The sequence below is a fragment of the Populus euphratica genome, unplaced genomic scaffold (assembly GCF_000495115.2).
Source record: "Populus euphratica unplaced genomic scaffold, PopEup_1.0 scaffold8.1, whole genome shotgun sequence".
In the NCBI taxonomy this organism is placed as follows: domain Eukaryota; kingdom Viridiplantae; phylum Streptophyta; class Magnoliopsida; order Malpighiales; family Salicaceae; genus Populus; species Populus euphratica.
The window spans coordinates 2,591,952-2,653,263 of record NW_011499855.1 but is presented as its reverse complement, the minus strand read 5'-3'; the positions used below and the strand labels follow the sequence as shown (position 1 = coordinate 2,653,263).

At 33.6% G+C, this 61,312-nt stretch overlaps 7 protein-coding genes and 1 long non-coding RNA gene across 13 annotated transcripts in view; 3 read left to right on the top strand and 5 right to left on the bottom strand.

Annotated features, from left to right (window-relative positions):
* The first annotated feature begins 3,555 nt into the window (after window positions 1–3,555).
* On the top strand, window positions 3,556–8,812 carry LOC105123090 (auxin response factor 2-like). Of its 2 annotated transcripts, none has more exons than XM_011022565.1 (16): window positions 3,556–4,057; window positions 4,155–4,267; window positions 4,383–4,481; window positions 4,562–4,618; window positions 4,712–4,867; window positions 4,953–5,037; window positions 5,566–5,656; window positions 5,845–6,009; window positions 6,200–6,319; window positions 6,454–6,529; window positions 6,615–6,783; window positions 6,868–6,981; window positions 7,072–7,676; window positions 7,790–7,980; window positions 8,130–8,334; window positions 8,632–8,812. In XM_011022565.1, the coding sequence occupies exons 1-16, from the start codon at window positions 3,976–3,978 to the stop codon at window positions 8,650–8,652; spliced, it is 2,349 nt and encodes a 782-aa protein (XP_011020867.1). In that variant the 5' UTR covers window positions 3,556–3,975; the 3' UTR covers window positions 8,653–8,812. The 2 variants fall into 2 exon arrangements, with proteins under 2 accessions (XP_011020867.1, XP_011020868.1); XM_011022566.1 differs by having other exon boundaries at window positions 3,557–4,057; window positions 7,078–7,676.
* Window positions 8,813–13,561: 4,749 nt separating this feature from the next.
* LOC105123087 (pentatricopeptide repeat-containing protein At5g13270, chloroplastic) lies at window positions 13,562–15,918 on the top strand. The gene is given in 7 exon segments (XM_011022559.1): window positions 13,562–14,210; window positions 14,213–14,338; window positions 14,341–14,439; window positions 14,442–14,689; window positions 14,691–14,758; window positions 14,760–14,796; window positions 14,798–15,918. Coding segments are annotated over 7 exon segments (1,677 nt in total). The 5' UTR covers window positions 13,562–13,813; the 3' UTR covers window positions 15,500–15,918.
* A 3,890-nt stretch (window positions 15,919–19,808) lies between these two features.
* LOC105123089 (uncharacterized) lies at window positions 19,809–31,865 on the top strand. Of its 4 annotated transcripts, none has more exons than XM_011022562.1 (12): window positions 19,812–20,038; window positions 20,181–20,339; window positions 20,546–20,665; window positions 20,783–20,866; window positions 20,968–21,031; window positions 21,223–21,269; window positions 21,790–21,844; window positions 29,368–29,406; window positions 29,852–30,020; window positions 30,777–30,840; window positions 30,933–30,989; window positions 31,371–31,859. In XM_011022562.1, exons 3-12 carry the CDS (start codon window positions 20,601–20,603, stop codon window positions 31,594–31,596), a joined length of 870 nt encoding a protein of 289 aa, XP_011020864.1. In that variant the 5' UTR covers window positions 19,812–20,038; window positions 20,181–20,339; window positions 20,546–20,600; the 3' UTR covers window positions 31,597–31,859. The 4 variants fall into 4 exon arrangements, with proteins under 4 accessions (XP_011020865.1, XP_011020864.1, XP_011020866.1 ...); XM_011022564.1 differs by lacking the exon at window positions 20,181–20,339 and having other exon boundaries at window positions 19,813–20,038; window positions 31,371–31,571; window positions 31,693–31,865; XM_011022563.1 differs by lacking the exon at window positions 20,181–20,339 and having other exon boundaries at window positions 19,809–20,038; window positions 30,783–30,840.
* Window positions 21,777–23,193, bottom strand: LOC105123088 (uncharacterized). Its single transcript, XR_841798.1, has 2 exons — window positions 22,960–23,193; window positions 21,777–21,844 (listed from the first exon to the last, which is right to left on the bottom strand). It is a non-coding gene; the product is annotated as an uncharacterized LOC105123088 (long non-coding RNA).
* A 2,410-nt stretch (window positions 31,866–34,275) lies between the features above and the next one.
* LOC105123086 (serine carboxypeptidase-like 45) lies at window positions 34,276–37,564 on the bottom strand. Its single transcript, XM_011022558.1, has 10 exons — window positions 37,062–37,564; window positions 36,863–36,964; window positions 36,660–36,755; window positions 36,105–36,197; window positions 35,925–36,004; window positions 35,468–35,749; window positions 35,259–35,386; window positions 35,000–35,092; window positions 34,770–34,887; window positions 34,276–34,680 (listed from the first exon to the last, which is right to left on the bottom strand). The coding sequence occupies exons 1-10, from the start codon at window positions 37,309–37,311 to the stop codon at window positions 34,531–34,533; spliced, it is 1,392 nt and encodes a 463-aa protein (XP_011020860.1). The 5' UTR covers window positions 37,312–37,564; the 3' UTR covers window positions 34,276–34,530.
* Window positions 37,565–46,327: 8,763 nt separating this feature from the next.
* Window positions 46,328–52,574, bottom strand: LOC105123085 (myosin). Its single transcript, XM_011022557.1, has 17 exons — window positions 51,994–52,574; window positions 51,448–51,626; window positions 50,788–50,863; window positions 50,607–50,648; window positions 50,460–50,522; window positions 49,801–49,850; window positions 49,694–49,721; window positions 49,346–49,417; window positions 49,129–49,239; window positions 48,994–49,054; window positions 48,613–48,729; window positions 48,348–48,469; window positions 48,074–48,143; window positions 47,913–47,954; window positions 47,675–47,715; window positions 47,014–47,140; window positions 46,328–46,800 (listed from the first exon to the last, which is right to left on the bottom strand). The coding sequence occupies exons 1-17, from the start codon at window positions 52,381–52,383 to the stop codon at window positions 46,712–46,714; spliced, it is 1,680 nt and encodes a 559-aa protein (XP_011020859.1). The 5' UTR covers window positions 52,384–52,574; the 3' UTR covers window positions 46,328–46,711.
* Window positions 52,575–59,990: 7,416 nt separating this feature from the next.
* The window catches only part of LOC105123081 (uncharacterized), a 1,432-nt gene continuing 110 nt past the window's right edge, over window positions 59,991–61,312 (bottom strand). Inside the window, exons 1-2 of the mRNA XM_011022552.1 lie at window positions 61,185–61,312; window positions 59,991–60,832 (exon numbers count right to left, since the gene is read on the bottom strand). The exon at window positions 61,185–61,312 is cut by the window's right edge and continues 110 nt beyond it. Coding sequence (XP_011020854.1) covers window positions 60,069–60,832; window positions 61,185–61,287 — 867 coding nt within the window. The 5' untranslated portion in view covers window positions 61,288–61,312 and the 3' untranslated portion in view covers window positions 59,991–60,068. The remainder of the gene's footprint in view (window positions 60,833–61,184) is intronic.
* LOC105123083 (uncharacterized) overlaps window positions 60,854–61,312 on the bottom strand; it is a 26,212-nt gene continuing 25,753 nt past the window's right edge. For both annotated transcript variants that reach the window (XM_011022554.1, XM_011022556.1), the window contains exon 17: window positions 60,854–60,866. The gene's annotated coding sequence lies outside the window, so the exon portion shown is untranslated. The remainder of the gene's footprint in view (window positions 60,867–61,312) is intronic.

Sequence of the window (61,312 nt, the reverse complement as noted above, 5' to 3'; positions counted from 1 at the left end):
CTCATTTTTTAGGAAAATGTTTTTCTGGTAAAAATATTTTCCTCAAAACAAATATTGATGTGTTAATTAGACAATGTAAAACAGTAATGTCCTGATTACGATAACAAGCAAGCAAATTATCAATGATTGGAATCAATCTGTATGCTTTTTAGATGGTTTTTCTATTATACATAGCTGTAACACGCACGCGCACAGCCTGAATCACGGGAAGATAAAGATACTCCTTGGAACTCGGTAGAAATCATGATTTTTAAAAATTTTAATTTTTTTTATTTTAAATTATCTTTTTATCAATATATTGTATTAATATTAAAAATAATTTTTTAAAATAAAAAATATTATTTTAACATATTTTCAAATAAAAGTATTTTAAATTATAATTACTACTATCCTCTCACACATTTTTTTTTTTTAACTAGTACCCATAAACCAAACATCTAAATTTTTTTTCGTAAAGCATGCTCACCATACTGTTTTTTCAGCTTAGCTTTTGAAGCTGGAGGAAGTCCGTACCCAGATCATGGTGACTTTATGGAATAGTCAAATAGCACTTAAAAAAAATACGTAACAGTGAACATGAGAAAAGGAAACGAAGACAAAACCAACGAGTCAAGCTGAAAATCCAATTGTTGGGTAAGGTTGAAGCTTATTTCTAAACTACCTGCCAAAAATAAGTTTAAGCTGCTCTCCATAAACACGAAGGACCATGAGCTCGTGTGGGTTATCTCGATCAGCTCTAATGTTGTGGGAAACCCCATCTGAAAGTAGTTCAACCACCGGCAGGGCAGGGACAGAGCCATTTATTTACGTCATATAAATTATTGGACACCATGCATTTCATGGTCTCCTTGTATGGGGTGCCATATCTTTACGATCATAAAACCCTTCGTGCCCATTGCACCGTGCAAACCACCTTCAATTCTGGGTGTCGTATTGATTGGCAGTCATGAGTGAAAAGAGTTAGCTTAGCTTCAGTAAAATGCAGTGTGAGAGGCTTCAAGTTCACCCAATAAAAAAGGTCTTCTTCACAGCAAGATTTACAGTTATTTTCAATTATCATCTGTGTAAAAGACTTGACTAAATTTTGAATGCACTTGCATTGTAAAATGAATTTGATGCTTTTTAGTAAAGAGTAGGAGGACAAAAAGAACGAAAAAAAGAAGAAAGGAAGTGAAGCAAGCGAAAATTATTGTCCAAAGGCAGAAAAGTAGTCGATGCTTTCCTTATCACATCTGAGAAAATGAAATGACTCGGATGGATCATACTTCAACTGCTACGCGGCAACTATATATCTTTAGACAAGAATATACGTACGAAGTAAATAATTTGAGTATCTTGTTCAAAGAGTCATATATTCAAGACTGCAGCAAAATAAAGCAGCAGCAGAAGGCAACAAAATCAAGAAATAAATTTGGCATATCAAAGCAATATATGGCTGACAGTTAGCTTGATCATCGGCGCTCGACTTTGGCTCGACAAACAAACTCAAACGTTATTTCCTCCTCCTCCTCCTCCTCCTCCTCTTCCCTGATTTTTTTCCCTTTTCTTTTCTTATTAAACCAGATTCCTGGTTGGGTTGACATGACTCAACACTGCTACTACAAGACAAATCAAGTGGACATACTAAACTTTTGTGCAGAGCTTTTCCCTGGCCAATGTCATGAACTTTTTCTATGCTCTGGCAAGTCGCAAGAACCGATTATCTGGCAAGGAAAAGAAAAGAAAAGAAATATGAGATGCAGAATTTTTTATAGCCTCAACTTTTAACATTCTATTATATTACGTAACATTACTTTATTTTTATCTGTATCGGCCGGCAATATTGTTCTTGATGGCTATCAAAACTTTCTGATTCTAATTGTTGAGCTACAAAAATGGAAGAGAAGAAATTTTGTATATTGAGGAAGATGGGATTTGAAAAATAATCTCAAAAAAGGTTAATTGAATCCCTCAACCCTATGAATCATCCAAGAGACTGATCCTCATTTTTCATGCCCATCAAAATAGTTCTCTATTAGTTTATGTCATATTCTTCCGAAAAATACAAAATTTAGTGATTTCCACACACCACCCTCAATCCTATCGTTGTTCTACATGCAAAAAGAAGGGAATTTAAAGAAAAAGAAAAAGAAAAAGAAAAAAAAAAAAAGAGAGGCTATATATGAGGTGATCTCTATTTGATTAACGAATTATCTCTATTTGATTAACGAGTTCTTTTCATTCTCTATTGTTTGTGATGAACCGGCTCATACTGCAGCATTGAAATGAAAAGTTGCAAGTGTGAAGCTTTAGAGCACTTTGTTTTTGTACTCAAAACATGTTTAAAGGTGGATTGCGATATATGTGCCATATATCTTGATTAAAGTAATTTTTATTTAAAAATATATTAAAATAATATTTTTTTTATTTTTTTTTGACATTACCATATTAAAAAACATAAAAAATAATTTAAATCTAAAATAATTTTTTTAAAAAATTCACAATCATGGTTAGATTATAATTCCAAAGGGGTAGTCATGGTATTTGATATTATAGAAGTAACTATATTTTAAAGTATTTTTTATTTAGAAATATATTAAAATAATATATTTTTTAAAAAATTTATTTTTAATATAAAAACAATAAAAAATGTTAAAAAATATTAATTTGAAGAAATTTTTTTCAAAATTTGCAAAAATCATGATGCAACCGTAGTGTCAATAAATGTATTTTAAAAGTGTTTTTGATATAAAAACATTTTAGATTAGTGTTTATTTTTTTATAATTTTGATATATTAATATTAAAATAAAAATATAAAAAAATTATTTTAAAACAAAAAAACTCTCCCATTCTCCATCACAATGCACTACATGAATAGTGGACCACAAGTAAAAGCTATAGCCCGTTTCTTTGGTTGCTTGCATTTGACAAAAAAAACAGACGAATGAAAACCTGGAGGATCATGATGATAATAACGTCTGATCTAACCTCGTCGCATGAATTCTGCTCTTACATTTTTCACGTTTGTGCCACCCCACCACTGTAATGTCGTCGTCTTCATCTAATTTCCTGAAACGTGTCCTCAGTTTTGCATGTTTTTGTCAGCAGTGGCAGGTGATTCACTGTACACTGACATCTACATTTTTTCCCTTATTTAAATCCGATTATCTGCATGTTAATAACGAGACAAAATCTCTCCCCAAAATCAGAACAACTTTCCGTTTCCAAGGACAAACGTCGTCCTGTGTCAACCAATCAAACATAGACACACAAAACGCAATCAACAACGCCGCTAACGTAAGCCGTGATCCCCCCGATTGCTAATTACATTGCCTGTTAAGCAGAGGACAGTACTGATTGCAGTGATTCGTTAGCTTTTGTGTTTTTTTGTTATAATATGTTTTTTAAAATATTTTTTATCTGAGGAAATTAAATGTATTCTTAAAAAAACATTTTTAAATGTTTTTATGGGACGCTGTAAAAATAAAAAATATTGTTTTAATATATTTTTAATTAAAAATACGGTACCATTACGGACAATAATTCCACTAGGTTTGAAATAATTGCCGAATCTGACTTCACTGAAGGCACAGACGTAGAGAGAGAAATTTCATTTCATTTTTTTGAAAATAAAAGCGCAGTACTATTTGTGAGGCTTTCTGAGAAAGAGAGACACAGAAACAGTGTACGAGTGGTAATGGCAGCGACTATTGCTGAGACGGTTGCAGAAGAGAGAGAAAGAGAAGCAGTGAAGCAAAGAAAGGACATTATTATTATTATTAGATCAGATTTTTACTACTATTTCTTTTCCTTTTCTTCTTGTGAACCCAAACGGATCGTTAAAGTTCTGGCTCTTGTTGTTGCTTCAAGTGAAGCGGAAGTTCATTTTGATTGCTGCTGCGGTTGTCGTTACACTTTCCGTAGAATCATTCCCTGGAATAATTGTTAGTTTCTTGTTCAAAAACAGACGAATACTATTAGTTTTGGTTAAAATAATGATTAACGGAAGTAATTCTGTGGATATTAACCGCAATGGAATTGCGAGCAGGAGCAGGTGCTTTCCGGTGGCTTGTGAAGGTACCTATGATAATTCACAATGATTTCGTTTCCTTTTCTTTTGATTTTTTAAGGTTTTACTGGATTATTGCTGCTGCTGTTGTTTTGGCACGAGTAGGATCAGAAGATGCACTGTACAAGGAACTATGGCACGCGTGTGCAGGTCCGGTAGTGACAGTGCCTCGCCAAGGCGAGCTTGTTTACTACTTTCCTCAAGGTCATATTGAGCAGGTTCGCTTTCATTTGCTTCCTTCACCTGTCATTTTACACCCATAATTCTCTCTCTCTCTCTCTGTGTTTTTTTTTTGCATATTTTTTATGTTATTTTTTGTGATGTGTATCGTAGGTTGAAGCATCGACGAATCAGGTTGCTGATGATCAGCAAATGCCAGCTTATAATCTCTCTCCGAAAATCCTCTGTCGTGTGGTTAATGTTCAATTGAAGGTAATATAAATGATACTATCTGTAGAATCGAATCAGGGTTCACTGAGTTAGGATTTTACGCGCTCGTTTTTTAATTGCAGGCTGAACTGGATACAGATGAAGTGTTTGCTCAAGTCATTTTGCTTCCTGAAACTCAAGTATGATTTGTTCTTGTATTACTTCGATATTTAAAATCTTCTGATGTTAATTGAAAATAACTAAATGCTGTTAAAATTATGCAAACTTGCCAGCAAGATGTGGAGTTGGTGGAGGAGGAGGACTTACCGCCTCTGCCTGCACGTCCTCGGGTGCATTCCTTCTGTAAGATGCTTACAGCGTCGGATACAAGCACTCATGGTGGATTTTCAGTATTGAAACGGCATGCTGATGAATGCCTACCTCCATTGGTCCGGTTCTTTTTCCTACTCCAATGTCGGATGTTTCGTCTCTTTTGGTTTAATGTTATTAATGGCTTTATTGTTTCTCTGACAGGACATGTCCCTACAACCTCCAGTGCAGGAGTTGGTAGCCAAAGATTTGCATGGACATGAGTGGCGTTTCCGCCATATATTTCGAGGTAATTGTTATCAGGTTGGCATTGATTTCTTTGAATATGATTTGTGCTTTTACGGATCATGTTGTTACCGGTTTCTCTAGTCAAGCAACCATCGTTGTACATGTTGAAGTTTGCTTGCTCTATCTTCATTTGTGTTGAGTACTGTCAATTTAAGGATTGATTATCCCCTTCTGTGCATGTTTTCAAAACCTTGGATCAATGATTAGTTATCCAGGACTCTTGGTTCTAACCTCTAACAGTTTGGCTCTGCTCTGCTCCTCTAAAATTAGTCAATTGTCGACTTTCCTTTTTAATAAATGAGTAGATTTTCTCTTGAGAAGTGATCAAGAAGTCTTTTGCTTTGATCTTCTGTCGAGTTCTAGTTGATTATCTCATTTTTACAGCTTGTTGATCCTGATTTATTAGATAAGATATTACCCATTCCTTGGTAATACACATGCTTATTTACATGCCATAGTTGCCATGTGGAATAGTTCTCATCTGATGTAATTGAGTTGGTAATGCATTATTGTGAATTCCAAATTGCAGGTCAACCACGAAGGCACCTTCTTCAAAGTGGTTGGAGTCTCTTTGTCAGTGCCAAAAAGCTCGTGGCAGGAGATGCTTTTATTTTTCTTAGGTTTACTATAATCCTCATTTCCAATCTCTCTGAAGCTTGCTAGCCCTAGCTTGCCTCAAGTATTTTCACATTGCAACCCAGGAATAGTTCTGGCACCTTTTTGAAACAATTTTAGTAGGTTTACCTGTCAGAGTTGATTCTATGGCAAATCAATAGAGCATCATTGATTTCTGGGTTTTTATTTGCAGAAGTGAAACTGAAGAGCTTCGTGTAGGGGTAAGACGTGCCCTGAGACAGCCAAGCAAAATCCCTTCTTCTGTAATATCTAGTCACAGCATGCATATTGGTATCCTTGCAACTGCATGGCATGCTGTTTCAACAGGATCAATGTTCACTGTCTATTATAAACCAAGGTTTGTGACTTGTTCTTTATTTGCAATTTATTGACATCAGCAAAAGATGTTTCCTTGTATCCCTTTATATAAACTGTTGAGATTGTGACATTTTAAAATTGAGTAGGGTTCTGGATGATATGCATGGTTGTAGTATGCATTTTGCTCGTCCTGTGTCCATGGTTTACTTCATGCATTCGATCTGTTTCAGGACGAGTCCTGCTGAGTTTATTATTCCAGTTGACAAATATATGGAGTCTGTCAAGATCAACTACACTATAGGGATGAGATTCAAAATGAGATTTGAAGCAGATGACGCTCCCGAACAAAGGTATGATTTTGAAACCTTCAATTTTTAAATGACTTGGACTCGAACTTCCACCTGCAAAAGGAAAGAAAGAAAAATGTCAGTTGCAGAAGGGGGATGGGGAGGCATTAATATGTCTTTTCATCATCTGTGGCCAGGTTCTCTGGCACTGTGATCGGGGTCGAAGAGGCAGATCCAAAGAAGTGGCCTCGCTCAAATTGGAGATGCCTCAAGGTGGTGGCATATCTAAAGCTTATTGGCATGTTGATTATTTTTCTTTTGCTTTGTGTTTGCTAAAACCTCCTCACACTTGCTTTAGGTTCATTGGGATGAAACTTCTCCTGTTCACCGTCCAGACAGGGTTTCCCCTTGGAAAGTAGAACCTGCTTTGGCTCCTTCTATGGGTCCCGTTTCTGGGTGCCGATTGAAAAGGCACCGTCCAAACACGGTGACATCATCTGCAGACTCCTCTTCTCTTACCAAGAAAGGTATAACTAGCAATCTACTAGTCTGTACACTTCATTTGTCATTTTCTGGTTATGAATATCTCTAGTTATACTAATGTCAACTAGATAACGGTCCTTCAAGACACATGCAACATCAAGAAATCTTGACCTTGAGAAACACACCTACTGGGAAGAATTACTCGGACAATAATCACAATCCTCCATGGGTTCTATCTCAAGGTAAGGACCAGAGAACTTTTGATAGTAGGAGATTTGAACCAGATGACAGGATTCCTTAATTAATGCATGGTGCAAACCTCATGAACCCAACAACAGGAACTGGAACCCTGCTTAAATCTTATGAATCCAGTCGCCCTTTCTTTGGGCTGTACTCTGATGATGTTGACCAACCCAGTAAGCTTACTTCAGATGAAAAAAGCATGTTCAACTGGCATTCAGCTCCCATGATGTACACAGGCCACCCATTTAACATGTTGGCATCTAGCATGGAAGCTCAGGTGGCAAAAGATAAAGATACACAACAACAGCATGGAAGCCGGTTCTTGCCTTTTCCATATGCCGACAGTTCTCCTCGTCCATCGAGATCTAAACCACAGCATCTTCCTTTTCAACAATGTAATGAGAGAACAGCTAAAGATGATAATTACAAACTTTTTGGTGTCTCCCTTTTTGGGAATTCTAAGGCACTGGAACCAGCCACTATTCACAGGCACTCCGTGGATAAACCACAACATCAAATCAATGTTGCATCAGATCATCTACAATTGTTGGGTTCTGAAAGATATTTGGAGCAATTAAAGCATCCAAAGCATGCTAGATGTGAGGAACAAGAGAACATTTTTCAAGCCTCTTCTTTATATTTAAAAGATGTCCAGGGCAAGCCTGAGCGTGGTTCAGCGAGAAGATGTGTAAAGGTTGTTACCTATTTTAATGCAGTGATTGAGTAAAACTCCTTTTATTGAGAATACTTTCTTCTTTACTTTGGATAAGAAACTGCAATCTGTATGTGTGGCCTTTACTGGTTTAGGTTCACAAGCAGGGGACTGCTGTAGGGAGGTCTCTGGACCTGGCAAAGTTTAACGGCTACAATGAATTGACAGCAGAACTGGATCGGATTTTTGAATTCAATGGTGAATTAGTTGCTCCTAACAAAGATTGGCTGATTGTTTTTACTGATGATGAGGATGATATGATGCTTGTAGGAGATGATCCCTGGCAGTAAGAACTCAAACCTGGGTCCTATTTTTCTGTTTGAACATGAATTGATCAGCAAATCACTTCTTCACGGTGTTAATCTTATGATCATGCTATGTAGCCTGCCTGACTTTAGCAACTTGAACCAAGCCGCCGTTTTTTGTATGATGTAGGGAATTCTGTAGCATGGTCCGCAGGATCTTTATCTATACCAGAGAGGAGATAAACAGGATGGAGCCACGTTCCCTGAATCTTGAAGCCGAGGGAAATTCACGAAGTACAGACCAAATGGTTGATTTGGAAAATCAAATTTCGAAGCATCTTCCAGCTGTGAGTCCCTCGGAGTGTCAAGGCTTGTGCTACATGACTGGCAGCAAGGTTAGAGATGCATCTACTTGGATACCCAAACCATAATTTGAGAAACATCTGAAAATTTGGTGGTGGGAATGGCATGTACATTTTTAATGGCTAATCAACGATCAAGATCTTGTTGAACCACCTCAAACTCAAAAGTATTTCTATTTTCTTTTAGATTTAAACTTCTAATTTCGTTTTGCATTTTGTGGTCAAATGATTTTCCCACACCTTTTCCAACTTCAGCGGCATCCTCATTTTTTCCTTTTTGGAAAGACCAAGCAGGCTAGGAAATCTTTTTATTCCCTAATGTTTTTTCAGGTAATGAGGCCGGAAAGGTGATACAGGCGAAGTTGTTGCATCATGGCCAAGATGTCTTTGAGGCAGTTGCGTTGCCCCTCATCTAGACTTTTCTTCTTATGCAGCATGGTCTGTTTGGTAGATAGACAACGCTGCCTATGTAATGTTCATTTTTTTATTGTCACTTTTGGGGGAGGTGTGGTGGAAAAACAGCACCAGTTGTTTCTATCAGCCTAGAATGCTTGGATATGTATTTATACTAGGGGCAGACCAGGGCACGCTGTCCACCCTTTCTTCTGTTGCTTGGATATGTATGTATACTAGGGGCGGACCAGGGCACGCTGTCCACCCTTTCCTCTGTTATATCTGCCCGGAAAAAGAATTGCTAGATACAAGCTCTCGTCTGTCTGTACCCGTTAGTTTGTGGATTGTAGTGGTGGCAATGCCCTATCACTGTCTGTTTCTTTTTTTTTTTATATATAAATATTTTTCCTATACCAGTTCGTATTATTTCACTAATTATCTTTGCCCTTCTCTTAACTCTTATGGGCCACCTTCCTTGCTTCAAGCAACAACCTACAATGGCTGGGCTTTTTTCTTTCCTTTCTGCTTCTGTTGTATTTGTGTAATTCAGTGGCACAAAAAGATTAGGCAAGCCACAAATCTAAGCTCGGTGTTGTTTAACCAGTGTTCGAATTGATCTCCACGATAAAGAAAAAAAGTGCATGAGTGGAGATCGCTGTTGATGGTTTGATGGCCTTGCTTGCTTCAGTCATTGAGAAAGAGAAGAGACAATTGCTTGTAGATTAGAACGGGCAAAGTTGTAGAGGTGATTATTAGGTCGGCACCCTGCCAGAACTTTCAGGGAATAAATTTGATATAGCCAGAGCATAGTTTTATCTGATAGGCGGCAGCACTTCTCTGTGAAAGAGGAGGTTCGTTTTTATCTTTAAATCGTTTCACAGACAAGGACACGGGGGAAATTGTAATAAAGAAATTAGAGGTGTAAAACAATTAATCAGGGCAAGGGATTTTTCCATTTCAGATAAATTCGGGGAACATGATCGAATAGAAGCATTCCTGAGAGGAGCAGGATTCAATGGCCATGATCAGTTGCATCATCCAAATAAAGGCATTTAAACATAATCAAAACAGCCAAGAAGACATTATAATTCTTATAGCAACTAACTAAATTAAGTGGTCATCGACTATCTACTTGCAACGGTGAAGGAGAGCCATTCCCAAACCTGCAGACTCTGTTAACTTATAATTTAAAATAAATCCAATAAATCTCTACTTTTTTAATCACCTCCACTAAACATCTCTCAATCTCTCAAGTATTACACAAACCAAGTCAAAACAATGTTTGAACTTGATTGCATAGATAACTTGAGTCTATATATCATTAAAGTTCTCAATGTACCCATCTTCTTCACTATTGCAACACCATATGACATTATATCTATATGACATCAATATATTTGGTTCTTTTATGATATATTGTTTCTTGACAAGATGAATCACAATTTAGCTATCATAATATATAATAATCAACTTATGTGGCAAACCGAAATTAGTAATCAAATCTCTTAGTCATAAAGTTTATTTCACTACCTATGTCAATGATATATGCTTAGCCTATACTGTAGATAAGGCAATAATGAATTGCAAGATTGCTTTCCAACTAATGACACACTTTCAAAGAGTAAAATATAATCCGTCAACAACCTTTTCTTATACTAATAACCAGTATAATATAAATTTACAATGCCCTTAACATTACTTATAGTGACATAAAGTTTTTTTCATCATCTTTGTCAATACCATATACCCTACCTTTATTATAGACAAGGAAAAAATGGTTTGAAAACTTGCTTTTCAACTGATGGTACACTCTAAAAAAATGAGACGTAACCTATAAATGACCTTTTTTTATTCAAATCACCAGCGTAATATGAATTTACAAAGCTCTCAACACCATTTTTAGTGACACTATCCTTTTCATATACCAAATCAACATTTGTACTGCCTCTAAGATAATGGAATATCTATTTAATGGCTTTTTAGTGAATTTTATAAAAATTTTCTATAAACTTGCCAAACAACTAACAACATGTCAAAATATTTGAATGAGTGCACATCATAGCATGTATAATAATTCTGATTACATTAGTATATGGAACACCATGTATGTGCTCCTCCTCATTTTTTTTTTTGTGACAAAGCTAAAAATAACCTGAAATAGACTACAAGTAGAACATCCACTAACTTGCAATCTTGCATACCAAAATGCTCAAGTATTTTCTCAAGATATTTTTTCATGACAAGTATAGCTTTTCAGTGTGTTGATAAATATGTATATCTATAACTAAAATCTTCTTTGTTGCGCTCAAATCTTTCATCTCAAACTCATCACTCAATTGATCTTTCAAATCTTTCAAATCGTTAATCTCAAACATGTTATTTAAAGCAATCAATATGTCATTAATATACAACAAATACACACATCTATCATAATCACTTTTAAAATAACTATGTTAAAGCATAAGAACCATTTGAGAGCTTTATCAAATACACATATCTATCATAATTACTTTTAAAATAACCATGTTAAAGCATAAAATATCAAACTTTTTATATCATTACCTATATGATTGCTTCAAACCATCAAATGAATTCTTTAATAAGCACATATAGTTTTATTTATATTGAGCTATGAAACTTGTTAAGTCATTCATTGCAATAAAGTCAATATCAAATGCAGTATTGCAAGAAAATATATATGAAGTTGTATTTTTCTTTCAACGAGCGTCTATAAACATGAATGAGTTTTCTACTACGCCTAAAAATTATTTTCTCGTAAAGAATTAGAAAAAAATGTGTGCGTGTCTGAAGTTATTTTTTTATGCACTAACATAAATAAATATAATTTTTTTACTTTTTTAAGGATCAAAATTTTTTTTGTTAAAAAAACTAAATTAGCAGCCTAGAAACCATAGTTTTGAAACTTGGACTGGCCCAGCGGGTCGACCCGGGACCCAATCAATCCGGGCCTGGGACCGGTTCGAGTGGAGATAAAAACCCGCTTGGAAATTATCCCAGTAAAACCTGCTCAACCTGAAGAGTCGACCCGAAACCGGGCCGATCCAGGTAAACCCAGATGAGACTCGGTCTTATTTTCTTTGGTAATTGTCTTGCTCTTTATCTCTCTTTCCATGACAACTGTCTTGCCCAAGGTTTCTCTATACATTGTCTATCATTTTATTTCTCTACACAGTAAAAGAAAAAAATGGGAAAAATAAGTGAAATTGGAGGGCTAATATTAGCAACAGCAGCCTCCTTTTCCTTTTCTCAATCAAATTTTGTTTTTTTTGCCGATGACCCTTTTAGTTTTTCTCCTTTCTTTTCTTCAAACCCTTCTCCTTCCCCTCAATCTTCTTCGTCTTCTTCTTCTATACAATCTCAGCCATCCACTTTGCCTCAATCAACGGCGACGGGTAATCTAGAGCTCCTAGGAATGGTCACCCACGAACAACACTGCTGGGACAGCACTGCTGGGTTTGATCTGAAGCTCTAGAGAGAGGTGCTAAGGTTTTGAGAGAGTAATCCTCTTTCTCTCATGCTAAAATCATTGAAACTTTTCAAGGTGTCCACAAATATAATCTGTAAGGGTGCCTTTACTTTGGTGGTGGGATTCATGGAAAATTTATGAAAATGGTTTTTCGGGTTTGCTTGTTTACATATACAGTCTGCAAGGGTGCCAGCAAAAAATATTCACAAAACCCAATAAACTTTCTGTTGATTTTGCTGGGTTTTTGAATTGGAATTGGATTTTCTTTATTGAGTTTTTTTGTTGGATTTTTAATTGGGGGTATTTTTGTAAAATTACTTACCATATTTTTTTGGTTTTGTACAAGAAATGACAGCATCAACGTGGTTGGGGTATAATTATACAATTCATAAGATATGACGGGCAAAATTAATTACGTTGCCTGAACTCAAAGTTGCTTTTTGGAGCATTTGATTTAACAAGCAGCTGAAATCCAATAGGTTTTTTTGGGTTGATTCGGGCTAACATATCTGACCTATGACTTAATTATTAAACCGGGCTGATTATTGAATTGGGTTTAAAAACTATGCTAGAAACACAAATAGGTTTAAATTTTAGGCATAGAAGTAAACCCATCCATGTTTCTAGACTACCAATTTAGTTTTTTATTTATTTAAGGATCAAATGTGTTTTTGTTAAAAAAAAATTAAATTGGTAGTTTAGAAACACAGATGGGTTTAAATTTTAAACATAGGAGCAAACCCATTCATGTTTCCAGACTGTCAATTTAGTTTTTTTATAATAAAAAACATTTAATTCTTAAAAAAAAAGTATTTATTTATGCTACACACATGAAGTTATTTTTTTATGCATGAATATAAATAAATATTGTTTTTATTTTTTCAAGGATCAAACATTTTTGCTAGAAAAAAGACTAAATTGGTAGTAGAGCTAAGTTTTTATATGTTAAATTTATTGAGAAAAAAAAAGTCTTCTTTCTCTTCTTTTTTTGAACTAACAGGAGAAAATCTAATAAAAGAAAAAATCTTCTGAAACAAAGGAATCGATTTTTCATTTTTTAGGGGTTAAATAAAATTTTCGAAAAAAATGGACGAAATATGCTCTTATCAAGAACAGGGAGGGGCAGAAATTTGTAACCTTGGGGCTAGGGCACCCGAGCCTAGCCCGTGTTAATGATCGAAAGTACTATAGAAGCGAAAGTCTATCTTTTTCTAAATCTGCCTTTGTTGCCTCTTGATTCATGGCAAAGCAGAATGATTTTCAAAAGTTGTTATAGGGATACAGACTGTGATTTCATGTTTCTTTTTAAAAAAAAACTCTATATTTCTATTTCTAGTTCAATTTAAAAAAAAAAACAATAAAAAATAGAAACTGGTATGAAATTAAACGGCCATTAAGAAAAAAAAGAAAAGAAAAGAAAAGAAAAATACCCGTATGAGCAACTTGTCGTTCATCGCATTGTTATTACGCAAGCTACGGCTGTTTTGTCCTTCTTTCGTCAACACTTCTTCTTCAGCTCCTGTAAAGCGGAACAGACAACCTGCTGGCTGATAACAACTTATCTTAACAAGAGTTCTTCACATATTTTTATTGTCCAAAAAATCAAAGTTTCTGAACATTTCCCTGTATTCAATGATTGTCCACTACTGTTTCGCAGCGCCATCTCTCAATCCTTCGCCACTAATCATAGCTCATGACAAGATTCCACTAAAAATAAAAGCTGCAGCAAAATTTACTCAAATGCCTTCATGGGTCTCTCTGAAACCAATTCCTCCTTCACTCAAAACCCATGAAAATAATAACAAAGACCAAATTGAGAGTGTCCACTTAGAGGGAAAGCTCAAGGAAGCTCGTGAATTTCTCAAACAAATGGAGGAGGCTGGTATTTTTGTCAGCCCTCGTTCTTGTCGATGCTTGTTGGAAGCGTGTGGAAAGTTTAAATCTTTTTTGGACGGGAGATTGATTCATGAAGTAATACAAAGAACAGTGAAAGTTCCATTTGGGTTAGCGGAGAACCCAGTGCTGTTGATGTTTGTGAGTGTGGAAGCTTAGTTGACGCACAAAAGGTGTTTGATGAAATGAGTGAAAGGAATCTGGTTTCTTGGAATACCATTATATCAGCTTATGCTGAAAACGATGTTTTTGATAAAGCTAAAGCTAACCGAATGGGTCCTCTTATAATGGGCTTTTAAGGTCTTTTCTAAATCCTTTCAATTTGGAGATTGGTAAATAGATGATACATTCTCATGCTATAAGAAGTAGGTTAGTAGGTTATGCAATGATGCGCACTTGAAATGTGGTTGGTCAGAGGGAGCTGAGCTTGTTTTCAACAAAATAAGTGAAAAGAATGCATTAACTTGGACTAGGTTAATGGTGGGGTACACTCAAGCTGAGAGGCAAATGGATGCTTTGGCTTTCTTTGCTAAGATGGTCAATCAAGGTGTTGAATTGGAGGAGCATGTGTTCTCCATTGTTCTAAAAGCGTGTGCTGGCCTAGAGGAGTTGAGTTTTTGGGAGGCAAATTCATGGTCATATTCTTAAACTTGGGTTGGAATCTGAAATTTCTTTGGGAACTCCTTGTGGACTTGTATGTTAAATGTTCCAAGTTAGAAATATGCGTCTAAAGCATTTGAGTGTATCAATGAACCGATAATGTATCAATGAACCGATGATGTTTCTTGGAGTGCTTTGAACACTGGTTATTGCCAAAGGTGTGAATTTGATGAAGCTCTCGAAACTTTTGAATCATGGAGGACTAGAAGTGTGGATATAAATTCCTTCACTTATACAAGCATTTTCCAAGCATGCTTTGCACTCACAGATTTCAACATTGGTGCCCAAGCTCATGCAGATGCAATTAAAAGCACTCTAATTGCATATCAACATGGAAAGAGCGCAATGATTACCATGTATTCAAGTTGTGGCAGATTAGATTATGCCACTTGAGTCTTTGAATCAATAGATGAACCCGGGGCAATGGCTTGGACTGCTATAATTGCTGGTTATGCTTGTCAAGGAAAGGCTCCTGAAGCTCCAAAGTATTTCAAAAGGATGCAGGATTGTGGTGTTAGATCAAATGAAGTTACATTTATTGCTGTTTTAACTGCTTGTAGTCATTCGGCTCTGGTCACGGAGGGCAGACAAGATTTGGAATTGATGAGTAGCAAGTACGGTGTTGTTCCAACTGTTGATCATTATGATTGTATGGTTGGTATATATTCCCGAGCTGGTTTTCTGCAAGAAGCACTTGAACCAGTAAGGAGTATGCCATTTTCATCACATGCAAAGAGTTGGAAATGTTTGTTGGGTGGGTGCTGAACCAATGGGGATCTTGAGATAGGGCAACTTGCAGCTGCAAACCTCTTTCAACTGTAACTAGAGGATACTTCAGGTTATATATTCTTGTGTTTAACCTGTATGTTTCATTTAGGAAATGGAAAGAAGCAGCTAGTGTTAGAAAGATGATGACACAAAGAAGTTTGAGGAAGGAGGTTAGCTGCAGTTGGATTACTGTCAAGGGTAAATTGCATCAGTTTATAGTGGGCGATGAGCACCACCTTCAGACGGAAGATACCTATTATAAATTGGAAGCTGGAAGTGTAACGTTTTGAATTAAAGAGATAGGAAAAGGCTATAAAGCCCTTGAATGCTTAGATGTAGGAATAAATGAATGAAGGGTATTGTGGTAATTTAACAAAACTTGATAAATATACATAGGAAAAAAAGGAAAAAAAAAAGAGATCTGCAATTAAGAGTGGAAAACCGGGAGAAGAGAAGAGAAGGGAAAGAAGAAGAAGAGAAAAGAGGAAAAGATAAAGGGAAATATAAGAAAATTGAAGAAAATAAGTTTAAAGGTAAGATTATGTATAAATATATATTATTTCAGCTTTAAATTTATGTTTTGGTTGAATGTTAAGGTTTTGAAGATTGTGTTTTGGGTCTATTGATGAATTAATTTGGATGTTATAGGGTTGATTGTTGTGGGTAATGTATTGGTAGTTGATTTTGAGAAATTGTAGATAAATATGATAATTTTGAGTTATGGTTTTGTTTGAATAGTGAATTTTTGTTAGAAATCATGAGACAACAGTAGGTAATATGTGGAAATTCTAGGTTTGAGGTTGAAGATGATAATTTTAGTTTGGTCCCTCAATTTGTAAAAATTACAGTTTAGTCTACAAATTTTGAAAAATTTACAAATTGATCCCTGTAGCATATTCCGAGATTCTGAACAGAATTAAAGATGAATTATGGGCAGAATTCCTGTATAGTTATGAAATTTTAATACTTTCAATTTGGTCCTTCAATTTGATAAAAGTTACAAATTGACTCTAAAAATTTGGAAAAAAATCCAGAATGGTCCCTGGAGCATAATTAGAGATTCTGGATAGAAATGAGGATGAATTATGGACATAGTTCCACTATAGTCATGAATTTGTGATATTTTAATTTGATCATCCAATTTGATAAAAATTACAATTTGACCCTAAAAGTTTGGAAAAAAAAATTCCAGAATGGTCCCTGGAGTATAATGAGATATTTTGGACAGAATTGAGGATTAAATATGCTCAGAATTTCAGTATAGTCATGGATTTATGATATTTTTAGCTTGGTCCTTCAATTTGATAAAAGTTACAATTTGACCTCTAAAAATATGATAAATTTCAGATTAGTCCCTAGCTGTAATGTTAGTTTTAGCAGATTGGTTTGATGAATAAATGAGGGTTATTTAGTGAATTATTATCAATTTTATTATTTGTTTTATTATGGGTTAGATTTCGAAAAAACCGTTAATTTTTGGGTTTTTGAAAAAATAACTAGTTTAGTCTAAAAACATGTAGAGTTATGGAATATACCCTTAAATAAATGTATTAAATATATTATATGTTCTTTTAAGTCATTCTTAATTATATCTCCTTTGTATTCAGATAATCCTGATATTTTACCGGCCAGACGTAGTAGGATTTCTTTCGGTATTTGCTTTTGAGTTGCTTTTGCTTTCGAGTCAGGTGAGTGCATAATTTTCCATATGCATGAGAACTATTATAAATATTTGATTTGTTAATATAAATTAGATCATGCTTCTTGATAATATATATGTTGATTATTATCTTTGTTATGATAAAGCATAATTAATTGTTGAATTTGAATTCTTGATATGAATTAGTATATATTTTGAATTGACTTATGAATTGATAGTTCCTTATTTGATTGATGTCATGAGTTGAGTTTTGAGATATCAATATGTTTGTTTGATTATAATTATGAATATATGATATGTCAGTCAAAATACCCATGCTAACAAGATAGTGTTAATCTTTGTGCATATTGTATCTAAACCTTAGTTGGTCGGGGGAGTCACCAACTTGTGTGGACTAATTATCCCATAGTACAGAGCCTTATGCTCATTGCATTTTGATTTCATCAATTTGTGTGGACTGATCATCCCACAGTACGGAGTCTCATACTTATTGCATTTTGATTTTCTGACTAGCTTTACCTAGTGATATTCTTATTATGATCTATTTGAGAAACCTTCCTATAAAAACCTAAAGCCATACTTGTATATATATTTTTTATTGTTATATTACCTCGTGTGTGTGTATTAAACATTATCTACTCGCTAAATTGTTGAACTCACCCTCTTATTATTTATCTTTTCAGGCTTATAACTTGTTAGCGGGTCATTTTGTTGAACCTTCAAGACCTGCTCTTTTATTGAAATTTATATTTTTCTTTATGTACAGTTAGTTAGTGTTATAAAATTATGAAGTTATATTAACTCATGTATTAAGATAATTAAATTATATTATAAAGTTAGCTTGTTGTTAATGTTGCGTTGAAATGTGATTGAATTATTTAAAGGGTAAAATTGTATATAAATTTGAGTTTGTATAGATGTAAAATCTTAAAAGAAAATTTTGTTTATATGCAAATTATAGATCCGAGAATTGGTTCGGAAACATTGAATGATTCTGTTATAAGAGATGAAACGGAACTTTTGAGAGGTGTATCAGATAGTTTGCCAGGTAGGAAAGAACAGCCTCTAGTCCATAGTGAGAGATTTGCAATAGCATTTGGTCTCATATCTACACCAAGTAATGCTCCTGTTGTTCTTTTCAAGAACCTCAGGGCTTGCAAGGACTGCCATGATTTTGGTAAAGAAGTGTCGTTGATCACAGGACGTGAAATCATCGTTAGAGATTCTTTCAGTTACCATCACTTCAAGTTAGGGAACTGTTCTTGCACTGACTACTGGTGATCCTACACAACGTTGCATCACAGATTCATTCGCCTCATAAATCAAGCTTGACTGGTAACAGTTCCTAAATATGGTGCCCATGGAACAATATGGATCATAAATACTGAATATCTGAGAGTATAATGCATGAAGAGTAGGAAAGAGGAACAGAGTTGTGTGCTCTGCACTGCTGACACGAGTGCACGCATGACTTGCTTGACAAGATCTGTTACCACATGGATTTTGCTATTGCAGCCCCGTCATTTCTCGCAAGTGCATTATGAACCAATCAAGGTATGACAATAGTTTATAAAAGGTCATCAATGACAGATTGGTGCGCTTGCAAATGATGATACGAAATTACCTCTACTATGCTATTATTTTTTGGTGGGGCTATAAAGTACGAATGTACAGTGTAAAGGAGAGGCTTTGTGAGCTGCCACGTTTGAGGGTATCAAATACAAGCAAGCTGCAAATCTTAGGGATTTTCTGTGCATGACTGCGATCGATTCGATTATATCATGTGTGATTATGCTTTTTTGGGGGTCCATGGCACCGTGTGATGCTGCTGTTCATAGGAAACTTCCGCATGGTTGCTTTGGCAACTTGATTGATTATTTATTCAATATTGAATAACACGCGATAAGTGGTACGATTATTTATTCTTTCTACTAAATTATTTATACTTTTCAGAACATATTTAAGTTAAGATTAATATATTTTTGAATATTTTTCGATAATGAAACTTTAGATAAAGAGTTCTCAATTACATAATCAAAAGGGCTCTATTTTATTTATTAGAAAAAAAAAATATTTTTATCCACTTTAATATCATCTCATGTATAGCAGGTAGGTTTTTTCCTCCTCTTTTTATGGTTGGATGATACAATAGGAATTCACCTGAAAAAAACTAACCAACTTTTGCAACACAGGAAGGCTATTTTTTGTTTTTTGCAATCGAGTCCCAAGTAGCTCATTTACTTCGGAAACGATCCATTTACCAAAATTCACACGTCAATAAAATTAATAGACTGTTGCCGAGATTATGCTGCATCATAGGAGTGTTTCGTTTGGTGAAACATGATAGATTATTCATTTAGTCGAGATATTCTATCAACACAATATACGCACGTCCCATATCTTCAGTACAGTTAATCTCAATTCGTGAAGATATCCAGAGTTGCAAGATGTTTTGTAGTTAGATGTTTAAGCAGCCTTTTTATGCATAAAAGACATGAACCCACATGGCTGCTGGCGTCATTATTATACCGTGAAAGCAATCGAAGAAACAGTTATTGGATGGAGAAAGGAAGAAGAACAATACACCATAAATTTAACGAAAGAAACAAACAAAAGAAACTAGTGGTCGAGTTAAAACAGAGACGGATGATGGCATGGTATTGTTAAATTCAGTTGGCGCCTTAAAGCTCATTATTAATGAATGGATAAAATCCTATCCACTTCTGTTCGTACTGCTGATTGCTTACCCCATACCCTGTCCTTCTCACACTCTCGCACGCCATTTGCACTGAAATCCTAGCTAGCTGCCTGTAAGCACTAAGCTAGACACTCTGTCTTTCCTCTCCACTCTTGACACTTCATCAAGTAAAGGGAAGGTGGGTTTTACTTACTCTGCGTCTCTTTATTTTTTTCTTCCCTTTATTTATTTAGTATGCTTATTTGTTTTGGGTGATTACAGTTTTCTTTTTTAGTATGTATGCATGTTCTTTTACTGAATTGCTAATGTTGAAACATCAGTTATCTCTCAAATTCGAATAGTCTCGTGAATTTTGATGTAATATGGAGGTTGATAAAAGATGAACATAAAAAAGCAAATGCCATTTAAAGGTGGTGGAAAGATTTAGCTGCTTTAGTATGCTCATTGAGACCTGTTTTGTCCAAAAAGCAAGGAAACAAGTATGTTTTCTGTTTAACATTTCGACAGTTTGCATGTCTCTGTTTTCCATGTATCTAATGACTTGTCTTCAATCATTATATGCTATGATACTCAGGGAAATGTAATCCTATTCCTATTCGGATTTTTTACGGTTTTTAGAATTTCATTTCAATAAAATTAAACAATACAACTTCGTTAAATTCGGTTGGCCGTATTTTTCATGCAGTTCAATTAGACTATTGGCATCTCCAAATCTTGGCTGTTTTGAGCCTATCTGAATCATGGAAGTTGCAGAAACAAAATGTTCCTCAGGCTATGGCAAGCCTCCTTGGCTATTTAAAGGCAGGCACGTATCCAGCAAGTCTTAATTTAGTTTTTTTTTGGTCAATTTCTGTGACTGGTATGATTTACATCATTCCCATTTATAAATATTGTTTAATGAAAGGTGTGATCCCCATTTCAGTGCCTTATACCAGCTTCATCTTGTTAAATCCGAAACTGCTCGAGCATTCATTCCGAAAGAGTTCAGATTAGTTGAAGCATTTGGGTAATGTTTGTTTGTTGTAAATGTTGTTTGAACTTTAAAGGGAAAGTGTTGGGTTTCAAGATTTCCAATTTTCACTGTTAATTCACATGTCTGCACTGCAGATACACTCTTGGAGGTTTTTTTCTCGCTAGCTATGAAGACAGTCCAGCTGGGGTTTTTGATGAGGTTCTATGATCTTCACAACTGTTTGCTTAAGAAACTTATTGATCCCGTTTTATGGTCATACATTTCATCCATGGCATGACTCAATGAGTTAGAAGGAAAAAGTTGTGGGCACTTGGTTGATTCATTGAGCACCGGCAGAAATGAAAGAAAGTTTTAATTTTCTTTTCTTTTGGTTTCCCCCCTTTCTGCAGCTTGTGGTGATTGCAGGAACAGTGTGGAACCCCCCAACATCTTGTGCGTAAGTTTAGCATCCCATCCCTTCTTGTTCTTAATAATATACTGTAAGTGATTGTGGACAAGGAATCTTTTTGTGCTTATAAAAAAGTTGCAAGGCCCAGAGCAGATGAATCTTGATTTTGGTTTTTCCATCTCAGTTCCATAAAGGCAATCATAACAACCTTTTGAGCTATACTGGGCCGGTCAACTTTGAAACATGCATGTCCCCTGTAGTGTCTTAACAATATTATTATTAGAGGAATCAACTAAAGGCATCATAATTGTTGTATATTTTTTCGTCAAGTTGCCTGAGCAACTGGTCAAGTTGCTGTACTCTGTTCAGATAGCATCCCAAAGACATGTTTTTCAAGCTGAACCGAAGCACCTGGTTTTCGATACAATGGGCCTAAAGACGATTCAAGATATTAGCAGTTTGCTTTTTCACATTTCTAAGATTGTTTCAAGTCTTTGACATCATATATTAGAAACTATCAACGCAATTTAAACTATTTTAGAAGCCCTCTTTTTTCTTGTCTCGACAGATGGGCAGCCAGGGTGCTCGTAAACAGTGGTGATGCTTGTGATCATGGACGAAAGGTGGGAGGTCAACAAATTTCTTATGGAATTATGAATTTTAATATTTTAATATAAATGAATTCCGTTAACTTATGGCCATACTGTTTGAATAGATTGAAAGATGCTGGTCTCTATTTGCTAGGGTGAGATGATATGCAATTCGAAAGAAATTGCATTAACAACATTGACACATCTTTGAGGCCAAAAGGAACCAAAAATAATTAAATGCAAGATAGACATTTGGATGCAAATTGCTCTTTCTTTTAGTAAAAATAAAGTTCAAATTGAATGATGAGATTCTTGTCAATGCATTAAGAGCATTGACACATCTTTGAGGCCAAAAAAATAATTAAATGCAAGATAGACATTTGAATGCAAATTGCTCTTTCTTTTTGTAAAAATACAATTCAAATTGAATGATGAGATTCTTGTCAATGCATTAAGAGCATTGACACATCTTTGAGGCCAAAAGGAACAAAAAATAATTAAATGCAAGATAGACATTTGGATGCAAATTGCTCTTTCTTTTAGTAAAAATACAATTCAAATTACATGATGAGATTCTTGTTGAAAAGGGAAAAAAACAAGTGTCCTAATTAAGGAAGGAAACTTTTTGAATTATGACAAATGTAGATGCGTGTGACACAACAAAGGTTGCAAAAGTCATTACTAGGTATGGAGAAAATGCCTACAAAGATGATGGATGACCAAAGGATAGATATGGACGAAAGAGCCTTGCCAACTACCCATATTTGTTTATTTGATGAGGTTTATAGTGAAAAGATTGCTACTAGTTTACGGCTTAAGTTGGAGTCTTTATGCATGATGAAATCCCTTACAAATAATTTGTATTTGAAACACTGTTCGTTTATGTTATGGATGGAAGAAGGTGCATCAATTAAAACTTATCTTGATGAATTTAATTCTATTGTTGTGGATTTGAGGTCAATTAATGTTACGGTTGAAAGGGAAGATGAAGTCCTTGTATTGTTGTGCTCCCTGCCAGATTCAAACATGTATCTTAGAGACGCTTTTTTTATCTTGTTGAGATATAATTTCAGTCAAGGAAGTTAAAGTAGCTTTGTAGTTCGAAGAAAAAATTGACAAGCATATTAATGGGGGTGGTGACATTGAATGTGGTGATCTTGTTGCACATTCTGATCATAGTAGAGATACATCTCCAGGGATCAATTTTAATAGAGGAAACATAGATTGAGTTCAAGATCAATAATAGATCATAGGAATTCCTTTATTGTCATGAATATATTCAGTATCACGGTGAGAAGATGAAAGCCGACCTATGAAAATTGAAGCAAGGTCACAAAAAGTAAGAGATGCTGCGATTGCCATGAAAGATGAGAGTAATGATCGATGATGATGTTCTCATGGTTCACAAAGGTGCGGAAGTTTTGAAAAATTCATGAATTTTAGATTCTGCATGCATCGTTCATATTTGTTTGAAGAAAGAATGGTTTGATATCTTTAATTAAAGAATATGATGGAGATTCTGTAGCACTAGTAGATGGTAAGGAAGTGAAGTTACTGGGATTGGCAGTGTTAAAATTAAGATGCATGATGGTACAATAAAGATGTTTGCACGTACCAAAACTTAAAAGAGTTGAATTCCAATTAAACAACTTGATTCTCGTGGTTATAGATGCTTAGCTGTGGTGATTTGACAATGATTAATGTTCAATTGCATCCAAGCAGAGAGTTAGTTTTGCTTTGATGGTTAATGGTACTAAAGAAGATTTTCACGTGAAGAAACTTGCAAGATACAAGCGAAGGTGTAGATTTGTTAAAATATGGCTTAAATTGAACAATGGAATCTTTGTAAAAAGAGAAAATAAACAATTGTTCTAATTTGGAAAGTAAAACCTTTTCTAGTTAGTATTGATTTTGTAGCAACCTACCCCTATCCCTCTCCCTCTCTCTACGTGTATGTGCAAGTGCACGCTAGAAATGAGGAAGTCACGAGGTTATTTATATAGTCCTAGCTGTTAATATATTCAAGCCAAAACTAGAGTACCAAGAGAGTTAATCAATTTATTAACTTTGCAGAATGTTCTCCCTTTCTCTGCACTCAGCAGAAAGAAGCCTTTTATACATTGCAGGTTATTTTGCCATACAAGGAGTCTATATAGAAGGTTATTTTGCTATAGAATGAGTATATGATAAGATAATCTTTGATAGTTAATATTTAAAGTCCTAATTATATGCATAAACATCCCCCTTAAATTGATTGATGCTGGTAAGTCAACCAACAATAATTTGCCAACAAGAAATTGATGTCGTTGTCAAGTCATAGCTTTAGTTAAGACATCAGCTATTTAGAGATCGGAGGATATATGAGGAAGAAATATCACCTGATTTTCCAACGTGTTGCAAATATAATGACAATCAACCCCAATATATTTGGTGCGTTTATGAAAAACAGGATTAGTGGCAATTTGAGTAGCACTAGTATTATCATCATGAAGTGGGGTAGAGGTGACCTGAGGAAACCTAAACTCTTCGAAAAGACTGCATAACTATACAATTTCAGAACAAGTAGTAGACATGACACGATACTCAGCCTCAATGGAGGATTTAGAAACACGATCTTGTTTCTTACATTTTCAAGAAATTAAGGCATTATCTAAAAACATACACCAGCTCATAGTTGATTGACGTGTATCTAGACACTCAGACCAATCAGCATCATTATAGGCAACAAGTTGAAGAGAGGAGCTGATAGGGAAAAACAACCCACGATTAGGTGAGCCTCAAAGATAGCGAACAATGTGTCGAATTGCAGCAAGATGGAGATACAAAGGAGAAGACATAAACTGACTAACTTGATGGACAACATAGGATATATCAAGTCAAGTAGTGGTCAAGTATATAAGACTTTCAATCAAGCTCCTATAAAGAGTAGGATCATCCAGCAAATCTCCTTCATCTTTTTTGTATTTGAAATTTACTTCCATAGGAGTATCAACAGAAGAAGTGTCCTCTAAACTAGCCAAGGTGATAAGATCTTTAATATACTTATGTTGATTCACGAAAATACTATTAGGTTGGTGATGAACTTCTAATCCTAAAAAGTATGTGAGCTGGCCAAGATCTTTCATATGGAAAGTTGTATGTAATTGCTACTGAAGCTCAGTAATCAAACCACAGTCAATGCCAATAATGATAACATCATCCATATAAATTAAGAGAAGGACTATACCTGACATAAATGTGTGGAAGAAGAGAGAAGGATCATACACTAACTTTGTGTAAAACTGAATGAAAAAAATTGTATTGTGAAACTTCTCAAACCAAGCTTGGGGAGCCTGTTTGAGCCCATACAAAGAACATTTTAGTTTACAAATATTGTAAGGAGAAGAAGTAATCATACTATAGGGGAGCTTCATGTAAATTTCTTCATGGAGATCACTATGAAGAAAGGCATTCTTCGCATCCATTTGATGCAGTTGCCATGACTGTGAAGCAGCAATAGCTAAGATGATTAGAACCGTGGTCATTTTGGCAACAGGAGAAAATATCTCTTCATAGTTAACCCCATATTCCTACTTGTTACCTAGAGCTACGAGGCGAGTTTTGTAACATTCTAAAAACCCATCAGAACGTAGTTTCATAGAGAAGATCCATTTACTCCTAATAGGTTTGACTGTAGAAGGATAATGAACAATATCCTAAGTATGATTCCCCTCAAGTGCTTGAAGTTCTGCTTGCATTGCATTTTGTCAACATGAATATTCTATGACCTATATGTAACAAAAGGACATGAAAATAGTGGATAAACTAGTGACAAGAGAGACAAGAGTGAAAAATCCATACCAATCATGGGGTTGCGAAAAATAAGTAAACCAACGAAGAGTGGTAGAAATAGGAGCAGGATCAGGCACCAGGTCAAGATCGGAAAAGAGCACAAGCAAAATGGAATCATACTTATGTCGATAATTTCTTTCATAAATAAAACCAGGTCTAAACCTTTCCACCATTGTTGTGGAATCAGAAAACTATGCAAAAGAGGTAAAGATACAGATGGCAATTCAACATAAGATGGAAAGAAATATTTATTTTCAAAGAAAATCACATTCTTAGAAACTCGTATACGACAAACATAAGGATCATAACAAACATAACCCTTTTGACGGATAGCATAACCAAGAAAAACACACTTAATAGATTGAGTAATAAGTTTATGTCGTTCATGAGTAGGGAGATGCGCAAAACAAACACAACCAAATATACAAAGACAGAATGTAAAGGAGAATGATCAAATAACTTAAAGAAAGGGAAAACATTATTTAATATAGGAGAAGGTCAATGATTAATCAAATGAACTGAAGTAGAAAGAGCTTTACACCAAAAATGAGAAAGAACAGATGATTCAAGTAAAAGAGTTCTTACTACATCAATAAGGTGATGATTTTTTTCTCTAAACTATACCATTTTGTTGTGGTGTCGAAGGACAAGAACATTGAGAAATGATTTCTTTGCTTTGAAGAAAGCCTTGAAACTCATTAGACATGTATTCACCATCACAATCATAGTGCAAGACTTTGATTCTAGTAAAAAAATTGAGTTTCAAGAAGTGCAAGAAATAGCTTAAAAATTGAAAAAACTTCAGCTTTAATTTGGAGGAAGTAAAACTATGTAAAACAACTAAAGTCATTAATAAAAACAGAGTATTTATAATGAGCATGAAAAACAACAGGTGCAATCCCCCAAACATCACTATGAATAATATCAAAAAATTTAGAGGTATGAGATGCATGATGAGGAAAAGGTAAAACTTTACTTTTTCCAAGTTTGCATGATGTACAACCAAAAGAAAAATCAAGAGAAAAACATGTTTTATGTCCCAATAATTCAGAATTAATCAAAGTGCGAAGTGCATTAGAGTTTGGATAGACTAGACTTTTATGTCATCTCTTATTTTCAAAACCAATAAAAGTACATGCAAAGAAAAGTCAAGGAAAACTAGAAATACTGGTGGAACGAGAAATATGAAGAGGAAAGAGTCGTCCCACTTTAAGCCTCTTTGTGATCATCTTCCTTGACATTTGATCTTGTACAACGCAATCAGAATGGGAGAAATGAGCATCACAATTATTATCAACCAATTGAACAACAAGAATAAGATTTGTGGAGAGGTCAGGAGACATAAAAACATCAATTAAGGAAGGAGAAAGATCACCAACAACACTGATAGGTAGAGAATTGCCATCAGCGGTACTAATTTTCATATTTCCATCATAATTTCTAACATTGAAAAAAGGAATGATAGTATTAGTCATGTGGTTAGAGGCACCAAAGTCTAAATATTATGGCTTAAAAATAAGTTTATAATTACCTGAGAACCCAAAAACAGAAATGATCATTTGTTGTACCATTTCAGAAGTGAGTATATTCGAGTTTGCTAAGCCTATAGGAGTAGGGATAGGAACAACAGGTGAGGCAATAGGTAATGCAACAGAACCAGAGGCACCAATGGAGGCATGATAAGCAATTCCTTGTTTCCTTTCAGGTTGAATGGGACAAGCAAAGATGATATGACCATGTTTCTTATGTAGTTGCAGAATTTCTTGTGGCAATCCTGAGCAATATGACCAAAATCTTTACAACTAAAACATTGGACAACATATTTCTCCCATGTGCTGCATAAACCACAGAAACAGGTACACTTGCCCTATGTTCCATAACTGCCTGAGTTATAATACGCTGCTCTTTACGAAGAAGTTCATTCAAACAGGCATCTAAAGATGGTACAGGATGATGATTCATCAGATTAGAGCGTGCAGTTTGAAAATTAGAACGGAGCTTCATCAAGAATTGATCTTTTTTGCTTGTGTCGTGTACTGCTTGAACAACAAAGAGAGCTGCAGTAGGAACATTAGTATAAACAATATATAAATAATTAGTCCAAAGATTTTGAAAACCGGAAAAGTATTCTTCAATAGAGAGACTTTCTTGTGTGAAGTTAGCCATCTCATACTCTAATTAAAAACACAAAGCTAGCTGTGTTATCCTGATTATAAATCTTATTTAGATAATTTCACATATAAATCTTATTTAGATAATTCCACATAGCAGCAGTAGTTTTATAAGGTCTCAAATTGAAAACAAGATGAGATTTTATTGAGCTAAGGATCTAGGTCATAACCCGAGCATCCATGATTTCCCATCCAGATAAAGCATCGACATCTGAGTTGTAGGATTACTCCTATTAATATGCCCTCATAGTTCTTTCCCTTAAACTAATAATTGAAATTGAAACTCCCAAGCAGAATAATTTTCTCATTAAGACGGATATGAAACATGTCTAGCTTATCGGAAGACATGATGAAGCTGAAAAGAAATAGATTTTGAAAATGCAACTGACAGGGAATTAGTGCAATGCAAAAGGAATACACACTAGATTCTGAAGCTAAGAGTTGCAAAGAATAGTAGCAAAAAGACTGATTTGAAACTACTGAGAATAACAACAGAAAACTAAGATCTGAAATAGCCAAGAGTTGCGCTAGAAACCCAATATCTGAAACGAAGAAGAATGATTCTAAAATTACCGAGAACACCACTAAAGAAGGAAGATTTGAAGCTACCAAGAATAACACCAGAGAAGCACAATAGATTTATAGATTTTGAAAACAAAAACTATCAAGAATAGTAGTAGAGAAAACAAGAATAACACAAAGTTGGAAATAAGGATCCAACAACCACTCCTTCTCGCTTGCTTGCATAATTTCCACCGGGAGTAATATGAAAAGGATGGGTCCAAGATGAGCAAGGCAACAACAGCAAAAGCTAAAGAAAAATTCAAGACAGAGGCAAGAAAGGATTTGGAAGAAGCTCCGATACCATGTTAATATATTCAAGCCAAAACTAGAGTACCAAGAGAGTTAATCAATTTATTAACTTTGCAAAATGTTCTCCCTTTCTCTGCACTCGGCATAAAAAAGCCTCTTATACATTGCAGGTTATTTTTCCATATAAGAAGTCTATATAGAAGGTTATTTTGCTATACAAGGAGCCTATAATAAGATATTTTTTTGATAGTTAATATTAAGAGTTGTAGTTGTGTATATATATATATATATGGTAACACTAGCGGTGTTGTTTTTGTGCAGGCTGTGAAGAAATCAATAAGAATGGCATATTTTTTGTGAGAATTTTCTTGGGTGTAACCGAGTTTTGTATAGTGACATATTTGTGTGTGCTGGATTCGTGGATATAATCTCCAATATTTGCTAGCAAAGTTTTTATAGAAGAAGATTTGCCGAACCGCTTCAAGTTTTTGTATCCCTTTTATTTTGTGTTATTGTTTGATTTGCATGGTTTTTGAAAAAAAAAAAATCTTTAGTTTTTGTGTGCACGTAGAAGATAAAACTCGGCTGCTTGCATATTCCCTAAAGCTATAACTGACGAAGCCCTGGTGAGTTGATGTTGGGACATTATGCATGATCATGGTGCTTCTTTGCCACTTAGCTGCTGGAAATTGAAAGAAAGTTTTGTCATATCTCTAATCTTTCTTTCACGTTCTCTTGCAGGAGGTAGGGCTTCCCAGTCAAGTTGCCAAGTTTTCCAAGGTGATTCTTGTTCTGTGTACATATTTTCTGCAGTTATACTTTCATTTTCAATGTAAAAGAACAAAGAAAATTAGAAAAAAAAAATTGCTTCTTGCTCTAGTGAATTTTATTTAATTTTAAAAATCCTTCTTAGTATGCAGAAAATTTCATAATTTTGAACAGTTGATAGCTCTGTGCTAATCATCCGGTGTGTATGCTAGTTGATGACTGTGTATTATACTTGAAATAATGCCTCGTTAAATTATACTGCTTAGAACGGTGCTATCCCCCTATGTAGGAAAGCATTCAGTTGTGCCATACATTATCTTCTACGATGGATCATGGTTATACCTTCACTTTAATCAAAGTAATGCAAGAACCACTGCAAACTCCATGAGAAGTTTACATCAATATTTCAGCAAATGCGAAACTTGTTTTATGTTTATAATTTGCTCTTTTGAAACAGAAAATCACAGCAATTCCAAGGCAAAGAAAGAGCAAATTTAGTGGCTTTCTTGACAAGATTGGTTTGGGCACGGCAAGTTCTAGTACAAAGAGCTGCATGGATGTTCTAGTAACTGAAACTAATGATCGTTCCACAACTGATATCTGCAACGTCAACCTTACGGCTGTTGGTGAGTATGCTGCCGTAATAATTATTTCTAGCTACAGCCAAAATTATAATTGGCTGTTTTTAGTACAAGTAGGTATTTTTCCATAAACAACCCTTTTTGCTCGAAGTTCCTGTCAATGCCATAAGTTTTTAAAACCTTCTTAATTTTTCTTGTCAAGTTGGAGGCACTTGCTCGATCTTTGCTGTAGCGTGAAGAATTGTTTATCTTTCAGTTGTGTTCACGTGGATGTATCATACAAGTGACTGTTTCTGACCTACGTAGATTGAATCTGGTGCCTGTTGTAAGCTTGTAGGCTTCTTCTAAGTGATGTAATCTTGGCATGGGCTGGTTTTCTCTGTTCAGTCGTTTTGCTAGCTTGCTAGTTTGACCCTATCCGTAGATAGCTTCTGCTCACATTAAGAGGTTCAGGAAAATGGCCCTGGCTTATAGAAGCATCAATGCAGACAATGACACAACTAGGATATTAACCACTTCTTGTCAGGCAACATTATTCTCATCACCAAGTTTTTGAGTTCCTCCTAGGAAAGCTCATAAATAACATCATTTCTCTCTGGTTGGCTGTGGAGTTCTATGTATAAGAGCTTGTATGTCCTCTTGGAAGCTTACTTGCTCCCAGAGCTTGACCCAATACGAAAGGGGATTCACTGTCCTCGCATAACTGATATCCCCGTTCTTTGGTTTTCTTATATTTTAGTTTTTACTATGATTTTTGTGATTGATTATTTCTTGTCTTGGTTATGGACTTATTGATGGTAGTTCCAGGGATGAAATTCGACAAATGGAAGGGGCCAGCAATAAAAATGTCGCTACCAAGTTTCAGGTAAATATTCATCTGAACTGGCGTTTAAAAATCGCCATGCCATGCGCTATGAGTATGTCATCTGATAGCTTCTATATGCTGTGAAATTGCAGTGGACGTACAGAGTATAACCCAAGCCTTTTGAAATATTCTTGCAATATTGAATGCAGGTATACATTGATACTCTTGCACTAGTTAAACTTATATTTTAGATATGCTTTGGAGAGAGAACAGAATTTGGCTGAGTAGGTCCTCCTCTAGTAACAACAAAAGCATACTTGTAATCGAACACAACTGGATTCCAGTTGCTCTGATCATCCTAAAAAGTAATCACTCATGTTTGCTTTAAAAGAATGGAGAACTCCAGAGCATCTTGTTCCATACATTGATTGGCCTCTGTTGAATACGAGATTTTCTCACACAACTCCTTTGAGTATAAAAAAAGGATCGCTTCATCTGTAGAAAAAGTTCACGGCAAAAAATCTGTGAAGATGACACCAGTGTTTTTGATTTCGAATGGACACATTTTGATTGCACAATTTTTCTGATAGAGTACGAGCAGTGCGGGCAGCAAAAGTATCAAGGCCATCTCTAACATCAAAGCAAGACGCTGAAGAGTCATTGAGTGAGCATGAGAGACGGAACTTGACCATATCTGTGATGTTATCAAAACCAATACTAGCTTTAGAGTTCAGTTGCTTAAAAATGCAGGTTGAAGCCCCAGTTGTAGTTTCCCAGCATTCTACGAGCAGGTTTGCAACTACAGTCACGGATTAAGGGCATTATTATTGTTCGGAAAATTCGTTGATATTTGTAATCAATGCCAATTTTGCATTGGTTTTTACTCTTTTTTTCTTCTTTTTTTGTTGGTAGATGATCAGCAGTGGAAGTGGCAAATAGTCATTACTGTAAACAATGGGAGTCTGGCAGAGCTAGGACGTTTACTTATGAGGCCAAGCAAATCCATGATTGCTTTTCCGAAGAACTATCTTAGTGTGATAGTATAATAAAAAAGAAGATCACAAGTAGATTGGAAATCTCATTAATGAGGATGCTTTTGCAATATTATCTTCTTGATAGAATATAACTTTACCAGGAGAGTTATTTGCCCTATTTAAGGAATCAAGCTATGATTTAATGAGAAAAGAAAATAAAGAAATAAAAGGAAGAGCAAAGAAATGGTGAATTGTGCCGAGTTCTAACTCTTCACGCAGCAGTTACTTGGGACCCTTTTTCTCCTCTCAAGTGGGAGTGGGAGTTTGAAAGTGAGACCAAAGAGTAGGCAGAAAAAAAGGTGATGCCCCACGTACGAGTGCACTTGGCCAGACTATCCAAGTGCTTTGCTTTCTCTAGAGGCATTGCCTCGAAATGCTTCTTCTAGAACGAAATGAGATAGCAAAATCTTGGACCGGTTTTGAAATTTCGAACATCTTTTTTCCAGGATGAGATAGCTGGTGATCTAAAACCTGAGCATCTAAGCCGAACTATCGACGTGCATCATGCAATAAAAGTGATATAATTCAATAATGTTATTCTTATTCCATAAATTGTCAATTATATTCCATCTATAATCTAGTTTTGTTATTTAGATAGATCAAAATACTACTAATTAGATTTCCCACAATAATTATATTAAAGATTTGATATTGCATTACCAAAACTCTAAACACGTAGGGAAATCATTATAGATATAAACACAAAAAAAAAACTATTTATTGCCTCATTGTTATAGTGAAATTATATTTTTGTTCTTTGAAGAAAAAATTTAAATCTTTTGGGTTAGGGTAATTTAGTCTTTCCAAATAATTTATGAACATTAAAAAATTCATAAAAGGTATATGTACCATTTTAACATTTTAAAAACAGGAAAATGAGTAAATGGTTCTCCAAGTAAAAAAAAATCTAAAACTGTTACTAAGGGTATTTTTGTCTTTTTATTTTTTTTAAATAGTAAAAAAAACATTTTTGTTCTTAAATTGAAGAATAAATAAATCGTGTTTAAGAGATTTTTCATCCTTTCACAATATTTTATATATATATAATTTCACACTAATAGATGGAATTTTGATCCTTTTATTTTGAATAATTAATATAAATATTCAAAAAGTTGTGTGCGCTATATGTGCTTTTTAGATGGCATTTTTAGATGGCATATGCAATGTTTTTTTATGGCTAAATCTATCATTTCACTGTGCCTTTGAAAGAGCCTTTGTATCCTTTTTTTTCTTATATAATGTGTGTCGACGGTAATTTCAAAAAATATTTATTTTAAATAATATTTATAATATATGCAGTTTTACATAATATATTTTTTTGTTTTTATTTTATTTTATTCAATTAATTTCATATATATGTTTATTTTTATTATTGTTTGATTGAAAAAAAATAATTTTAATCAATAAATTCATTAAATACAACTAGTAAATGTTTCATATTACAAGATCAAATATTTTAATTTACATCGAACCTCTCAATTTTTTTTCAGTTTTATTTGTAGTTATTGTGACTTTTTTTTATATTTATTTTTACATATATTTTAATAAATATTTCATATTACAAGATAAAACATTTAAACTAAAGGTTAACTTGAAAAAAAAAATAGAAATAAAGGGATGCAAACATTTATATTCTTTTATTAACTAAAATATGTTAGTGAGCATACCAAGATCAATACGTACATGAAAGCATTAAGTTTTAGTAATATACATATATAATTATTAGCATAATTGATCATCAACCTACTCGCCCATGAATTCTTAAATTCAAGATCCCATCCTGACTTGAAGCATGTAATTTGTACATGTAGCAGAATCACCGCCCTTCTCATGGATAAAATCAGTGTTTAGATTATCATGTTTCTACATCCGCAACTTGTTTTTAATCTTTTCTTACATGCTAGCTGTAAGATTTTTTCTTTACGCAACTTTATTGGATCAAATTTATTATCTTTCACTGAATTATTTATGTAAAAATATTTTATTTGCTTTTTCGTAAGAAATTGAAGCTATCATAGCAGCCACCAGATTGTAGGGCATGTTTTAATTATTTGGAAGAAATCCTTGTTTTTCATAATTAAATGCATGGGGCCTCTCTCTGAACAGATAGTCCATACCTCAGAGCACAGTCATTTATAAAAGGAACATCAATAAAGTGCGATTAATTATTAAGTACAATGCTCAAAGGAAGTTACTAGCTTTGCACTGCCGCTTGTATGGAAATGCAGCTCGACGCCCCCCTGCTGTAGATGTACCATTTCCCGTTGAAAACACTACAGATAATTTTGTTGTCATGTTGAATGAAGTATATCAAACAGCCTCCATGGTCATCATTTTGGACTAGTTTCATGTAGTATTATGGTCCTGATCCGTGGATTGTGTACTGCTTTATCATGCCGTTCTATGTAAATTCTGCAGATATTCATTCTGCAGGGAAGCATTTTTATGTGCAAGAAAACCATTGTTTCAGAATAACTTCGATCAATTTTTGGGTTGACAAGCTAGCAGAGTCAAGTTCAAAACACAAGAAGGCAGGTTCTTTCTTTACTCGAGTTCTTTACAAAAATCTCACTTTCCAAAGCATGGAAAAAACCAAAGAAACAAACAGTCCAGTGCAATTCTCATTCTCGGGCAATTGAGAACTGCCTTTTGCAATAGCAATCCCTTGTCTACTTACAATTGAATATGTATTTCCTGTAATGAAGTGATCTGCAGATCAGAAAGCTTCTGGTAGAGGCTGGCCTCCCAAGAATGCCTTGAACAGAACTAGCGATCTTTCAGGCTGTGAAAATGGAGCTTCATGGGATGCTCCTCTAATGGTGGCGAAGGATAGGATATTACCATAAACTTGAGTCCACCCACCAACCTGAAGTTAAGAAAACCAATCAAATACTATCCAGTTAAAATATATAACTAGCAAATTCTTAAATTGTAATCTTCAAACGTGACAGTTACCTGCTGCCCTCCAAACCAAACTCGGTAAGGCACTGTGGTTTGCAGTCCCAATTCCTCTGCCAGTCCGTGAACTAGTGTTCGGCTTCCAGTCAGCGGGATGACAGAATCTTGGTCTCCACTGTATTTTAGGAAGAAATGTCTCATGATTTCTATAATCAACCTTGACTAAATTCCATTCTCCAACTTCACAAGCAGAATATAGCAGACTGACAAGGTAATAGGTGAGTTACCTATAAACCAAGACCGGGATTCCTGCCTTAATGAGTCTTCCTACAATACTGATTGTTGGTATCTCCAAGTCAAGGAGCTCGTAATCAAGAATGCTGAACAGTGAGAGCAAAATTATCAAACACCTTAGAAAAATAAACGAGAAATGCTTCTGTCATCTCATTGATTTTTCCATGAAATTCTAAAATTGGAAGTTTCTTGTTGGCTGCTATCACATTAGCACAACATACTGAAATTCATATTACTGTGATAGAGAATTACTTGCTGCAGACAGCCCATCGGCGGACTCCAACAAGACGTGCATGGAGAGCCTTCTGCACATCTGGCCTGTTGAGATAGTTAACTGTTTCATCTTCCACACATACATCTATATTGTCTCCAAGTTGTTGCTGATCAGATTGAACAAATTGAACAGTTAGCGAGTCAACTCAGACAATTTTTGCAGTTGAAAAATGATAGATTTTGCTGACCTGGGGGCTAAGGATTTTGGACTGTGAGAGAGCTGATGATATACAGACATCGAGGGTAACATCATACTTGTCAACAAATCTACTGGTTTCTCTTGTCACTTGATTCATCACTCTTGAACATTGAGGAGAAACTGAACCTCTGTAGTATTCGCTTACATATCGCGAGTAGTTACAAACTGTAGTGAACATTTTGTATGTTGTATCTGATATCAATCCATGAGACCAGAAGAACTCGGCCCTCGAATTGAAGTCTGTGGAGTACTCTAAAACTGGATTCCCCATCTGCAATTTAATAGGTCTTGATTAATTGAAAATAAAAAAGAATAATAGAATTATAAAAAACAAAAAATAACTCTTTTAACAGAAAAGGAGATTTGGTTTGACAAATACAAACGATAAAAAAAAAAAAAGAATTACTAACAGAATGGAGGGAGAAATTTTTCTTATTACTACTCACAGCAATTCCTTTCAGATTGAACAGTTTCTCCTTTCTGTTGAATTGAAGCATGAGATCTGCCAGCTGGGGCACATAGTGACCTAATCATGAACAGGATTGAAGTATAAGATTAAACCCCATTTATTTCTAACCTGTTTTGACTGAAAAAAAAAAAGTTTGCCTTGAGCATGAAAATAATACCAGCATAGCTTTCTCCTGTAATGAACAAACTTCTGTTTCTGTAATGTGGAAAATTGACAAACCATTTCTGCAGGAACACCAGATTGTCCCTAGCTATATAGGTAACAAAAACAAAAATAGCTTCAAAATGAGAGGTAAAATGTCTATAAAGGTGACCCTTTGTCAACTCAGAATGTAAACGACTTAAAAATAAGCATATCTGTAAAGCAAAAAAAAGATATTATATAGTGCTATGGCATAGTGAGATGAGAACAAAATTCTTACAAAAACCTCAAATGACTAAAAAAATAGAAAACAAGAAGAAGAAAAGAAATAAAACCCAGAGCGAGAAATAAATTGAGACAACAAAAGAAAGATAAGAAGTTGACTTTGAGTCTTTGGTGCAGAAATTCTGTTTCTTGTGCAAATCCAAAAAATTTGAATAGAAAGTTTTTGTTTCCCTTTAGCGAGATTTAAACGTAAAAATGAGAAAGCAATATAAACATTATGGATTTGATAGACCAATTATACTTAACAGACAAAAAAAGAAGAATCAAGAACTTGGTGGAAACATACCAGTGATCTTGTCATTGACACCTTCATATGAAGAAGCATTAGCAGAGTAAGAGAACCCAACTCCAATTGGTGTCTCCAAATACAACATATTGGCTTCTGCGATAAAATGATTATTTACTCAAAGATCAGCACGTTGTGTATTGTTTAATGCAAAGAACAAAATCAATCTCATATTGTAATATAAACATTTGCAATTTGTTCACCTCTATTCCAGCTATACTGGTTCTTGACCAACACCTGCCCACTAGGCCTAAACGGTCCATTCTCAGAAAATGCCCCAACTCCCAAGGAAGAGCAACCTGGCCCTGCAAACAACAATGTAACAAATTGAGAACCAAAGCCCAACAGAAAACTCTTATCTTTTCCATGGAATTAGTGGGATAGAAGCTGGAATTTTTATACCTCCATTTAGCCAGAGAACAAGAGGCTTAGAAGCACAGTCTAGTTCAGCTTCAGCAAAGTAGTAAAAGAGAGCTTTTTGTTTTTTCTCATCAACGGTCACATAACCTGAATACTGCTGGAACCAGACTGGAGGTTGACCAGGTAACTGAGTGATTCTGTCGAACTGTGAAAAACTAGACTCTACTCCTATGAAAAAGCATATAAGTAAAGCTAGAGGCAATGCCATTATTTCTCTTGACACATAAGGCATGGCTTCACACTTGATTGCAAAGAGCCTAGAAGGAGAGAGAGTGTGCGAAGAGAGAAGAGAGAGAGGCAGCTAAGACATTGCTCAGTGGGGGGCATTATATAAAAAGAGCGGTAGGGGGGGAAGAAAGCAAGTGTGTGTTTGTGGGGGGTTTTTTTCCTTCTTATTTTTAATTTTAAGATGTACTCATTAAGTTTTGTCTCTTTGAGAGGAGAGGGCTGGAGCAGAAACAGATGTGTGCTGACTTGATGTTTCAGTCAGTAAATGATGGGTGACTGCCAAGTGAAAATGAAAGGAGAGAATGCGCTCTCGAAGACAGAGGATATAACAATGCTGTTTGTTTTCTAAAAAAGAAATTATTTAAAAATATATTAAAATAATATTTTTAAAAATATATATATTTTTAATATAAAAATATTAATTTAAAAAAATAAAAAAATCTTCTTCGAACGCATTCTTAAGTAACTCTGACCTGAATTTAATCACAGAAGCTGCAGTTATCAAAAACATTATCATAAATCTAAATTAACACGGTGGATCAACCTAATAATTCTCCAACTCAAACTTGAATAAAATTAAAAAAAATAAGTAATGTTTCTTTTATGAAAATAATATTATTTAGATCAATTATCCTAAAAAAAGAGGTTGAAACAACTGTTTTAGAAATTAAAAAAAAATCAAAATTTGAATTCATCATATCATCCCACCAAAACCCAAATCATGAATCATAACTATAACCAAAACTATATTTTTTTTTAGGGTTTATAAACCAAGAAATGACCCCAAAAAACCTTACCAAAATGTTAAAGCTATAATTACTTAATATTTACAGCATAGGAGATAAATAAACAAAAATGGAAAAATAAAAATTATATGTATTCCCACTCTTTTTTATTATTTAAAAAAAACCCATCAATTTCTCCGTCTATCTCATTTAAAATGTTATTTGTGTCTATCTCGTTTAAATATCTAGTAATTACAATGTAAACACCGTAAATTATAGTATCAGTTTTGGTACCATGCAGTATGCTTCCACCATAAAGGAGCTTTTTCTGGCACAGCATCTTTTTCTTTTTCTTTTCTCAGATCAGGCAACCATTTTTTGAATAACATGACAGCACCTGTGATTATATATATCTCATACACAACCAAATCTGCTCGATCTCAAGAGAATGGTTTGAAAATTCAAAAACAGAGATGGACAGAATCATCATTATTCATGAGTTTGGTTTTCCCAGAAACAATGGCTTCACTCATCAAGCCTGCATCCTATGCAAACAAAGTACAATCCCAGATCTCTACATATTTAGTTCTCTGATACTGCTGGCGAGTCCGAGCCTTTTCTGGAGACATAAAATCCAACGAAAGCTAAACCGCATCTATAGTACTGGACAAGCAATTGAAGCTATAATAATATTCCAACTTTATATTTTCTCTGCATAGTAAAGAAGAATCTTTTGGGGGTGTTTTACTTTGTTTGACCTGTCTTAAAACCTTTCATTTTGTCTGATCTCTGTACAAGTAAAAGAGTCTTTTCTTGGCACTCAACAAACCCCATTCTCACCAGACGTCTTTCTCTCTGCTTCTGGCATTAATGAGACCTGTACATGGGCCATCGAAACATAAAGAATTGCTTCCCTGAGGAGGAAAAGTGGAGGAGTAGTAGATTGCTAGCAGATAGCATTATGACAAACCCCTTTTTTTTTAATTTGCCCCTATATATCTTTATTCCTCCATGGAGCTGCTACAGCTACGTCACCTTGTTATAAGCATGGATATAAAACCCTACCTGAAAAGGACCCGGGTTGCCGATCAGAAGGGTTCATCTAGTTCGATCTTTTATTCATTACGTGGCAGAAGAAATTAACAATCATTTCTTTTTCTTTTGGAAAATAAATTAGATTTTACTAACTTAATTTCTCTTGCTAAACTGCATAGTATTTCTATTTCAGTCAATGAATAGTGTTTATTTATCACAAAACAAATTTTGAGCGAATGTGTTTCAGGCATTTTACTTGATTTGTAAAGAACATTCGTTATGATATATGAAGATAAAATTATTTTCATACGCTGCCCACACAGGGAACAATGCATCTTTTACATGAAAAAGATTTTCAACAAACCATTGAGACACAACCATGTCGAGCAAATAGCTTTTCTTTGTTTATATATTTATTTTTTAAAATATATAAAAATATATTATTTATTCATAACATGATATTTTAATAAAACACAAACAAATTATGCATTGATAATTCTTATGTCGTGTGTGAAAATAAAAGAATAATTAATTTATAAAAAATTAATAAAAACTTTGCAATGAAAATTAAATATTTTATTCTTGTTGAATATATATTTCATGAATTTTTTTAAAAATATGCATGTCAAGTTTATATATAATTATTCATAAAATAATTATTATTGTTACTGTTAAAAACCTCTAATCTTATTTGAAATATACGGTATCATCCTATGAATTTTAAAATTTTATTGTAGTTATTTTCATTGAAAATAATTTTTTTAATATTAAGAAATTAAAAAGAACAGGAAGAGCCACCATAGTCAAACCCATCATATGATTTCATGATTTTATTCTCATCTTCAATAATTGAAAAATTAAATGTCTAAGTTTTAGGATCCCTAACCCGAACTTTTACTTGTTTAAATATGAAAACATACAAAAAAAAATAAAGTAGAAATTTAAATAACCCCATTCCCAACCCCATAACAAGCTTTAATGAGTATAAAAATTCAAAATCAAAATAAATCAAAATAATTTTTTTAAATGTTAACACCAAAATCTATCTTTTTTATAATTGTAATGTGACTAGTGGAAAACTTTCTATGTTTTCTTCATTTTCAAAGATTTTTTTTAATTTTCAAAAATTAAAACATGAGAAAATAGAATTTAATAACCGAAATATAAACATAAAAACTACGAGAGCCATAAATGAAAAAATAAAAATAAAAAGTATAGGGCCCAAGTGTACATTTATGTGCTTTAGGAAAGGTAAAAATTGCATTATAGATGAACAGTGCAACCCACTTATCCCTGCATAGTGAATGGTCATTCTCATTTAGTTATTTTTTTAACAATTAATTTAATTTAAAAATTAAAATAAATCAATCAATGGGAGAGAGAAAAAAAGATTTCATTAGATATGGTAAAAGCCTGGTAGATTGAACATTTAATGCGAAAAGCCGAACTTATAGTCCAAGTAAAGATCTTGACTTGACAAGTGAGATAAAATCTTCCAAATTGTTCAACCTTATACAAATCACTATAATTAACCATACTTAAGGATAAAACGAGTACCCTGTCGGAATTGTTTGGTATAGATGTTCTCTGCGAAGTCTAGTTACAAATCTTATATGGTTTTTTTTTCAAATAAAAAAGATTACAATAATTAATTAAATATTATGCTCACCACATTGAGCTAGAAATAACCCCCCCCCCTTTTTTCTTTCTATTGACTGCCTGTTTTGGTTGCTTGCTTTCACCAAGCTATTGTTTACAGCCAATTAAAAAACAAAATCAATTATTTCAAAGCAATTATTAAGTGCTTTCTTCTTCCCCCCTCTAAAATAATTAATTTGATCTTCTTTCTCGTATATAAAAAGCAATGCGAGCTAAGATCTCTGTGCTGAATTCTCGTGTGAATGTAAGATGAGGGAGACTTATCAAGACAATTAAACAATTTTTTTCCCAAATCTAATAAATACATCGAGGAAATTGAAGAGGGAGGGGGGAAAAGGTTATCAACGTGCATACACATGAATCCTACCCCCTTTCTCTTATAGGGCGTAGGTGATCTTGTACCTAGGAACTTGTTTTTGGTGGCCGTTTAACTTTTTAAAAAAGAAAATGAGAAAAATAAAGGGAGAAATGAGAAGAGGTCGGCTGGCAGGCAAGGTTGGGAAATGTGCTCCGAGTAAGCTTTTGAGAGGCTTGTAATATAAGCATAGTTTCACTTTTATTTATTTTTTCCAACTTTTTAATATTTTCCTCGTGGCGATGCATGGCCTTTCGATGATTCTATTGTAATTTCATACAGGGAGAAAGCCAAGTTACTTTCTTAATGAATATTGTAACTCTCCTTTCCTCTATTTCTTTTTCCCTCGGACAGGCATGCTTGGAGTGCTGGAACAAAGATATCTGAGACTTCAATCTTCGGATCATAATTATGGCTGATATGCCATGCCTTTCTTTCTACTCTTTTCTATCTAAAACCGCAGATGACAAACACATGCCTCTGCTTTTCAAAGGGACGATGCACGAAGTCAAGTCTATAAATTCCTCCAGAATGCAATTAAATTTAGCTCCACAGACATGATTAGTACGTAAAAGTTTATAAAAGTTTCAGAAATGAGCCAAAAATCAATGTAACTATCATTTATAATTTGCCCATCTGGTCAAAAGTGAAAAATATTCAAAGTTTATCACGTATCAGACATTTATTTGCGAGCACAGGATATCGTGGCATCAATTCAAAATCATGAGTTTGTAATGTCCCATAAGTTTCATCGTGGTGGTGAGTACGAAGAAAGGTATTTTTCTCTAAAAGTTGAGAAACCTCTCAGCCTTTTGAGAATTCTAAAGTTTGCGCCTCCACTTACTTCTTTCTTTTGAGCATTTGTTGAAGCTAAAAAGTCCTCGAAATCCTGGGGAGGATAATGCAAATAACGGATTTTTATTGAAATTAATTTTACAAGGTGAACTATAGGTAATTAGATCGGTGACCCAAGTTATGTTGCAAACTGAATTAAAAAAAATTAATATTAAAAAATGCTCAAAAAATAATAGTGTTTTTTATATAAAAAATACAAAAGTTAAGTTATTAACCTTGACTAAATTCAATAAACTCAATTAATATAATAATACGATAAAAAAAATGTCAAAAGTAATAGATAAATCAAACAAGAAAAATACATTAAGTTAACATGGGTCAACATATCAAACCCACAATATATAAATGAAAAGGAGAAAAAATAACAAAACATCTTTAACAAATCCAATATTGAACAATTGAATTACAAAAAAAAAAAAATTGTGAAAAAGGATATAAAAAAGTCTTACCTCAACATGAGTTACTTTTTCAAACTTGTAGTCTAGATCTTGAAGTTAGAGCTATTCTATATAAAACAAACTTGAAAAAATTATAAAGCTAAATTCATGATCAATAAAATTATGATCACAAAAATATTAAATGATGAAATTAAAAAAAAATAATAAAAAAAGAATTTAAAACAAAACAAATATCAATAGAAAAATAAGAATAATATTTGATATAAAAATCAATTGAAATCAAGTTTTGAGAGATGGAAATAAAAAACAAATTCAATTACAAAAAAAATTCAAAACAAAATAAATAGTAATAAAAAATAAAAACTAAATCTGAAAAATAAACAAATTGAATGATGGTGAAGTAAAAAAAAATCTAGTTTTAAAAATTATTTCAAATAAAAAAATAGCAAGCAAACGAACATAGATCATATTCAAAGAAAAAACAAATTGAAGGGTACTTTAAGAATTTAAAAAGTTATGCATGAAAATTAGAGAAAGAAAAAATAAATGAAAAAAATGTTGTTGATGTCAAATAAAAACCACAAAAGACATCGTTTACCTATTCGAAGCCTCCTCACACGCTGCTCAAAAAAAAAAAAAAGTGTTGAGGCATCCCAAATGCTAGCCACTTTTTTTTGTTAATATTATATTTATTAAAAGATCAATTTGCCCTTGAGAAACTTAATTATGACTAAAAAACATGATAAAAATACACAAAAATCATTGGATGCAAGTTAATTTTTTTTATTTTAAAGGTAATTGAGTTATTTTATTGTGCTTAAAAAATAAATAAAAAAAACCTAGATTCTAGTTTAATAAACTATGTTTTTAATAATAATTCAATTATTTTATTATACTTTTAAAAGATAAAAAAATATCAAATTCATCTGAGAATAAGTAAAAAATTTTAATAAAAAAACTATATCACCCTTATGAGTCCATGCAATATTTTGTCTCGGAGGACAAAACGATAACTTCAATAAATATGTCCAGGATACACTGAATTCTATATGTATAATTCATCTTGCCTCTCTACGTCTGAGGTGATGATGAGGTCAGGGTGATTTCCACTTGAGCTTGTTGGAGAAGATGTTTCCATCCATGCCACGCATGCTTATAGTATATGACAACTTCCCACCCTAGCCAGAGACCAGCCATTTATAGAGACAAAAGGCAAAACCCTCGGAAGGAAAGGTACAGCACAGACCTCGCATTCATCTCTTGGAGCCTCCTCAGCCAAGCTCCATTTGTCCATTATGATGGCCCATCTCCGCCTGAACTAAATTCCATACAAATAACTTTCTCGACGTTAAAGTGCATCTAGAATAATCTCTTGTAATCATTTCACTCTAAGAAATGTGGGGGGAAATCAACTTAGTGGGATGTTTCTAGCTGATTTGCTTCACATCAAATTGAACAAGTAGTCGGTATGCTCCGGCCAATGGAAAAGGATTTTAATGGAAACAAAAGGGATTAAACCATGTCACTAGGTAGAAAGTGAAGAAATGGTAGATAGGAGAGGATTAGGTCAAAATAACCTTTTTTAGAATTTTTGGTCATTCTCTCTTCTTTCCCCATGCGCACCTTTTAACCGAAGAAAGCTTCTTTCTCTCTCCCTAGAGTGTCCATCAAGAAGGTAATGCCTATATTATATTGAGGCGCACATGACCATCTCGAAACATCAATCTGCCTCTACACTTTTTAGTATAAGGTTAGGGTTATGGTGTGAGCTTGCTTTACACTTTAGCTACATGGGCAGAGAAGGAGTGGAGAGAGACTCACGTGAGAGAAACATAGAGCGTGAGAAATTATATTAAAAGGTTTATTATAAAATATACAAGCTGATGCGAAAATTCATAATAAAAAACAAAAAAAAGGCTCATTATCGAATTCCAAATCGAGACGATTCCAAGCCACCCAGACGGCCATCCTATAACGCTACACAAGAGAAGTGACAAAACCCAAGTGGCTCCACATAAACTTGCTTTTTGGGATTTAATCTAAGTTGATATTTTAATTGACAAAATATTCACATCTGGGACTACAAAAAGGAGCTCTCGATGGAGAACATGATCATTATGCTCCTTCCCTGTTCTTATCTATATCAATAGGTTAGTTTAAAACCTATTTATATAACCAACAACTGAAGTGTATCGTCAAAAGGATCAAGGGCGTCTATTAACAAAACATCACTGTACTCACGAAACATTGTTTACTAAAAGAATTTTTTTTTTTTTTAATATTAGGTTGTTATGATAATTCTATTTCATAATTTTTTTTCTAATATTTTTTTATTAAGTTATATAATGGTCCTAATAATTTATTTATTTTTTTCGATTTCAATCAACAACAATAAATATGTTATATTGAGCTAGTTTGAAATTGAGTTTTGTAAGTTTTTTTATTTATTTTTTTATAGAATTATTTTGATTTCATGATTCAAATTATTGGTTTGATAGACTGATTAGAGTTGAATGTATTTTTTTTGTTTTTAATTGAGTTTAATAAAATTTTTTCATTTTCTTTCCATATGGTTACCCTCAATTAAATTGACTCTTGTCACGGGTTTTATATAATGATTCTGTTCATTTTTTTTGTTTTTAAACTTAATATTTTGTTTTAATTTTACTCATCAACAACTCAATGTTCTTTTTTATTTAATTTTAACTTTTAATATTAGGTTGTGAATTTCATAATATTTTTTTAATTTGTTTTATTTGAAGTTATCATAATCTCATGGATTAAGTTTGTTTTTTCAATTTTAACATTTGACATTGAATATATTAGAAATGAAGCTTTATAATTTTATTTTTTTAATGAATTTGTCTTGGTTTCATGATCCAGATAATGGTTTTAACATATTAATCCAGATTGACATGAGTAGGTTTTTTATTATTTTTTAATCAATTCTTTTTTCGATTTAATTCTTTAATATTGAATTGGTTAGAAATTAGACCTTGTATTTTTTTTTTCTATAAAATTATCTCAATCTCATGACCTGAGTTACACATTAGGTAGGTTAACCTGAGTTGAATCAAGAAGTTTTTTTTTTAATATTAAGTTGAATAACAAATTATCTTTATAATTTATTTTGATTTATTTTCTATAGAGTTATCATAATCTTATAACTTGAATAATAAATTTAATAAATTAACCCATATCAATTTAATATACCATTTTAATATTTTTTTAAAAAAAAAACCTGATTCAGTATATCACCATGTCAATACTTGAAAAAAAAAAAAAAAAAGCATTCAGTATTAAAATTGATCCAATGTGCAGCATATGGCTGTCAATGATCTAGAATTTCTTTATTCATGCTCAGCCCACTTCATAAAGGAAACTCATTCTGCTATTCACTTTCTACTCTTTTTCTTTTTTTTTCCAGTCACAATCACCACCACCATTTTGTCACAAAGCAATTTACGTGCATCAGCTTGTTCATCACCCAAGCGTCATATCAGCTTCGCATTTCTCTCTCTTTTTTTTCATCTTCACGATGTCAACAAATTTTGATTAGGAAGAGCAAATAAGTTTCTTGCCGTTTTTAGATCTCAGAATGATTCAATGCAAATAACCCCGCCCCTTCTTAGGAATAGAATCCCAACCCACTCATCCGATACTTGGAACCATAACCGGGGACTCAACCCTCCGTTACAAACCCCGTTGTTTCAGCTGTCCTCAAACCAAACAGCGCAGCTCCCTTCTAGTTTAACTCCTCTCTCCGACACTAATTTCCTCTAAAATTTAAACTTGTCTCTTAAATTGTCAGGTTTTGCGCCAGAACCCAGCAAAACCTGTTGAGGCCCCACTGCAGTGCAGACAAATATTCGTCCAAACCTTACCAATTTTATTTCATGACAGTTCTCCTTCTGGTTGCTGACGAGGAAAGGCGTAGCAAAGGAAAATTCTAACTCTTGTTATTTATGTTAAGGTCTTGTGACATGAAGATGATTGATCAAAATGAGCATAGCTAGTTCCTTCCAGCTTTAATTAAGCCATGTGCATTAGGTACACAAACAAGCTTGAAAATTCCAAAGCTTCCATGGCAAGCTCGCTACAATTTGAACCAAACTGTATTTAACTTTCATGTAAATGCCATCACTGTATGTAGATGTGTGCGTGTATTTATATACAACATCTAAACAGATGAACCACTTTATATAGCATTTAGCAGGTGAGGACCAGAGCCACGCAACATATGTAAATTCTTTGCAACGTGTAGATGCTTCAACAAACAGAAGAAAAACTCAATAAAACAAATCGAGAAGAAAATTGATGGTGTGAGGTTTCGCCATCATCAACCAGAGCCCTTTAGTTAACCGGAAGATTTCTGTGTTAAGAGCCCTGATCTATTTCCTTACGAGATGCTTCCCACAGTCGATGCTCTATTCCCAACTTCCTGAGCTCCATTAGGCCTTGCTCCACTGAGATGGAATACTCAAGATAAGTGATCATGCACGAGATCAACGAGTCAATGATATGGAAAAAGAAACAGTTTGGCAGCTGGTAATTTTACAAAGCCTTCTTGTGAGTCCAGTAAAAGTGCCACGGTTATACAATCTTCTCAGCATGCTTATCATAGAACTGTACAACAAGTACATGCAAGCACCAAACTATCAAGGACAGGAGAAGCTTACCATCAACAGCATCATGTGAACTTGGCGAGTGTACACTGCGGCTAATCCAAAACTGAAGTCGTTCTTTAGCAGTGTCCTCCTCTATACCATGGGCTTCGGCTCTTCTCCAAAAATATGTAAGCCATGCCTGTGCAAGTATATTGTAACTTAATCAGATTCAGCACAACACAAATATTTGCTCCTCCCTTATCTGTGTTGGTGTTAAATCAGGACAGGAAATGCATGGACATTACTGTGCAGAAACTAACAATTTTTGAAGCTGTCAATGATTTGATACCATGGGCCATTCACAGGTAGGTTTTTTCACAGGAAAAAACTGAACAGGTAAGAAAGAATAAAGAACTACACCAGCTTATTTGTTAAGATTCCAAAGGGGCACACAGATACTAATCAATTCTCTCTACAGATCTGCACCTGAAGAATGTCAATCACCAATTGAGATTTTCAACCAGACACCAAACTCTATAACATAACACTGTTTAGAATAGGCCAGTAACAACAGCACTACACCAAAAGATTTAATCGCAACATCAGGAAACTGAATCAATCACAGAAATATTGGAAACTGGCATATTTCACCATGCAGTTCCATCAACCAAATAAAGTACATAATTCTAGAAAATAAATTACAACAGTGGTTAGACGATAAATAAAGCCAGACCTCCTTGAAAAGAACGTCTTCAGACTCCTCAGGGCTCAATTCTGCAAAAAAAATGATGGATTTGAATTATATACAACTGTGATCATGAAACAGAAAATGATGGGTCTGATCAACAAAGATAGAAAAAAAAAGCAAGTGAAAGGTAGTGCTCATCGGCTTTAAGTGTGGCAATAGCACTACTTATTTCAGCCAAGTAGATTGTAAGGTAAATGCAAGAAGCAGCCCAAATACCACTCACCGAATGCTTCCATATACTTCGGATCACCATGTGATTTGACATCTGAAAGAAACAGAAAAGGCATGTCAGCAAGATACAATAGCATAAACAACACTGTGATAAGGCATTAAATCTAGCAATTTAAGCCAGCATCAGCAGTGTGTCAACAGGCCAACTCATACCTGAGATGGACAGTCTAAGAGCGTTTGCTCGCCGCTGTTGGGCCAGTGCAAGCACAATAGCAACCTCAACCTTGAAAGTGACACAATACATATAATATCAGAACACCAAAACACTTTGCAAAACCAGAAACTTTAAATAGTTCAAAGATAACAGTTAATAAAGATGGAAGGGGGCTGAATGAAAAACAATGCTTGTTGCGCATCATATTGAAACTCAAAAATAAACATAAGATGGAAGCATATGGTTGAAAGACAAGTAATGAATAGCATAAACCTTCAAGGAAGCAAGCTCCTTCAAACCCATTTCAACTGAAAGCATACTCTCAATATTTCCTTCTCCAGTTAGATCACTCAAGTCATGAGCAAGTGTGCTTCTCTTCTCACTGTCCTCCTCACCTACTCAAAGTTACTAGTATTAGATACCAAAGAAAGTTTGATACAAACAATAGAGCAGTTCAAGCCAACACATTGATCCCATTAAAACTGTTATCCAGTGAAAACACAGTAGAAACTGCAAAAGCCAAATAGCAAGTACTAGCCTTTTTCCCAACATTCCTCCTTGGCCTTTTGTCCAGCAGAGACAACAACCTCAAATGGAAGCGGTGCTAAGGATGACCAGTATTCATGCTTTGACACAGCAACATCCCCACAGATACCTATAAATATGAAAAGAATTACATGAAATGGGTAGATGTGATGGATGAACCGCTCGGTGTCAAGCACAAAGTATATTAAACAAGCCATTGTATATAGTAAATTAAAATAAGTCATAGCACATCAGAAAACTGTGGGAAAAGTTCGTTAAACTACAATATTGCCTCATAATTCATGCAGGAAAAAAAAAAGACCAATAAAAATTTAAAAACCAAAGGTCATTTCCAATATGATATAAGAAAACAAAACATTGACCAGTAGATTACCATATTTTGCAGCTAAGCCCCAGTATCGAGCAAGCCAACACCTCTTGAGGACAACCTCTTCCTAAAATGCAGATACACAATTAATGGTTTCTAATATATTATTAAGGAGCCATTTGAATCTATTCCGATACAAACCATTTCTTTCTGGGTCAATATCATTCTTTGTGTCATTGAACGAAGGGCCTTTACTTCAGATTCAGCTCCCTGCAGCTGCCGCACAACGAATGTTGCCTCATCTCTTGCATTCTGATTTAAGCAAGAAATGTACACATAAAGTTATGATGAGTTAGGAACCTAGCAACACAGAAAAATATCCATGAGGCGTTAAAGGACCACATGATGACATACTTACCTCTATTTCAGATCGAATAGATGCAATTTCCTTATCCACCATATTATTTTGTTTTGCATCCTTAAGTGCAGCCTGAAGAACAGAACGAAATTTAAAGAAAATGAGTATGATCTTTGGGCCTTTAACATTGTTAAAGCTAATACAACAAGAAAACCATCATGGTCCTTAAACAAATGGACAAAATACGCCTCCCTCCTACCATTCGAACCTCAGAATCAAAAGTCTAAACACAGGAGTTCCAGTGATTTAATGGTCCAAATAAAAATCTTAGTGTGTCCTACTCAGTAAGCTAAAATAGCGACAGTGACCTAAATTGACAAGTCTAGCATAAGGATGCATCCCCGTTACCTCTCTTTGCCGCAATGCAGCTTCCTTTCTGCAGATGGCAGCACAAGATGTCATTACATGAATATTAACAAGGATAAAGAACCACCAGAGTTGTCAGAACAACTAACCTGCTCAGCAACTTAGCTTCTAAAGATACTCCTTCTCCAAGAGCAGCAACCTGCGGACCCAGGACAAGCAGCAAAGTGCATGTGTTAATGAAATTGGAGGTTGGGAACCTGAAAGAATTACCTGTGAGGCTTTCAAATTCAAAGCAAGACCTGAAAAACCCAATATCAAGTAAAAGAGCAAGGTTTAGGAAGAAAAACACTTTCAGCATGAAGTTTAGAATGAGAAGTGCTGCTTTAAGGTGGGTTTCATATGGGTAAAAAAGGGTAGTTTTTTATTGGCAGTTGGTTATTTAAACTTTCTTGGTTGAAAATGGGCAGTGGTGAATTGGTTGCAGAGGAGTGAAGGTCGCCTTCTTTCTTTTTCTATCTTCCACGGGCTTAGAAGTTATAGGTCACTCTTTCTCTGTAATGAAAAATTGTCATAATCAATGACGACACATTGTTTAGTGACATTTTTACCAGGAACGAAATTTAAAACCTTCAATGTGTGTGCCCTCAAGCACACATTGGGAAAACTCTTATAATTATTAACACAACAGTATATTTTTATCTTTAAACCTTGTAAGAAATGCACCTTAGGCTATATCCAAGTCAAGCAAAAAGATGCCAATATGCTGAGGCTTTAAGACGTGTTTAAAAATATGGAAACTAATTAGCACCTGTTTCTCAAGCTCCTTGACTCTGGCATCCGCTTCCTTGCATCTCTCTTCCTCAAGCCTGAGCTGTACAATAAATACAGGTTTAATTGTACCATATGTGGCTTCATTACTAGTTTGGAAAAAGAAAAAAAATCAAAATAACTGTACCTTCTCTAGAATGTTTCCATTCTCTTCTTGTAGCATATCAAGCTGCAAAATCAATCAATCTTATCATGGAATCTTCATTATAGTAAACAAAATCCGTTTGATGTCTCTAAGAGAATACTTATTGATTGTTGCACATAAAGGGGTAAAAAACAAATAACAAGAATCTGGTGTAAGTACATACTTCATCATGGAGTGCAGAAGCCTCGTGTTGATCTCCTGTGTCTTTTGAGTTCAAATTTACCACTTCTGACAAGAATCTGCAATCATGGCAATTCACACCTCCAAATTGTCATATCGTAAAATCATGCATCCTTTAGTGAAAAGCCAAAGACTAGTTAATCTAAATATTGGTCCTGCTAGGTGATGCATGTTTCAGAACAAAGCAGGGCATTACTCAAGCTAGATTGAGCTTGGTTGTTAGGGGAAAAAAAAGACATTGTCTTTTTGTTGGCAACCCCTCTTCAAAGCTAGGCCTTGCAGAGACTAAACGAGTCCAGTTCCTTAGCTACACCTCAAGACCAAGATATTCCTTTAATTCAGAGCCAGGCCAGGAAGCTGCATGACTAGACTACATAAAACCACGACCTTATATCTCTACCTTAACCCATACAAAAGTGTTGCATTTCCATTAATGACATCATGTTTTCATAATTACAAGAAAATCCCACAACTTCAGTTACGGGTTAGGTGAAAAAACATGGAAAAAAGCTTACTAGCATCACATAGTTGATAATTGATACAACGAATTCCATAATTCTTTTCCAAAAAAGAAAAGGGTCATTCTGATAGAGTTTGAACATCCACTGTTAAAGCAGAATAAATGTTTTAGTTCTCATTTTACCTTTTACCATCTCTATGCCCATTTCTTGGAGGATCTATCGGCGGTAAAGAAACCGCAGTCCTCAATGATCCTTTGCTCAATGGCACTGGTGGTACTGCTGCTGCAGTTCTAAGGGACATTGCTGGCCTTCCAGCTGATGTCGACCGACCCGCCGCAGTCTCTTCAAAATTCCTAGCTAACTAAATTCAGAACCCACCATAAAAAAAAAAAAAAAAATCCAATTAGCATATACTTTTCCTACACATTTTTACACATCATGCATTCTTGTATAAGAAAGAACCACAATATCAAAAAAGAATTAAGTATCACCTTAATTTCCAAGCTATAGAGCTCTAATCACAGAAAGTTGAAGTTAATACAAATCTAACATCCATAATTCTCGACTTAACTCCCGCCGCTAAATGCCACCTTTACTTATAGCAAACAATTAAATCATTCCTCAATTCGTTTAAAATCAACACTTCATTTTCTTTCAATCAGAATCGAAACATATTCGCTGCAGTGAAAAAGAAATTATCCAAAAAAAGAGTAAGAAAAGGAAGTTACCGCAGGTGAAGGAGATCTATTGATCCTTGAAGACGCAGTGGTAACCGAAGCTTTACTAGTAGTAATAACATTATTACTGTTACTATTAGCATTCCTCGAGAGAGACAGAGGCGGAGGAGCACTGTAACGAAACCCTAGATCATCGCCTTCGTCGTCGTCGTCGTCGTCGTCGTCAGCCGTTTGAGAAGCCATGACTTGAGCTAGCCGCTGAGCCGCAGCTTTAGCCGCTACATTCTGGTTTCGCTTGATGGTGGAGAATCCGGAAGCGGAAGAGGATCGAGCGTGGTGACCGTGACGCGCATTTGGCACCATTGCCGCCGTCGGAGAAGCGCCTGAGTCGCTAGTCCATGGGCGCGTGTAGAGCGGACTTTCAGTTCTTCGCCAGTCCATGAATAAATAGAGTGGTAGAAGTTGGAGTGAGAAAAATAGAAGGATCTTTTTAAAATATATATATATATATACATACACACACTCTCTCTTTTACAGGGGCTGGCTTGCTGCCTAGATCTTTGTGGAGAAATGCAATGCAGTACTGTTTGTGGAGAGAGAAGTGGAGGTAGTGGTATGCTGGTGTTGTAAGCTTTGTCTCAACTGCTAACTTTAATACTGTTTATAGCGACGTGTTTTTTTTTTTAGTGTTGTAAAAACCTTTTTAAAAAAATTTTTTTAATTAAAATAATGTTTTTTAAAAAATATTTTTATTTTTAATATTAATTCATTAAAATATTAATATAATATTTTTTTAAATAAAAACAATTTAAAAGAAACTTTAAAAAGCAAAAAAAAGCACTCACAAGGGGAACACATTAATGAGGTATTTGTCGGCCAAGTGTTTTATTATTTCATAAATTTATTTTTAAAAAAATTGATTTATTCCAGGGGTTAAAGAAAAATACTTGAAGCTTGGCTGTGATTTGTTGGAAAATTCTCTAATGATTTCATTTTTTTTTTATTTTTTAGGATGGTGGAGCTCCGCGGATTTGAACTTCATAGAGTTTGAAAAAGAAAAGTTAGTCCTATGTGTCAGTCCATTACATTGGCATAAAATTAGTGTTATCTATTCAAAATACATCTCAAGTATGAAAAAACAAAATATTTTATTTTTCACATTTATATATATTTAAATGATATATATTTAAAATACATCCCAAGTAGGAAAAAACAAAATATTTTATTCTTCACATTTATATATATTTAAATGATATATTGGGATGAATCTCCATCCCATGTTAGAATGTTTTTATGATCATACTAAGTGATTTTTATGCTTAATATATATGATTTATTTAATCAAGATATGTTAAGCTAGATAGTTGGTAGGTTGGGGCATGGATAAATGTTATTTTTTTAAATGATTTTTGTTTTAAATTATATTAAAATAATTTTTTTTATTTTTAACATTGACACATTAAAATATTCAAAATATTTTAAAAAAATTCAAAAATTTACTACACGCAAAATGGTTAATTATATCTATAGTGCACTCAATTGAGATACAAGCAGCAAAGCCTAAGAGAACTTTTATGACAGATGTTATGCCATAAAATACAAGAGGTGGAAGTGGCTGAATGTAAAGAACAGCGGGTTGATGCCGGCAACACGCTCTACAAATACATTTAGACTTCCGAAAGATGTCATTTTCAAGGAGGGGGTGCCTTCCCACAATCAGTGTGCGGCAACATTTATTTAAATTTTATCAGGAAAAAAAAAAAGGATTTTTTTTCATTAGGTTGATATTTCAAGCTGTATAGTCTGGTCGTGACCGCTGTCGTGACATTAAATTATTCTGCATCTACTCATGGATGACAGATTTGTAATAATAAATTTGTTCTTAATTCGTATTTTTACTATGATATAACTGTTATTTTTAAATTACATGAGGATAGTTAGTTTCTTTTATTTTTTTATCTAATAAAATAATTTAATTACCTTTTAAATCACAAAATTTAAACTTACAAACAAAATTTTGTAGTCTTTTCAATATTTTTTACACGGTAGAATGAGTTAATTAACCTTAAAACCAAAATCTATTCAACCATTTTTAATGAGATTTCTCATCTTTATCACGGTTTTTTTTATTATTATTAAGTTGACATAGAATATTTTAATAAAAAATAAATATTATTTAAAAAAACTTGTTTTCAATGTTTGGTAACCAAACATCTCATTCGTGATAACAATTAATTGTTTTGCCAGCCCCGATAAGATGTTTGCGATGTATGTGGCCAATGATTTTCTGATTTAATATTAATAATTTTTTTTGGCTCTTTAATTTTCATATTTAAATCTTTGAAATTTCAAAACAACACTCTAATTTATTTATTTATTAAATTTAGTTCATGTTTTTTAATTATTATTTGTTTTATTTAAAATAATTTATAAAATTAAAAAAAAAAACTATTTCATCCCTTTTTAATTTTTTTATCTTTCAATTGTGGTTTATTTTCTTTTAATTGTTAATTATTTCACTTGAGATATTTTTTAAAATTGATTTTTATTTACAATTTCATCCTTTTTAAGTTTTTTTTCCTATCATATTACACATTTATTTTTTATTGCTATTTTTAGAGAAAATTACCGATATCATTCTATAATTTAGTCAAAATTACACTTACTTTTCGAATTTTATAAAATTACTTTTTGCATCTTAGATCAATATTATTGGATATATTGTTGCACATCATCACAAGCTGAATAAGTTTTTTCTTAATATAAAAAAATTGATAGGTAAAAAACAATTCAAGCCCTCTTGGTTAAATTAGCCATTTAAATAATATAAAAAAATAAAAATAAAAATAAACTAATAAAAAATAATCACAGTCAGATCTATTCAAATCATCAAACAACTCAATAATAACCTAACTTGAGAAAAACTAAAAACAAAAATAATAAAAAAAAATATAAAAATATCAACTTACAAAAAAGGAGGGGATAAGTAAACCTATGCGAACCTTTTAAATCTGATCTAATTTAAAAATTACAACTTGATAAATTATAGACTCGAGTTCAATCAAGAATCTTAAATATCATTCAATTTAATTTTAAATTATAGTATTGTTGAAAAAACTATTAATAAAAAAAATTACAAAAGAAAGGGAACAACAAAAAAAAAGAATAGAGCTAAAATCTAACAAGAAAAAACCCGATGAGGATGAAACCTAAAAATAATTATCCCAAACAAAAAAAAATCACAATTAAAAGAAATAGGACCAAACTTCAAAGATTAAAAAATCATAAGGGGGTTAAATTAAAAATTATTTATAATATGATGAATTATTTATATATTAAAAAATAATAAGGGTTAAATAAAAAATCATTGAGGACTAACCCAATAGAATCAAACAGAAAAATATGACAAACTAAAGCTTTTAAAAAAAAATAAAAAATAAGAAAATATCAATTTAAAAAAAATAAAAAAGTGAAAAAACAAACCAAATATCAATAAAATGACGCGACAAAATTACAATTACAACCACTCAAGTCAGCAATGAAAGTAAAAAAACAAATCAAATATCAATAAAATGACGCGACGGAATTACAATTACAACCACTCAAGTCAGCAGCTCACATCACTAGAAGGCAACAAAATGTTTAATGAATGTGAGGTACATGTTAACAACTTATTTATTTTTTATTAAAATTATTTTTATAAAACCAAACATGCTCTTAAAACTAAATAATAACAATAAATAAACCAATGCTATAATTATAATCAAGCCCCTAAAAATTTTGCATAGTAAAAGTGATGTAGTAATTGTATTATTTTATCAATATAAACCGATATCATTCTATAATTTAGTCAAAATTACACTTACTTTTCGAATTTTATAAAATTACTTTTTGCATCTTAGATCAATATTAATATAAAAACATCATTGTGCAGAGGAAATTAAATTGTTTTATTCAATTTTTTTATTATTAATTTTATTATACAGTAAAAAATATAATTACCAAAATAACCTTATACAATTCTCAAAAAATATTTACCCCAAAACAAAAACAAAAGATAAAATGATTAAGAGGTAATATAGTAATTATACTAATGTGATGAATATTAATATGTCTTGAGACTCAATAATATAGTTAGAGTATCAGTGTTTTAGATGATAAAATTTGAAAATTGATTAAAGAACAAAACTACCTCATATATATATTAATTGTAGCAAGATTCCCATCCTTTATCTTTCACATCCCCCTCTTTCTCACCAAACCCTAGCCACCAGCTGCTGTAAACTTGGTTTATGATGATATCCTGCACCTTGAATCGAAGAGCATTGAGAGACAATAATGAGATTAAAGAATATATAATTGACAATATTCAAAGACTAAATTTTAATCTTTATGAGTTCATCGCATCATTAATTCAAACTCATTAAAATCAATATTTCCGTCCAAATTCAAATATGCAGCGTTCAAAATCTCCTGAATCTTCGTATCCCATCCTTTATCCGGTTCCAAGCATTGCAGAATTTTTTTAGATTCTGTTTATTTTTATATTTTAAAAATATTTTTTAAAATTGAATTTTTTATTTTTTTGCTTTATTTTTTTAATATTGTTTTGATTTTTTAATATCAGAAATTATTTTTAAAAAATAAAAAAATATTTCTAAATAAAAAACAATTTTAAAAACAATCTCTACCAAACTCTTAAAATATCTCTTTCGTTCACTATAAATTTCATGCTGCCTTTTTGTTTAAAATCTCGAGTTATTCTCCGGTAAAACGACACTTGCTCAATCAGTCTACGACGATGAAGAATAGAAGGGCATTTTGATTTGCGGATTTGAGTGTGCGTGTGTGTGTGTTGATTTCAACATAAAAGGATTGACAATAGTCACCATTGAGTCCATTCTAGGAACTTCTTCAAACGTTCAACAATTTCATAATCAACACACACACAGAAAATAGAGAAGTTAGGTGGTGAGAAGTTTTTGCTCATGTTGGATGATGTGTGGGACGATGACACGTTACCAGCCGCGATTTGAAAGATGCATTGCGCTGTGGAGCTAAAGGCTGTACAGTTCTTGTGATATTTTATAAAATGTTTATTTGATAATATTTTATTTAGTTTATTTGATGAGTTGCTGTTCCGATAGCACGATGAAGCACGAGGAAGAAATAGTGAATCCTTAATGAGTTTTTCTTTACTCTCTTCTCGTGGTATTGACATTTTATTTTTTATAAGTGAATATTGCTATTTTTTGTTTTTTTCAATATTTTTTTAATTATATCATTAGATTAAATGAGTTTATTAAACTTATCAAATCAATTATGAACATATTAATTTCTTTTTACTTCTTTAAAACACCAGCATTGCTTATGTTAGAGAGAGGGCAAAAATAAAAAAGAAGAAGATCTGCTATATCTTTCCAGAATGCAGGTATAGAATGGGAATGCCTGATTTTAACGTTCAGATTGGGATGGTTTAGTGTTCTAAATTCCAAGAGGCAATAGCTGCATCTTGACCCTTCATTCATTTTATTTATCCCTTGATGGTTATAAACAATACTATTATAAAATGTTGTTTTCATTTGATTTTATCATTCTCTCACGTTAAAAGCCTCAATGACTATGCCTACAAATTATTACATTTTTAAGATTTCATGTCTATACTTCTTCTAGTGATTTGGAAATGTATTTCCTTTATAATACCGTCATGGTTTTTTTAAGCTTAAAAAAGGGGGTCTATCCTACTCAACACTGAGAACATACATACCTTCTCCTGTAAGTTTAATATTGTTAACATGTTAATCATCTAGGTGGTGTACAAGTGGTAAAGACTTGAGACTAAGGAGTTTGCTCCCTCTGTGGTCTCAAATTCGAGTTCTTGATTGCTTATATGATGGCAACTGGAGACTTATATAGTCGTTAACTTCAGGGCCCGTGGAATTAGTCGTGATGTGCGCAAGCTAGCCCGGACACCCATATTAATCTAAAAAAAAAAAAATATCGTTAACATGTTGTTCAGTGAATCACATAAGTTGACTCAATATGCATGTTTAATGCAAATATTGTTAACATGTTGTTTAGTGAATCAAGTTGACTCAATATGCATGTTTAATGCAAGATTCTTTTTAGAAAATAAATATTTGTTTAGTTAATTTTATGGTTTTTAAATTTTTAATTTAATATTATTATGAATATTTTATTTAAATATTTAAAGAAAATATTTTTTTTAGTTTATTTTTTCTATTTAGTATAAATGATTGTAACTCTCTTTTAGCAAATAAAGATACGGAGGGAATAAAATTAAATATTTTAAGATTCTCCTTTGTAATTACAGTGTTTAAAGGTGTTGACATGTAACAAACTTTATTTTCTCTCACTTTTGGCTACATCAATTAGTATTAAGGTCTATTTTTAATTGTGGTTATAATTACTTTTTAAAGTATATTTCATATTAAAATATATTAAAATGGAATTTTTTTTTTTGTTAAAATATATTAAAATGGAATTTTTTTTATATTTAAAAAAATTATTTTTGAGATTAACAAATTAAAACAATCTAAAATACATAAAAAAAATTGAATTTTTTAGAAAAATAGTGCAAATGTTCTCCAAAGTCCAAAAATTCATGATGGTTTTGGTTGGAAAGTGTGTATCAGAGCACATTGATTCTCGGTGATAGTTAATGTGTGATGTTGAATAATTATAGCTAAAAAAAACACTTAATAGGACGTGTTTGGATAAAAAAAATGATGAGGTTCCTTCTTAAATAAAAAAATCAAAGAATTAATGTATTATTTTTGTTTGTGGTTATTGAACATTTTAATAATAAGATTATGTTGTGTTAAGAAATTCATGATTTGATAGGCCATATAAATATATTATATTAGGGACCTATAATAAAGTAATTTATATAAAAACATTAAACATGCTCGATAAAATAAATTATATATAACAAAATATTTGTAGTAGACAATATTTGCTGATTGAGATCTGAACTCGTGTACAAGTTCCTTTTGATTGAGGAAGATTAATATGAAATTTTTTTAGAAAAAATAAATGTTTTTAGTTAATTTTATATTTTTTTTATTCAATATATTTCTTGTTTTATTTAGAGGGAATAGCTTGTCTAATTTATTTTTTTATTCACTATTATTAGAATTTTCTAGTTTTTTAAATATATAAAAGATTGTAAATATCTTACGAAGAGATGGACGAATAAAATGACATATTATTAGAGTCTACCTATAATTGAGGATTTTGAAATTTAAACAAACCCCATTATCTATTGGCGTCAGCTGTGTTAATGCGCATCTCGTAAACTAGACTTGCAACCAGCAATAAATTCGCATCAACACATAGCATAAAAGTTCCATTCCGAAGGCACTGGCTCAGCGGTGGAATGGCGCTTTGCGCTTTCTGCTGTCACGAGTTCGAGCCTTGGAGTTGCATGTCTGTCAGCCCCGCGCTGCCTTACCTGCCTGCTGGGTTTGCAGGGTGTTCAGTGGGCCGTGGGGATTAGTCGTGGTGCGCGTAAGCTGGCCCGGACACCCCACGTAAATCAAAAAAAAAAAAAAAAAAAAAAGTTCCATTCCAATAGACATACATGATTGGTCGTGGGGACGCACAGGTGACTCTCTAAAATTATTTTTTTTAATTGTTTCATTAGAAATCGCCATTTCCACGTAGGGATCCATGGATTAAAAGTGAAGCAATTCAGGGCATAAAAAACGAAAGATAGAGAGATCTATGTTAAACAGTCAAATAAAATCCAAATATCCAATGCTCGAACCAAGAAAATAAAATTTAATAAAATAAAATCCAATGCAAATAAATCATTGATAAGGCATTATTTGTACATCCTTTCTTGCAAACAAGTATTATTGTTATCTCATAAAAAATAAAAATGAAAGCCAATGAACACCATGGAAGTTGCATCACTTTGCAGCAAAATAGGAAAACAAGGGACAAAATATGAAAAGGAAGTTCGGCATTTTATAATGGAATGGAATGGAATGGAATGCAATGAAATCCTGCCAGTTCGAAAAAGCTTAAGGAAATGGTGGCATTTTTAACTGATTTTTTATTGCATTATTAGGTTATCAACTGTAACTCGTGCGAAATGCCAATTAGCCCTCAAAATTGCCAATGCAATTTAGCCCCTTCAGCTTTGATACACGAGATTTGGTGTTCCGCTTCATATCCACCTTGTAGCTTGGTAGATAACTCTTCAGGACCCTGTTCTCTTCCATTAGCCTGCTGATTTGGGCACGAAGATGCTTGATCACTTCTCTCTTCTCGTCATTTCTCTTTATTAGCTCACTCTGCTGCTGTAAACTATCATCTATAAGTCCTGAGACCTGTAGCCTTAATTCATTCCGCAGTTTCTCCTTTTCGAGGCTTTTCATTCGGAAATCACGGCCATCATTGTTTCCATTCAATCCAATACCATTAATGATCTTTTCCAGCCCACTTCCATTAACGTCCCTGTCATCATCACGATCGGTCTTCAGGATCTTGTATTTCTCACTTGACATGGACTCATTTTCCCGTCTAATGCTATATTTTTCTTCTGCAACCGAGTCAGGAAGGGAAGTTGGTGCTTCCGATTTGGTGCTTCCAACATTATCTTCGTTACATGCCTGGAAGAGTTGAACTTGTTTGGAGGAGTTTAATGACGAAGAGGATGATATTGATCTCAAATGGGAAACATAAACGCATTCCGATCTAAGTTGATCGTACTTTTCTGCTAAATAACGGTAGGATTTGTGCAAGTCGTGCACCAGGTTTATAAGCTCCGGTCTTCTCTGATAAAACATCTCAGCTCTCTTTGCAAATGAATCCCCATCGTCTTGTATAATATTTAGGATCGTTTTAGTCTTGTTATCCAAATCTGCATTTTGTCACAAACTTCACCATTGATTAGCCTACTGTCCTAAAAATAAGTGATCCCAGCCAATGAAGCCATAAAGATAGCATTAGAGAGATAAAAGATGTATCTCCTAGCGAATAGCAATGCTTTTGTGCATTGAAGGATATGATTTGCAGCAAGACGGGTCATTAAAAGCAGAGGCGGAATTGTTTTAATCTTTAGCTTGGCAAAGAAGTGAAGAATTGCTAGCAATCCATAGAGAAGATGGCAATAACATTTGCATAAAGAAAAAGCATGATAAATAACCATTATAATGAATAAAACATTTATTCAAGAATCATGAATGAAAGCCTAGAGAGACAGGGAGAAAAACCTGAGAGGGTAGCTTGAAGCCATTGGGATTGTTGAAGACGCTTATGGCTATCAGACCACCATGAAAAAGAAGCAGAATTGTCATTTTTGTCCTGCTCCTCCATTGAATACAGTTGTTTCTCAGAGAAA

Coding starts and splice junctions, on each gene's coding strand:
- LOC105123090 (XM_011022565.1), top strand. CDS start 3,976: ATGATTAACGGAAGTAATTCTGTGGATATTAACCGCAATGGAATTGCG. Junction 4,482..4,561: donor TGGTTAATGTTCAATTGAAG/GTAATATAAATG, acceptor TTTTAATTGCAG/GCTGAACTGGATACAGATGA. Junction 4,868..4,952: donor ATGAATGCCTACCTCCATTG/GTCCGGTTCTTT, acceptor TTTCTCTGACAG/GACATGTCCCTACAACCTCC.
- LOC105123085 (XM_011022557.1), bottom strand. CDS start 52,383: ATGGACTGGCGAAGAACTGAAAGTCCGCTCTACACGCGCCCATGGACT. Junction 48,730..48,993: donor GGGCTTAGCTGCAAAATATG/GTAATCTACTGG, acceptor TCATATTTATAG/GTATCTGTGGGGATGTTGCT. Junction 47,141..47,674: donor AAGACGTTCTTTTCAAGGAG/GTCTGGCTTTAT, acceptor ATACTTGCACAG/GCATGGCTTACATATTTTTG.
- LOC105123089 (XM_011022562.1), top strand. CDS start 20,601: ATGGAAGTTGCAGAAACAAAATGTTCCTCAGGCTATGGCAAGCCTCCT. Junction 20,867..20,967: donor AGATTAGTTGAAGCATTTGG/GTAATGTTTGTT, acceptor TCTGCACTGCAG/ATACACTCTTGGAGGTTTTT. Junction 30,021..30,776: donor CGTCAACCTTACGGCTGTTG/GTGAGTATGCTG, acceptor TATTGATGGTAG/TTCCAGGGATGAAATTCGAC.
- LOC105123086 (XM_011022558.1), bottom strand. CDS start 37,311: ATGCCTTATGTGTCAAGAGAAATAATGGCATTGCCTCTAGCTTTACTT. Junction 36,756..36,862: donor CCAGTATAGCTGGAATAGAG/GTGAACAAATTG, acceptor ATTTTATCGCAG/AAGCCAATATGTTGTATTTG. Junction 35,387..35,467: donor CCAAAATCCTTAGCCCCCAG/GTCAGCAAAATC, acceptor CAATCTGATCAG/CAACAACTTGGAGACAATAT.